Below are 72,089 nucleotides of genomic sequence, written 5' to 3'. Positions count from 1 at the left end.
CCGAGTCACTCTTTCCCAATTTACTCTATTAGCCCTTCTACTCTACTCTTGATATTTTGGGATGTTACATCCATATTTTTCATGGCCAGAAAAGACCGATTTTGTTTATGCTTAATTGAAAATCAGAGTAATATTTTACATAAAAGTGTTGCGGAATTCGTTCCCAAAGTAAAAATATGATAAAGATTTATCAAAGTATTTCCGTATAAATGTATTTCATTAAAAAGACTCAGGATGTCATGTTCGATACAAATCAAAAGCATAAAACAGTACAATATAAGCCTTACTACATTATTTCATATCTACATGCCTATATTCGTAATCCCTCATCCAAAACATCACATCTATGCTCGAGCGCCACTACCTGTAATACATGAAACTGAGTGGTTCAGGCTTGGGAGCCTGGTGAGCACATAGGGTTTTCAACCCACAATAAATAAGTTATTTAATTTCATCAACCAACAATAACCCGATTACCCGTTCCCGTTATCCTCACTTTACGTCCCCTAAACACCTATCATAAGGGACCTAGCCTAAGGATCATCATCGGCATGGACACTACTACTAAGGGGATTCCTCAGCAATAAATGTCCTAAAGGTAACCATGAGGGGGATGGAGTACACCGGGGAACACATCGTTCACAAACACCTACAGGTTGCGAGCCTTCTAGCGTTCCACTGGACTGTCTAGAAGAGTCTGTGGTCGTCATCCATACTCCGCTAGATGACAGAATCAACAACAACAACATTGAGGCCTCTCATCATTTTATCACACATCGTCTATTACATCTACACATGTTTCACCCCAATATTTTATAGATACAAAATACATATATAGTTTAAATCATTTAAAACATGTATAACATCGTTCATCCAACATAGATAGAAAATATAAAGATAATATGCACACATAGCACGTAATTTATATAAAATACTTCATATCTATGTGTAAGATGAAAGTAACTATGCACTCACTTGATAAGGTGGTGATACCGAACTCAGACAGCATTTCGCTTCTATTAATTTATTTTCTTTCGGCGAAACCTAGCATTATTACCACTAGATTTTAGTCTAATATTTATCGTGACTAATTATTAGTCTTATTATTATTATTATTATTATTATTATTATTATTATATAAGCGTTAAAACAATATTTTCCAACCACTATGTACAAACAGGGGCCAGACATAAAACACCGGAGGGCAAGACCATTTTGGTATATAACACTTCTGAAATCCAACAACCCTATGCGACCCTTTAAACCAGATTCCCGTACCGTGAGTAGTTAAAAAGATATTATAAAGACACTTATAGAAGTCATAATAATAGCCCAAATATTTATTATAAGTTCATAATAACAATACTAATTTTAAATATAAGCTATATTTAAAATAGGGTAAGCATAACTTACTTACAAGGGGATTTTAGCTAGGAGTCGAGCTTTGCAGGGGCAGAACTTCGTCGTTGAATCTTTCTAAGAAAGATTCGTCCAGCGCTTCAACGCTCACCTTACTATACTAAAACTATAGAAAAAGAAGTCGAATCACGAGGGACCGAAATGCACGGGGGATAAGAAGAGAAAGACTCATGATTCACGAGAATGGTGCAAGAACTATGAGAACCCAAGGCTCTTATTTATAGTAATTGAATTTTCAAAAACTACCCTCTATAATTACTTAATGACCTTATAGTTATATAAACGACTAAACACCCCTTCATAATACTATTTTAAATAGATTTAACGATATTTGTCACACCCCCGAACCAGACGGCGGAAACGTCCGAGGGCTGTCGTGACTTAATTGAATACCATAACATTGAATATATATGAAACGTAACAACATTCGTCACCATGCATTAATATAGTACAACCGATAAAGTTTACATGAAGTACATTGTTTAATCATTACATTCCCAAAAGTAAATTGTTCGGTTCATTAATAAGTAAACTGCAAGCCATCACTGAGTACACTTTCCTTTGATTCACTGGTTACCTGAGAATACAAGTATTTTGAAAAACATCAAAATGTGAAATGTTGGTGAGTTCATAAGCGGTATTTGAAAAGCAATGTTTTGTATCATTTTGAAAACCACCAAAAAATCCGATATTTTCTGAAAAGAGCTTTTGAAAACATTTGTGAAGATCCATAAGTATGCTTGTTTGTTTCTATAGTTGTAAGAAAAATGTTCATCAAAATTGTGTACATTTTGAAAACCATGTGTATTGAAAACCCTAGGAAAACCCGATGTTTTCCTAATTCTTTGAATTCCATGAAGTTAAAAATAAAACCATTGCAGCGCGTGAAGTCATTAATTCCAAGCGACGTCGGGTTATTTTTGCGCATGATTAATTGCTATAAACACGCGTTACACAAACGACCTGTTTATAACTATACTAACGATCCCGTAGGCGTCGTCCGTACTAATCACGTTATCCAACCGCCCTGACTACGAGTAATCCCACATCCGAAGAGAAAGAGGACACGAAGACCCCGATGACTCCATTAACCGGTTAGGGATAAAAAAAAAGGTACGAGGGGCCCTTGACCCGCCTCGCATAAAATACCGACTTTACTAGCAATACCATAGGACCCTTGGGGACCAACAGTATAAAAGCCATTGAAAGTCCTTTTACGCTGTGTTAGATCATGTAAGACCCAACAACTCGTAAGGTAGAAGTCTTCGGGCCTTAAGATCAGGTCATTGGGCTAGCTAGGCCCAACAAACAAGATTTTACACTTTGGGGCCCAAAGATGGTGCGTAGACGTCTGTGCACTCTCACGTGTGTATTGAATTCCCAAATGTTACTTGTATGAATCGAGTTATCGTCGCGTTAGTAGTTTCGGATTTTTATTGGTTCGAGACCGAACCAATTCGTTTAACAACGATTTTTGGTATTGTTGTGTATTGTATTTCGTCGGTAGTCGCGGTGCCAATATTTGATCAAGTTGAGTGTATTGAATTAGCCTTGAAAATTTTCTGTTTTCAGCCCCTCATTGTTTGTAGAATTTACTTTTTCAACCCTCTAATTAAATAACTTTTCGGTTTGGTCCTTAAATCATTTTTCTTGACATTTTAACACCAAAAATTATTGAAATTAATATTTTTCAGCATATTTTTCATTGAAAACAGTTTAAGTCCCTGAAAATGCAGTTTTCTCGGTTATAACCCCTCTTTTTCGCAGTTTTTACAATTTTGGCCCAAATTGGAAAATTTTTGCAACTTTGGTCCTTTTTAAATTTGAAAAGCATTTTAAACCTTTGAAAAGTACTTGGAACACTAGTAGTCCACTGTTTTACAGAAAAACACAGTTTTGGTCCTCCAAAACAGAAAATTTCGCATAATGGGCCCTATTGGGCCGAAATTGTCATTTTTAGCCCATTAAGCTTGAAATTTATATTTTTAATCCTCCAAATGAGTATATTTCCAGAAAATATTTTATTGAAACTGTTTTGACACTCCTCATCCATCAGAATTCGTGATATGTCATTTTGGGTCCTTTAACTTTATATTTTTAACATTTTATGTCCAAAAATTAAGTTTTTAGCCCAAATAAAATGTTATTAAGCCATTTAGCTATTTTTCTTGGAACACTTTGTATGTAGAAATATATTTGATGCTAATATCATTTAACATAAAGTATATCTCGATTTTTAGGGGTTAATGGCTAGATCCAACATTATAAACACACAAAAACACCCACATAAGCATAGAATCATACAAGGCATACAAAAACAAATATAGATCTACACTTTCACTTATATTCCCCCCCCCCCCCCCCCCCCCGCAAAACTCATAAAAACAGAAAATAGGGGGTATGAAGCTCACCTTAGGGTGTGATTTCGGTTTTTGAAGAAAGGATGGAAGAAAACTTGGTGATTTTTGGCCTTAGCACCCTTTTCTTGAAGATCTCGAGTTTGATGTGCTTCTAAGAGGTAAGATCACGGTTTTGGCATGGATTAGGAAAAGATTTTGATGACAAAAAGAATCTAAGTCATAGATCCAAGTATAATCTTACCTTAGATGAAGAATTTGTGGAAATATCCTCTTGAAAGCTTCCTAAATTTCGAGATCTTTGAGTGGAGAGGGAGGAGTGTTCTTGAGAGAGTTTGAGAGATTTTTGTGTATGTGTGTGTGTGTTGGAAAATGGCCGAGAGTGAGGGAGAGAGAGAAAGGAATAGATCTTTGAGGTGATACATGCATGGAGGTATGTGATATGTTGCATGGAAGTCCCTTGGGTAATGGTGAGGTGTCACTCACAAAGTCAACCCTCTCTTCTTTTGGGCTTGGGCCGAGAATGAGGAAGGTGTGAGAAGATTCTTGGGCTTTTTGCCCTTAAGCCCATGTTATAGCTAAGTTTGATGATTGCTGGCCCAAAAGAAATATAACATGATTTTTCACACTTTGTTGGGCTAGTTTAGGTTAATCATGGTCCAAAACTTTTAATTTATTTCATTCTAGGCCCAATATGGCCCAAAATGTTGAAATAAATTAATGTGGGTCCAATTAGAGCCCAATTAAGGGTTCTAAGCCCATGATAGTCAAATTGGAAGCTTATTGGTCCATTGAGTCCAATAAGGAAGTCCTAGTCTAAAATGGACTTAAACAAGAACTTATAGGGTTTCCAATTGCTTGTTGACTATTTGTAGCACTTGTATGATGTATTTGATTGAAGTTTTTGATGTCATAATAGTAGGTATCACACATGCTCTTAAGTTTTTGATTCACATTAACTTGAATGTATAGATTACATGACACAAAATTTCCAGTTGTGACAATATTTGTACTAAACTAATGTTGAAAGTACTCAACAATAGTCTTATGATGACCACATCGTCGATACCTTTCTAATGATATATACATTTGTATATATATGTATACGTATATATGATTTATACTTTATTTTAATACATAAATATGCTATTATAACTTATAACTCGTTATACGAACTTTGTTTTTGACGTTCTTTATATCCACGCGTAGGCAGGACCGTACCCTACAACTTTCGTTTAGACTCCGTCGGCTAATTTTGACTTTATTTTTAAAGCTATATTTTTAATAGGGCGAGATAGGAAAAGTCCGTTAAAAATTCATAAATTCTTTATTCGACGTCCGTTTTCGTCTGTCTTTTTACCGTTGCGCTACAATTAACGAGATCTTCGATTCTCGTTTAGGTTGCGTCGGCCAAAAATCGACCGATCTAAAATTCGAATTTCGGGTTGTGCACTGCTATGCCAAATCTTAGAAAAATCATAACTTCCTCATATGAAGTCAGATTTTGACGTTCTTTTTATGCACACTCTCGGTTTAACGTATACTATGAATTTCATTTAGATTACTAAGGCTAGAAAGCACTTTATCATAAACTCACTTTTTACGCTCCCCGGTACCATGTCGGTTTTGCCGCGAAACTTCGACGAGTCATAACTTTTTCGTTATAACTCGGATTTTGGCATTCTTTATATATAAGAAATCCTTGTTTCGACCACTACAACTTTATGTAAAGATATCGGGTTTACCTCACACTTTAATTTTGACGCTTATTTTCATCATTTATTTATTATACATTTATAAATAAGTAATAAGCACATAAATGCACATGATACTCAAATAATTCATCTTTATTACTTCAAAAAGAGTTACAATAGTTGACCTAGACTATTACATCATCTACTACTGCTTAGCCTTGAAACACGGACGTTACATTTTTCATGTCTGAGGTGAGTCGGGATGAGTTGGAATCGGACCAAGTGAGATCTCACAACATGACCAAGGACTGTCACGACGTAAGGATGGATAAGTTGACGTTGGGTTGTTGACTTTGACTTTGACCGTTGACTTTTGGTCTGGGCTGACTTTTGGTCAAATTCTGGTTTTATAAGGTAGACTTAGGATTTACCTTGTGTGGATTGACAGGAGGTGTTAGGCGCCCATCATTTGACAGGAGAGCAGTTAGTTGTGATTGACACGGTGTTGAGCTGAGTGTTAGCCAGCTTTGTGATTCAGGTGAGTTTGCTCACTATAATGTAGGACACTAGGATTGTATGTGTTTGTAGTCTTTATGACTCGTGATGTATGTATGTATGTTTGTATGCCTCTTTGCTATATATATGTGGGGTGAAATAGACCCAGTACGGCCTTAAGCCGACACATGAGTTGAAATAGACTCGGGGGTGAAATAGACCCAGTACGGCTTGGGCTAACACATGAGTTGAAATAGACTCAAGGATGAAATAGGCCCAACACAACCTTGAGCTGACATATATGTATGGTATGTGGTATTTGGGGGAACTCACTAAGTTTCGTGCTTATGATTTACATTTAAAATGTTTTTCATATACTCCCGGTTCGAGAGGGAAAGGCCCGACTTGATCGTAGCACATCCACCCATGTTTCCGCACTATATGATTTTGGGAAATTATACTCTGACAACTATTTTTACTCTGTTATACTTTTGAATGATTGAAATGATTAAATGGTTTTTATGGTTAAACTAAAAATGAACTTTTTACGTTATAATTTTTGGGACGTTACATGCGTGAACAGAAATTCAATGGAGTTCTGTAGGGACAAAATATAAAAGAGTTAAGAAAAAATGAAAAAAAAGAGTTAAAAAAAAAAGTCAATAAGTGGACTTATGACATCGGGACTAATTGTTAACAACATGAGTTGCATGAATACATATAACTAGGAAAACTGTTTGGTTGTCAAAAGATCCACTTGGACTTAAACATGAACTTATGACATCGGGACTAATTGTTAACTACTTTGACTGATGTAAGTGGTCTGAAACATGTAACCAATCTAGGTAAATATTAGGGAATTTTTAGAAAAGATTTTTTAGAAAATATTTTTTAGAAAAAGATTGTTGTTAGTCAACAAATAGATGGAGTCGGTCATTTTCATGTTATATAAAATAAATATGGTTGAGCATATTTTTCATCACATATGTTTTCGCAAGAGTAAGACCATAATTTGTTCCATGTGCTAATCCAATATCGGTAAAAGTGAACAAGTGTTGTAACTTTGATTTTGTTGAGTTGTGTTAGGGAGTGGCTAAAAGTCTTGTTTTTAATGTTATATATCTTTGTGGGGTTAGTGCCAAGTTATCTCAAGGCACGACAGGCACACCTTCGACTGTATGATACAATGAGGTTAATTGGATTGAATCTCGCTCATTTTGTTTTGATTATTGCATTGATGTTTGAAAAAAATACCTTTGAACCTTTGTTAATCTTTTTGTACATATGTTATTTTCGTTAGTTTTTCTTTTATTGCCTTCATTCACTCTTAATTCCCTTTAGGTCCTTTTCATCCATTTCGTTCTTTTCATCTTAGTTTCTTTTTGGTCTCCCATTGTCTTCTCTAGGGTGATTCTTCATTTTGTTCTTTCTTGAGGACAAGAAAGTTCTAAGCTTGGGGAGGTTTGATAGGTGCATTTTATGTACCTATTTTGCATGTTTATTTTCGTCCTTTCATAGCATTCTACTTCATAATTCTTGCATTTAATTAAATATTTGGGCAACTGCATATTTTATTAAGAATGTTTGGTACTTCACTATTTTTGATTTATTTTGTAGGCATCATGGAGCATGGAGCATGGAGCTTGGAACATGGAACATGGAATAGGGGGCATTGGAGTATGAAGAGAAGATGGATCGGCCATGCCATAGAAGAAAACATGAAGACATAACTCGGGTTGTTGCATGTCATCATAGCAAAGAACTACATTTGAAACATGGTTCGTGTCACACCGACACGGGTCGTGTTTGTCCTTTTTCATCTTATTTTTGAGCAACATGAATCGGGGTGAAGCTAGACTGAAGAAGGACCCCACTTGGAAGACTTATTGGACTTTTAGCAAAAAAACACGGGTCATGCCAAAAACACATGGTAAAGACACATGAGCAAATGGCATGGCCATGCCAAAAATGCATGGCCTTGAGTTAGGCTTGTGAGCATTAGTAAAGGGGGGGGGGGGAGAGAGATCATTTTTCAGAGGAGACGATTTTTGGGAGCAACTTTTGGCGATTTTTGGAGATTTTTGGGAATTCTTGAATGATACTAATCATTGTAAATACTTTTGATTTCCTTTTGTAAGCAGTAAACATTTCAATTTCATCTTATTCATTGCTTTATTTGTTCTTAGACATGTGTGGATAAGAATTAAGAAACCTTAATTTCTAGTTCTTGTTCAAAACATATTGATTGCTTGACTTCAAGCATGCAATTTGATGTTTGATTTATGATTCTATTCTAGTGATTATGTTTTGTTTAAACTAGAACCCTTGAATTTGATTTGTGTTTGATTGACCACTTTCATGAATTGAATTTTTGTGTAGTTAATTAACTTTTAGGGCACCTAAACGTTCTATCAAGTTAATAATTGGGAGCAAACAATAAGTTTTCTTATTGTAAAACATATATCACATGTTTTCACACTTCTGAGCATATGAGAAAAAATGAACATTGTTAGGAAGCTTGTACAAAACTTAATGTAGTTTTTCAATACAATCTAAGAGCATGTTTATGTTGATTTAGTAAAGCTAGGTCTAGTAAAAAGCATGTTTTGGTTAGATAATTTGGCAAGCGAGAGGTATTAGAGCGTGTTAATATCTTTTAGTATCAACATAGAATAGCAATCATGAATTACATCAATTCATAATCAAGTTAAATGTCAACATTAAGACCTAGAACTGGAACCATTTTAACCACATGTTTACAAGTTTAATTCATTTTATGTCCGTTCTTAAAGTAGATTGCTATTTTCATTACTAGAAATTTGCAAACAAAACCCCATTTGTGACCAAAGTACCTTACGCAAAGAGGTATAGACTTTTATCCAGTGTCTCCATGGTTCGACCCTACTTGTCTTGTACTACTTTTTAGTGCATTATAGCAGTGTATTTGGAGCCCCTTGTACCCCTATTATTTGTTGGGTTTGACACGCCTAATAATGAGGATACGTTTATCAGTGATATAACACTGATAAATTTGGAAGAACCTGCTAACTACAAGGAAGAGATGGCAGACCCTGAGGCTGCCAAATGGAAGGAGGCAATGGACAGCAAGATTCAATCCATGTATGATAACCAAGTGTGGAACTTGGTTGATCATGAACCTTATCGGAAGACAGTAGGTTACAAATGGTTGCGAAGGGATTTAATCAAATCTAAAGGTTTGACTAGTATAACACCTTCTCACCAGTGGCTAACATCAAGTCAATCATGATTATGCTTGTCATAGCTGCCTTTTATGATTATGAGGTGTGGAAGATGGATGTTAAACCCGATTTCCTAAATGGGAAGTTGACTGAAAATGTTTACATGAGTTGGCCAGAGGGTTTTGTACATGCCAAGTATCCTGATAGAGTGTGTAATATTGAGAAATCCATTTCTGGATTGAAACAAGCATCTCGTAGCTGGAATCTTTGCTTCCATGAGAAGGTCAAAGAATTTGGATTCTCTGGGATCGAGGTCGATTCATGTGTGTATTTCAAAGATAGTTTAGGTATAATGACCTTCCTAATGTTGTATGTTGATGACCAACTTCTTATAGGAAACGACATTCCAACCTTACAAGTAGTGAATTCTTGGCTTGGGAAGTGTTTGTCTATGAAGGATCTAGGTGAAACAACTATTCTTGGGATAAGGATTTTGAGGGATAGAAAGAGACGACTTATTAGTCTCATTCATAGTACATACTTGGATAAAATATTGAAGTGTTTCAATATGGAGAACTCCAAGAAAGGGGATTTACCCATGCACTGTACTGTTAAGTTAAGTAAGACTCAAAGTCCCAGTACTAAGGAGGAAATATATGACATGATTTGAGCCCCATCATATGCTTCGGCTATAGGATCGATCATGAATGTTATCACATATACTCCCCCTGATGTGGCTTATGCTTTGAGCATGGTTAGTCAATTTCATGGAAACCTTGGCAGAGCTCATTGGACAACGGTTAAGAATATTATCAAGTACTTGCAATGAACAAAAGAAATGTTCTTAGTTCTTGGTGGCAATGATACATTGAGAGTGAGTGGTTATAGTGATGCCAACTTTCAAACATATCGTGACAACTTTTGTTCTCAATATGGCCGGGTTTTTCTTATTGAATGGACGAGCGATGACTCGGTAGAGTTCCAAGCAGTCAATGGTGGATGAGTCTACTTGTGAGTCAAACTATAACACATCGAGTGAGGCATCAAAGGAAGCGGCTTAGTTAAAGAATTTCATCAGAGATATCGGAGTAGTCCCGACAATTCAAGAGCCAATGGAACTGTTCTGCAATAATGAAGATGTGGTTGCTTTGACAAAAGAACCAAAGGATCATGATAGATCTAAGCATATCGATAGAAAGTAACACTACATATGTGACATCCTCTAATTTTCAGAACCAATTAAATTTTTTCTTTACGCTTTTAAACTCATTTATTTATATTTGCAGTAAATCTCAGTACAAAAGATCATTTTGATTACAAATGTTCATTTCTGTAAAGCCCACAGATTCGGGCTAGTCAATTTAGAGACAATAAGCGTCAAAAATGACTTTTTGATAGAAGATTATTTAAAGAAAATAATCTTAACCAAGTTATCGTATATGTCACAAGGATTCCATACATATAAAGAATGCTGGAATCCGAGTTATAACGAAGAAGTTATGACACGTCGAAGTTTTACGGCAAAACCGACACGGCACCGGGGTTCGTAAAAAGTGAATTTTTGATAAATTACTTTTTATCCTTAGTAATCTAAATGAAAGTTGTAGTATATGTTAAACTAAGAACGTACATAAAAAGAACGTCAAAATTTGACTTCGATTGAGGAAGTTATGATCGTTCTAAGATTTGGCATAGCAGTATGCAGCCTGAAATTCGAATTTTAGATCGACCAATTTTTAGCCAACACAACCTAAATGAGAATTTAAGATCTAATTAATAGGAGTTTAACGATAGAAACACAGTCGAAAACGGAGTCCGTATGTAGAAGTTATGAATTTTACACGGTTGTTAAACAGTGTAATCTTCTCATACGGTTAAATTTAAAATCGGTCGAGAATTAGCTGATGGAGTCAAAAAGAGAGTTGTAGATATTGTTAATACCTACACGTGGATATAAATAACATCGAAAACAGAGCTCGTATGTAGAAGTTACAGAATTTAGAAGTGGAAAGGGTGCAATTGCGAAGTGGGTGACGTGCCACGATTTGAGCCCTTGCTTTCTCCCCACACCTTGCCACCAGATGGTGACATGTGGCACACCAACACGAGGATTTGGAGGCCCATAACTCACCGAGTTGAGCCAATTTCCAGCCTATAAATAGCATGCGAGGTTCTCCCATTTTCTTCACACCTCAACCCTTCTTTCTCTCTTTAACTTCTCTCTAAACCTCTCCCAAAGCCCTAGTAACTTCTAATCGCTAGAGGAAAACCCCGGAGCGCCAGAAGGCTCCGAAAAGAAGATTTTTTTGGCTCAGAAATTCTGCCCCCGCAGAGTGCGGTTCCTAACCAAACATTTCCTAGTAAGTGAGTTATGCTTACCCTACTTTAAGTATAGCTTATGTTTAAGTTTATTATCGTTATTATGAACTTGTAAACAATATATATATATATATTATAAAATATAATATACAAAGTGTTATTATAATATATTTTAACTACTCGCGGTATGGGTAATCTGATTTGAAGGGCCGCATAGGGTTATTGGATTTTAGAAGTGATATAATGTCAAAATGGTCCTGCCCTCCGATGTTTCATGTCTGGCCTCTGTCTGTACATAGTGGTTGAAAAGTATTGTTTAAAACTTATAAAACAATATGTGACATCCCCATTCTCACGGCCAGAAAAGACCGATTTTGTTTATGCTTTATAAAAATCAGAGTACTTCATTTTATAAAAATGTTGCGGAATTTGTTCCCAGAAAAACACGATAAATACGTTTTTGAAACATTTTCGAAGAAACGTATTTATTTCATTTTAAAACGTTTGGGATGTCATTGTTAATACAGAAACATAAGCATAAACAGAACTTACAATTATTTACACTAGTGATCTACATCTCTTTAAATCTCTCAGTGTAATGTCACTTCGTATCGTCACCTGTGATGTAAATAAACTGAGTGGGTCAGGTTGGGAAACCTGGTGAGTACATAGGGTTTTCAACCCACAATAATATAGTTATTATGTTTAAACAATCAAAAAATCAACCCAATTACCCATCCCCGTTATCTTCTTTTAGTCTTCCCTAAAGATATTATCTCAAGGGTCATCTCTTATATCATATTTACTTTTCATCTCCTTACATCGTATTTCCTTATATGATTGTTCTTACGAACTTTACCTAAGGATCATCGCCTACATTGCATAGACAATACTAATCCGGGGATTACTCCCTCAATATGTGTCTAGCAAGAGTTAGGGTATCATCGCATGATTACGCAGCCACAACATCGCCTGGACTTGTAAATCATGATAATGGTTAGTCTATCATCGCATGAATACGTAGCCACAACATCGCCTGGACTCGTACTTCATAATAAGGGTTAGACTATCATCGCATGAATACGTAGTTACAACATCGCCTGAACTCGTAATTCATCACCTACAGGTTGCTAGCCTGCTGGTGTTTCCACGGGGTTGTCTATAATAGTCCGTGGTCGCCATCTATACTCTGGTAGATGACTACATCTCCAAATTGTCGGACAAGGTTGTAGTATCCTACATCACCGATTCATAATCACCTATCTATCATCACCTATCTCTCATTATTTTATTTCATCACTCACCAACTATTTCATCTACCCATGTTTTATCCCAACATATTTGTAGATATAAAATAAATATACAGTTTAAATCATTTAAAACATGTATAAATCATTCATCCAGCATAGACAACAAGTATTCAAACAATATGCACACATAGCACGTAATTTATATTAAAATACTTCATATCTATGTGTAAGATGAAAGGGACTATGCACTCACCTGAGTAGGTGGTGACTCAGCACTCGGACAGCGCTTCGATACTCTCAAAACGATATTCCTTTGATAAAACCTAGTATCGATACCACTAGGGTTTAGTTTAACGATAACCGCGACAAATTAATTAGTCCGAGTATTATTAAGCGTTAATAATACTCGATATAACTCATAATAATAGCCCAAATAATTATTTTAAGGACCTAATAACATTCCTATAATTATTTGAAAGTTATATTAAAAATTGCGTAAGCGTAGCACACTTACAGCGAATTTTATCGAAAACCGGAACTTAATTGGAGCAGCGTTTCGAAACCGAAAAACTCCTTTTTCTCGGGACTCCGGGAGCCTCGGGGCTTCCCTAGGGTGCTAGGGGTTTAACTAGGGCTTAGGGGGGTTTATAGCACTTAGAGAGAGAAAATATGTAGAGAGAGAAGTGAAAAATGGTGTGAAGAATGAAGAAATCTCGGCCCCTTTTTATAGCCCTGCGAGGCCTCGGTACGCTGGGCGTACCTCGGACCTACGCGGGGAGTAACCATCGGATAAGGGCGCCACCTCGGACCAGCTGGCTTGCACTCCGGAAGAGATAAGGGCGAGGGTACGCGGTGCGTACTGGCTTCGGACGCGGGGCGTAAGCGAGGGCGACGTGTTCTTCATCCGAAGCGAGATCTGATCAGCGATGGACGGCCCACAATGCGCCACGTCATCAGTTCTTTATCAGCCTTCGCAAATTGCATTCTCGACTTCTAAAAATCATAACTTTCGCATACGAGCTCCGTTTTTTACGTTCTTTATATCCACGCGAAGGCGGGAACGTACTCTACAACTTTTGTTTAGAATCTGTCGGCTAATTTTTGCTCGATTTTAAATTTTATATTATTAACGGGTCGGGACAGGATTGGTCCGTTAAATCCTCATAACTTCTTCATCCGACATCCGTTTTCGCCCATCTTTTTCTCGTTACGCTACTCTTAACGAGATCTTTGATTCTCGTTCAGGTCGTGTCGGCTAAAAACCGCTCGATCTAATATTCGAATTTTGGGTTGTACACTGCTAGTCCGAAACTTCGAAAAATCATAACTTCTTCATACGAAGTCAGATTTGGGCGTTCTTTTTATCGATGTTCTTAGTTTAACATATTCTACGACTTTCGTTTAGATTGCTAAGGCTAAATCTCGCTCTATCATAAATTCATTATTTATGCTCTCCGGTGTCGTGCCGGTTTTGCCGTAAAACTTCGACGGGCCATAACTTCTTCGTTATAACTCGGATTTCGGCGTTCTTTATATGTACGGAAACCTCGTGACATATACTAAAACTTGGTTAAGATTATTTATTATAAATAATCTTTTGTCGAAAAGTCGTTTTCGACCCCTATTGCCGCTAAATTGACTAGCCCGGATTTGCGAGCGTTACACAATATCGCTTATAAATAGTCGCAATAAATATTAGACTAAAATCTAGCAGTAATGATATTAGGTTTCGTCGTAGGAAAATAGAATCGTTAGAAGCGAAGCGCTGCCCGAGTTTGGAATCATTACTTTAACAAGTGAGTGCATAGTTACTTTCATCTTACACATAGATATGAAGTATTTAATATAAATTATGTGCTATGTGTGCATATTATCTGCGTTCTTGATATCCATGTTGGATGAACCGAATATACTTGTTTTATTTGATGTAAACTATATATGTATTTTATACCTATAAAAATATTGGGTGAAGATGGGTAAATGAATGATAAAGGATGATATAGATGAACACTGGCAGCTGCGCCACAACCTGTAGATGTTTTTAAACTATGATGTACTCTAAACATCCTAGCAGTTTCGCCTAAAGGATAATATCGATAATTGTGTCTAATAGAGAACATCATAATCCTAGCAGTTGCGCCTAAATGATAATATCGACAGATGCGCCTAATAGAGAACATCATAATCCTTGCAGCTACGCCTAAAAGATAACACTGGCAGTTGTGCCTAATAGATAACATTGGCAGCGATGGACTTTGTTCCTATTCCTTAGGAATGAATAAATGAAGAATAGATGATTCTTAAGGTAGATCCTTAAGAATAAAGAAGATAATGGGGATGAGCAATTGGGTTAATTGTTTGATGATGAAGCATAATAACTTTATTATTGTGGGTTGAAAACCCTATGTACTCACCAGGTTTCCCAACCCGACCCACTCATTTATTTGTATCACAGGTGTCGATACGAAGTTATATCACACTGAGAGATTAAAGGAGATGTAAATCACTAGTGTAAATGAATGTAAGGTCTGTTCATGCTTATGTTTCTGTATTGACGATGACATCCCAAAGTTTTAATATAAATAAAAATACATTTCTTCGGAAATGCTTTGATAATATATTTATCATGTTTTCTGGGAACAAATTCCGCAATATTATTCTTTAAAATGAATACTCTTAATTTCAAATAAGCATAAATAAAATTTTTAAAATGACCGTGAATTTGGGGATGTCATAGTTTCCAAAATATTAAAACCCTAAGGATGTCATAATCAATACAGATACATAAGTTACAACGTAAAGACATGATGGTCTTGAATATTTTTGCAGGTTGTCTCTTAATCACTCAGGTTCCTAATCAAGTTCCAATAACTTAAGTCTTGATAACTGTGATGCATATAAACTGAGTGGGTCAGGTTGAGGAAACCTGGTGAGATACATAGGGATTTCAATCCCACGATATTGATATGATAATATTATTTAATTATCAGACCCGCAAAACCAACTGTTACCATACTAAATCCATATTGGCTTATACTCCTACATATCTAATCCTACCGATCCTCACAAATCTTAGTTCAAGATTATTAGGAAGTAATTATCTCGTCTGATGAATTGTTTAAAGATTGACTACACAACTAGGGGCTTCCTTTGCAAGTGTAAGTCATAAAGGCTTATGGGTCGTCAGAATATTTGATGAATATGGTTTTCCAATTCATCTACGCTAGCAACGTAATTCACAAAACCGTCTAGAATGATCAAGTGTTGTCACATACTCTGTGGGGTGACTAGAAATACCGCTAACAGTTGTCTGGTCGGGTCTCACCATTTCTAGTCATCATGTACAAAGCTACCGTACATCGACACCTGATAGTGTTATGGAACAGAACTTTAATCTCCGTTCCTAGGTTATGCACAACCAGCATGCTAGGAGCATTGGAAGACAATCCTGCAAATCCTTTGTTGAAGGCTCTGAGCAGGGTTAAACACAACCAGCATGCTAGGAGCATTGACTTGAGATATTATATTAGTTTTAGTAGTTAGTTGATAAGTTGAAACTTTGTAACAAAATAAATCTAATTGATTTTGGTGAATGGATAATAAAGAATTATTTATGAGTATCATACTGCCTTCTTTAATTGTTTATTCTTGTGTTTCATTTTTGCATGTTTAACTTTCTAAGTAATTTGATTATTCAAAACTACACAACCATTCATGCTTTTAGAAGTTAATAGTGATTTAAAACTGGCATGAATCAATTATGGATTGTTTATGGATATTAAACATTGCAACAAGATTGCTATAATATTTATGAGTACTTAGAAAATGGATGGAGATTTAAATTATTGGGTAAACCCACGCTTAAAGATTATTTTCATGAATTCAATCATGAATAATTTTAAGACAATAATATTTTTTATTCTTTAGATAGAAATACATGAAGTTGTGATTTACAAGCTGGTTATGCATTGGTGTTGTGAAAACGCATCTGTAACATGTTATAAAACACAATATCATGTATGATTTGGTGAGTACAGATTACAGTCATGTAGTCAAAGGTCCGAAATGAGCCATTTTAGAAATGTTTGAAACTTGCTCACCCGGTTAGCCACTTATAACCCAGTTGCCGGACCGAAACAAAAACAAGTATTGTATAGAACACATAAGCAAACATTCAAGATCAATCAATAGCCAGCCAGCTTACAAAGCAATTAGACAAGTCTGTAGAATACAGAATAATAAACAAGAAAGAGTAGATTTCCGATGAAAGCTGAAATCACTACTAATATGCAATTTCCAAAGCCGTTGTCCAATATACAATTTTAGCAAAAATCCTTCCAACCAGCTTGTAATCTAAAAGATAAGATGATATAATTGGCAGCAACCCAACCAAGGAAATTAATTAATTAAGAACAAGTTACAATTTTAACAAACCGAAACTGTACAGTAAGCAAGTATATCAACACTGCTGGAATCCCGTGTTGAAAAGGACATGATAAAATTAAAAAAAAAAAATTATCTACATCTCTCATCTCTTTTAACCAAAACCAAATCCTTCATTGGCTTCATGAATTGCAAGCAGCAGCCTCTCCTCCAGATGTTCCTTTGAAGGATATTCTGGTAAATCCAACTGATTGAAACTGCATCCACCAACAAACATACATACATACATATGTATATATATATAAATTATTAACTACTATGCTGAATAAGGGATTTAAGATCATGTGATGAAAATTATTACCAGGTGTGAGCTGAGGGCAAATGGTCAGGTCTTCCATATGCTTTGTGAATCTGAAACTTTTGAGATCCAGAGATGCCTTGCAAAGCACTGAATCCTTCTAAAGGCACCTGGCAAATATATATATAGAATGATTAGGCATTGAATCCATTTATTATTTAAGTTGTTGCCAAAATATGAATATACCTTTGAGGTACCAGTGACAAATTGCAAGAGACGAGCTTTGTCTTCTTTGCTGAAAGCTTGAGCAACCTCCCAAAACCACTGGATAACTGGAGATGCAGCACTATACCCAGAATACTCTGTATTGGCCTTCATGTCATCCACTGAAAAACAACATATTAAACAAGCATGTTTATGGTTTTTTTTAATACAAGCATATATTGTTATCTAGAAAAAGTCCAACTCACAGTCGATATCTGGAAGGCCACTTATCAGGAGTTCTAACTCCTTATCATGAAAGATGGATATCAAGTCGCGAGGAATCAACTCGGTAAAACCTTCCAAGAAAGCATTGATTTGAGGACGTATGGCTGTCGTTAATCTATGCTCCGCAATCAAATCCACGTATTTATGTTTGTTTTCCTCCGTCACTCGAATATTTCTTCCACCAGGGATCAGCTCATAATCCGTCACCTAAATCATATATCATTCGTTCATAATCAATCACCATATAAAATAAAATCCATTAACATTCTAAAACTTGACTTTTCTTTTACCTCTGTTCTTTCGCACAATATCAGCTTTTCTTCATCCGCATCGATACTAAATGTTAGATCCAGAATATCACTGATATCATTCTGCACAAAATCAAGACAACTTGTTCAATAATACATCTACTTTTTTCCTCAAATGTTACATTGTCAAATATATAGACGGTACCTCAAGCATCCACTTCAAGTTCTTGAAGTAACCCGGATCAATGGCTTCAATATCATGGTATGTCACTTTCACACCAAGGATGTGCTTGTAGAACGATCTTGTGAAATGAACATCAAGCAACTGACCATCAAACAGTGCTTTCCCAACCTACAACACCACAACAGAAATCCATAAGCTAGCTACAGAAAGAAAGAACAACAACGAAAAACAAGCAGCAACTTACCACTCTTCCAACAAACTTGAAGTATGAGAGATGTTCTGTCTGATAAACGGAATTAGGGTTTGGCTGGAATGTTGAGTCGTTGCCAACAGTTGTAAACAGCAGAGCTCCCTTGTCAAAAATAACCCTTGATAGAAGCTGATACCATTCCCTTGTAAGTCCACCCGCATCAATCCCTTCTTCTCCTTGGAAGTGAACAGTCAGCCTACCCTTGAGATCTTGTGTGGATCTCATCCGCAGCTGATTATATGAATCTTCAAGTATGTATGCACGTCTGACAGAGATTCTCAAAGGACTGTGATGGTGATCATGTTGATGTTTGATTTTTGATCTAAAATGAGACCGCTTGTTGTCAAAATCAATAAAACGAGGGACTTTGAGCATCAGGGAGAAGGATTTTTCAAGCAGGCCAGGGTTTTGGCGGATGAATGCATTCAGAAGCTTCCTATGCTTCTCTGAGAACTTCACAAACACCACATGCTTTTCATCAACTTTTGAAGTCGTCGCCTCATCCATAATACCAAAATCCTGTGGACTCCCAGGGTGCAACTTCTCACACATAACAAAGAAAGACTCGATATATGGCAAGATATTCTGAGTGCCAGCTGGAAGTGGAGGCATTGCACCCGAAGGTCTTGATGTCAATGACTCGGACATATCCGGTGAAGGTGAAGACGCATCTGAATAGCTTTCTATTTTGCTTATGCATGTGCTCAACTCTGTCCACAGAGGCTCTAAAGCTGCATTTATGTCCCCAACAAGAGAAAGGGCGGCAGCTTGATCCGTTTCAGCAACTGTCTCGTCCTTCTCTTGATTATTAAGTGAAGTAACAAGTGAGCTTAATGCCTGTATCACCCTTAAAATTGCTGCTCCATCTGAAGCTGTAGTTGTAATAAGTGCTTTCTCAATTTCACCGAATCGGCGTAATTCATCCATAGCAGATGTTGTAAGATTCTTCATAGCTCCAGCTAGCTCTGTTATGAATAAATGACAGTGATGTGGTGCGATTGTCACCAGCTTCTTCAGTACTTCCGCCACAAGAGCATATGCATTATCCGACAAACTAAAACAACAAACTTTATAGTTTAATACAACAAGTTCCCGTATATATATTATGAGCAAAGTGAAGAAATGATCACATACCATTCACGTGCAAGCAACGAGCATAGAAGCCGTAGCTCTGCTTGTGGCAAACTTAGCAGCACAGTGTGGGAGTCATATTCTGTATTAGCACCAGAAGATGAGGGCTTAGAGGCATCATCAGCTTTGGGTGATTTGGTATTTGAGCCTGAGCCACCAGCATCATCAGCATTTAATGTGGACATCTGAGCAGCTGATTCTTCAGGAACAGATACGGGAGCAGGCGCTTGCTTGCTTTCCGCATTGTCGATGATCACATCTAACAAGTTCAGAAGCTGAAACACAAACAGCTTTTAGTTTTTAAAAAAAAAAATGTATCGAAGATTTTACCAAAAGAAACAAATGTGCAAACTCTACCTGCTCAAGATGTGCAATACTTCTCAAATAAAGCGGTTGATTCAAGAGGCTCAACAGCATTGTTATAGCCAAGAAATCTCCCTGCAGCTTTTCTGTTTCATTATCTTCAACAACCATGATGGCTTTTCCATGAGACTTATCAGGAGGGAATCTGAACTGAAGCAAAAGTTTTGCAACAAATGTATGATTCCTGGCCAGATACGTCAAAGTTTCTAGAACACGGCGTGACACCAATGGAGGGACCCCTAGAACAAAAGGTAGGTGGATTGATTTTAGCTTCAAAAAATACAAATATGAATGATAAGATCTCCTTACCATCAAAGCACTGAGGACGAGAATACATCACATGACTTTGGCATGCATAAAGTCTATATGATGGCTCAGAAGCATTCAAGTTATTTCCAGGCTTTCTTATATCAAGCAACAATAGGTCCATCAATATCTTTACCACAGAAGAACGGGTGTCACCATGAGCACACAAATTCAAGAGCAGTCTCTGGAGCTGAGGTTTATATAGTGGCTGTGGCAAAAACAAACAAAAGCTTTAGAGAGAATGTTTAGCATGTATGAATACGGGTGTAAGTAACAAACTGTCACCTGAACTACACGAAGCAACCGAATCATTGCTTTAAGATCTTCTTGGTCAACTAGAGGAGCTCCATCAGTTTCAACAGGCTTACTTCCACTTGACCTACGGGTAATGATCCCACCACTTCTATCCATGCTGGATCCAGCTCCTTCCCCTCTTCTAGAAGACTCACCCCTCCTACTTCTTGGGAACATACCAAAAAGTGTCCGATTGTAACGACGTGCAAACCTCTCTCGCAACATATTTGCCTCCGCAACAAGAGCAGGTGTCAGATTAGCAAGAACCGCATCAGATGATGTTAAAAGAACCTGAACATATGAACAAAAACAAAAGATTAAATACATGAAAAAAAAAAGAAACTTAAAAATTACAGGAAGAGAAAACATACCTCTTCCCTTAGTTCTGAAGGGAATGTGGCTATTATGGATACAGTATCCATCTCCACGGGTTGACCTTCCAATTCTTGGGCTCGGTGAGCCCCTTGTGCTTGTTGCTGAGCCAAAACTTCTGCCCGGATGTCTGGAGGAAGTGCTGCAAGGAACTCAGGGTCTATGTCTCCATCATTTTGTGGTTCGCTGGTTGCAGGTGGCTGTGCTGCCACCGGTCCCGGCCCCTGTGGGCCTGAAAGAACCTCAGCACGTAACTCTTCGGGAAGTGCATCCAGAAACGCAGGGTCGATTGGTGCAGAACCAGCAGCACCATCACGATCACGTGGTGCATCCTCGGCAGGATCACTTTGGTCTGTTTCTTGACTAACTTCTGTTACACTATGAAGGGATGCATCTCTCGCGTTTATTGATACATTTGTTCTCCTTGTGGGACCATCGTCATGGCCATCAGCACTTCCAATTTCAACATCCAAACTCCGAAGGCTTTCTCCTAATGTAGCTCCACTTCCACTACTTTCTTGGCTCACAGCCTCAACATCCCGCACACCACTATCGTTGCTCTCAAACTGCATATCATGAGGCTGACCCAAAGTTGCATCTGTGCCCCCTTCTTGAGATTCATCATCTACTGCAGGCGTGCTTCCAGAGCCATTCAAAGGAGGAACTTGATCATCATTACTGCTGCTTTCACCAGCAGTTTCAGTTTCAGGCACCATCCCAGCTGATTCTTGGGATTCGTTTTTCGTCTGCTGACCCTCCTCCACTTTTTCTTGATCAGAGGCTGAGGCCTTCTCAGGAGGAGTTGGACGCCTCAAATGAGAAACCAACAAATCTTCAAGGCCTACAGGGATGCTGGATGCATTAGATCCACCACTTTGCTGGTCATCATTCCACATGCTAAGGCGGTGTCCGTGCTGTCCATGGCGACCGTTCCTCAAAGACCTGAAAATCGAATCTAACCGCGACGAGGATGACTCTAAATTTCTTTCAATGTGCCCATCACGACCATTATCTACAAACACAAAAACCAAAAACCAACTTAGTACACAAGAGAAGGGATTGAGAGAATGAAAGAAAGTTACCTGCTTGTCTGGAAGAGACTGCACGTGATGAAGAAGGCTCCATTAGAAGTGGGTGCTGAGACGCAACAGAGCTATCACCTGATCTCCCCAAAAGATTATAGATGGATGTGGTACGGCCTTGGCGTCTGGAACCAAATACTTCAACAGGCATCACATGGAGGGTATCGTTGGAAAAACTATGGTCTCTACCAAATACCTCAATATGGTCCAATACATTTATCCCATTCATTCCCTCACCCAATCTTAGTATAACTCCACCATCATCATCTTCGTCGTCTTCATCTTCTTCCTCAATCATGTCCTCGTCAAACTCATCTTCAATTTCATGGTCATCTTGATCGGTGTCTGGATGCGGCAAGTGATGGACTTCATCTTCTTCCAGATCATTGTGTCCGTCATCGTCATCGTCCCCGTCTTCATCCTCATCAACCTCGTCTCCTTCATCACCCGACATATCCTCGTCATCTTCATCAAGCCTCTCACGAATATCAGGTTGGATTTCAAATCGTATCCCAACAGAACCAAGTCCATTTTCAAGTCCCCTTGCATCCTCAGAATTTTCATGCATGTAATCATCTTCGCTTGGAGGGGCGAAGCCTCCATCAATATCCTGATCATGTTCCATGTCATCAGTAACAGCCTCAGATCCGCCGTAGGTTTGAACAGTGCTAAAACCCTCAGCAACTTCAGTAGGTGCAGAGCTTGAATTAGGTAAAGCTGCAGTTTCTGTGGACTGAGATGTATCTATATCACCAGTATGATCCGTTCCCCCAGGTTGGCCATGATCAGGAGCTTTTGTTGAATTCTCACCCTTTGTGGTATTAGCCTCAGCAGCATGAACATGTTCTTTAGTGACCAACTCCAGAACCTTTACAAGCCCTGGTACAATCTTTATGGAATCAGCATGATCCAGATCCAACATTTGAAGAGTTCGTGTAAGCAATCTCACAAGACCAACATCTATAAATGTAACAGAAGCTTCTCCTGAAATTGAAGAACCGGTAGGCGAGCGGGCAGCCAGTACATCACCAAGCAGATCAACAAAAGCCTGGATATCATTTCCAGGAGGCCTGTGAACTTTAGAACTATCAACAAAATCACTGAAGGCGTTATTGATCTCTATGAATATTCTCTTCCTTGCTTCTGTAGAACGCACGCAAGCAGCCACCAACAACTGGCTGGCTCTACCTGCTAGTTTGTGCCTCCAGTCTGCATCCGACTTCTTTTCCTTTTTGGAACTTCTCAGGTGAGGAAGAAACTTACAAAGAATGTGGTGAAATATGCCCCCACCATGACCATGACTGCTGCTAACTTCGGCATCTTTTCGTAACAGAACATGAACAGATGGACCATACATCAACAGAATTTCCTTCAAGAGCTTCAAAATGAATACAACCTTAGCCAAAGATGCAGATGATTCCTGGCCATTATCTCCATTCTCTTCGGTTGCTGAGGCAATAGCTTTTCCCTTACTCTTACTTAAAGCAACATCAATTTCCATATCAGCCACTGAAGAACCCTCTCCACCTGCCGCTGCCTTGTCTTCTGGAGGAGGTACAAAAGTAATAACTGATTCCAAAAGCAGCTCAATTACTGTAACAAAACTTTGAGGAAGCTTACGATGAACTTTTGCATTCTTAGCATTTCCCTCAGGTAGTTTGGCATTACCCAATGTCAACTTTGCATCAATTTGAGGAGTCAGTGGCTTATCTTTTTCCTCTCCTCTCTCTTTGTCTTTCTCCTTCTCTTTTTCTTTAACCTTATCCTTCTCGCGGTCTTTTAGCAAGACAACATATGGACGCTCACCAACCATTTCAATTTGGCACACAGATCGTGCAGCCCGCATAAAAACCACAGGATCCCTTGAGATGACAGACGTCAAATTTAACAAAAAATTACGGGGTGTGAGCCTTCCGTTAGACTGTCGGTTGGCAGCTGTCAGAATACTATGGCGGATTTCACTTTCCATGGCCTGTTGGAGAGTCTGTGGATCTTCAAGAATATGGCGAATAATAGTAGCAGCAACATTATCAAACCCAACAAATAGACTGCTTGTAGGCAAAGATAACAGCAAAGGCAAACCTCCAGCATCTAAAAAGCTAACAGCAACAGAGTGAGTTCTTGTAAGTGTAGCGCATAGCTGCAGAACAGCATGGATCGTTTCAGCAGGAAGCTGCTTCGTTAAATACCCACATGATATCTCAACAAACCTCTTCTGTTCATCCACATCAATATGCTTTGAGGATAATCCCATGGACTTATTTTGCTTGTCCTCATCTATCACAACAACAGAATTCTGGTTGCCCACATCCTCTTTCTTCAACAACTCTGAAATATCAGCATTCAACTTTTGATCAACCTGCGCCAGCCTGTCGATAGCAAGAAAAGCGGCTGTCACCCATTTAGGAACAATCAGTTTCTCATTCTCGTGTGAACGGGAGTTCCACTCCGACAAAAGATCTGCTGCAACCTTAACCAGACCACTCTTGGAAGCAACTTCTCTTGCATCCTTATCCTCGTTCAGAATCAAAGCAAGGACATGAAAGAGGGAGGATAGCATGTTGTTCTTTCCACCATCAGCATTGGCACTGCAAAGCTTCACCTGTTCTAGAATAAACGATATAACATTTGACCTGTATCGACCTTCATCTTGAGAGCATATCATTGCAAGAAGATCCCGAACCGGAAAGGCAAGAGAATCTTTCATTTCTAGAAGCTTTTTGCAAGTAGACAGCAGGTCATCAACTGGGGGTAGCTGCACGGTTTCCTCTTCAATCTGTTGACTACTTTCATTTGTAGTAGCTTCTTTTGTGTCTGTTCCAGAATTACCAAGAGACATAGCAAGTGCACGAGCAAGTTCATCATCTTCTTGAACTTCTTCTGGATGTGAGAACAGCCACTCCATTGCCAACTCCACACTGTTTGACCCCACCTGTCTCAGAGCCTCCTCTGCTCGAGCTCTGGAAAATCCCATTTCTACAATTGTGGATATAGTTGTTTCATTTGGGGGAGGACCAGAGGGACGCGATCCTGTACTGCTTACACTTCTCACTTCAACCCCAGAAAACACATGACGGATAATAGATATCAAGGTAGCAATGAAATCGTCACTACAGTCAGTGAATTGTTGATGTGTCCATACAGGAAGAACAGCTTTCAGAATCATGGATTGAAGAACCTTCACGAAAACTTCCGCATCACGTGGAAATGCAATATCGCCAGTTACAAGGGGTTGTGTAAGAAAATGTTTGGTGAATGGCGACAGAATAAAAGATGATGTCACTAGATGATCCATAAGTTTACCATAACTGGCTAAAGGACCATCTATCCACGAACGAACTGTTTCTTCTGATTCATGCTTTGGAGTTCCTTCATCGGTATCCATTGGAGATGCAGGCGTCCTGTTGACTGTGAATAGCAACTCACTGGTAGCTTCAAATGTGGTGAGAACCGACTGAAGCACACCACGACCATATAAACAATTCAATAGAACAGGGTTGCAGGTGTCGGGCTTTTCCAGGAGAATCCCATCGATGAAGTCTATGACCTTGCCCAGGTAACGACACTTTGGTGACCAGGATGATACCGATCCAGAAGGCTTCATGTGACCTTCAAAGTTCATGTGATCCAATGTGATGGAAGCAAATGTAGAAGCCACTGATCTTGAAGCAGGCGAAACTGTCACCATGTCATCTCGTCTTCTAGAAGGAAGCAACATTGCTTTCCCAAGCTCTTGGAACAGATGTGTAATGTGCAGAGAGAGCGACCTCATCATATCACAACAAGAAGAATAATACGATCTATGCTTGTCAACTTCCCTTGAGCCAACACCGGCACTAGCAACATCTGAAGAAGACGCAGACGCCTGTGATTGTGATTGTGATTGGTGGACCCCTCCAAGATGTAGGGCTGAAGGACCATCTGTCGTACTCTGTCGTTGTGGAACACCAGACGCATGTGTAAGATCGCGATACAGAGTGATTAAATCAAAAAACTGGGATTCAAAACTCCATCCGGACATCCTTCTTCTCAATAAAGGATCAAGAAACTGCCTGAAGGAGTTGAATCTTTGCTCCTCGGATTCTGATGCATTAGGTTCTGAGGATCTTGATCTGTCACTGTCATCATCGGTTTCAAATTTGGCATCTTCAAGCAGTGCAATCTGCCATAAAATCTCACGATGAGTACGCCCGATATCTTCTAAAACATCCTTGCTTTCGTTTCCAAATTCTTGAAGCAATGCCGTGACCCATCGGTTGTCTTTTGAAGCAGCAAGAAACAGAAGGAATTCAACAAGAAAAAGCGAAGGGAAAACTCCAGCATCTGGAGTGGCTTTGGGGTCAAGCAGAAAGGATCCTGAAAGAACACCGAATCCTGTCAAAGTTGTCTTGAGATAATCACGAAGAGCAGAACAAAAGGCACGTGCTAATGGAGCAGAGTGATGTTGCGTAAAGCTCTTGAAAACCATGGTGCTATGCAAAGCAATCGACATCCCTTCTGATGACTGTGTTATACTTGGTCTTAATAAAAGCTTCAACAAAGCTTCGATCCCCTCTTTTTCAACAAACAGCCTGCACGTTTCAGCATTCTCCATTGTTCTATGAACCAAGACCATGACATGAAAGATGCACAACTGGATAAACTGCTCATCACCAACTCCTTCAGAAACCGAATCTGTGGCAGCAACAAGAACCGGACCTACATTTTCTTTATCTTCCATGTCCATATCCATAGAATTACTCTCATTGTTAAGTTTCCCCAATTTTGCTCTGGCCTTACCATCCTCTATGGAAGCAATTTTATTAACAATCTGAATGATCATGTCTACACCGGTACCTCTGAGTGAAGCAACATGACGCAAAAGCTCCTCAACAGCATTCGCCAAAGGCACAATTCCATCATTCATTGCAAGTACATATTTCTTATCGGTGAAAATATCAACCAGAAACGTCAATGCTGAAGTCTCTCTAACAGACTCTAGGCCTTTGGTGTTGAGACAGATAGCCCCGATACCATTGGGAACACAAGTAAGGGCTTTTGAAGAAGGTACAACTCCAGCTTTCACCGACTCTAGAAACGCGTCTGGAAGACCTAATTCATCCAATGAAGCATAACAAGTTGGGTCTTTATGGATCATTTCACTCATGACAGTGACAGCTGCAGAATATATATCACCTCCAAACTTATCCACATTTCCAAAGATCATGGAAAGAGTGGCAGGCAATGAAACATCATGACCCCCTTGAGGTCTTGTAGAATTTGCTGGGGCGTAAGTAGCAGAACCAAGTGCTTTCAATAAAACCCTGATGAGCCGCTTCTGAGAATACAGCCAGTCAACATTACTGCTCGAGGACTCCCCGATGCTCATTGAACTATTGTCATCTCCTATTTCTGAACCAATCACCCTACCTACTTCTATCTGCAATCTGTTGGTTAGAAGCTCTACCCCTCCCAAATCTTTAAACAGAGTCACAGCCGAATTGCTGTAATCCATGAGCTTTTGCAGTGTCTTCACAGCTAAACAGACGAGATGCATGTGTGAAGGATCCGAGTCCTCTAACAGAGGTAAAAAAGTCGGAACCATTCCTGATCCCCGTATAACACTCCCGGAACTTGATGTGGATATCACATGAAGCAAATAGAACTGAAGAAGTGCCTCAACGAATGCGATGGACGAGGGATCACTAGAGTTGCTCAAAGACGAAATCGCCCTTTGCAGCACGTTAAGAAGAATCATGCGGTTTCCACCAGCAAAACTGATGCTTGAGCCACTCAGAATGCGTGCCCTTTCATGAGAAGATGAATATGCAGCCAGCTGGGATCCTAGAGCATGCATTGCAAGCGTACGAATTGTTCCAGGTATCGTGTCTTCAGATTTCACTAGTCTGATCAACTCATTTGTATACTCCGGCTCATTAGCAAAAAAGGACACAAGCTCATCATGCGAATCACTTGACTGAACAAGAACTATAAAAGCAAGAAGGCATATCTTGCTGTATAGCCTGCAGATTCTTGGAGAACGAAAGGCGTGAGCATATCTAACCCTAGTCAGCAATGAGAACCTGTGCTCAGGGAGCACACTATACTGCTCGATCATCAGCTTCATCAAAGACAAATCATCCTCCTTACGCAAGTGAAGATCAGGGATGTTAATAACACTTGTGCTGGTAGATGTAGCATCACCACCATGCAGCTCAAAATAGAGAGTGGACCCCACACGGTTTTGAGAATTGTCGTTTTCGGTTTGTAAATCAGATGGAAACAGGGTTAGACCTTCATCTTGGGTTCTTTCATTTAACATAACACATGAGTATAAGCCCAGACCCTCTTCCTTGCTTCCCCATCCTTGCGCTAATGATAAAAGACAACTGTTTATTGAACCACATCCTACCAGCTTCCCACTTGCATGAAGCTTTGAGGGATTTATTTTCACCAATGCAGAAAGAGTCTCCAGGGTTGCAATGAGAACCTCGGGGTCTGCTGATGCAAGCAACAGCTTGAAATGCTGAACAAACAAACCAACCCTTAGAGACAAACATATATATATATATATATATATCACACAATGTAACTGATAAAGAGCAACAATATATGGATATCACTATACCTCTAAACCATCAAAGGAACTTTTGTTGTGACAATTCTCTAGAATTATTTGCATGACACGCAGAATCTGAAGAACAGATTGTTTAGGGAAAGGGGTATCATCTTCTAAAGGGTCTGCTAAAAGAAGGTCCTTCCTGCTAGACAAGTATGTCTTGAAGTATGTATCAAAATGCAGAAACAGTGGCCTCCAATGATGAAAATTTCCCTGATAACAATCACATGGTTAAGCAAACTAAAGGCAGTATATAAACTCAAAAGGTGGCACGGAGTAAGGGTATGAATATGATCTTATCACCTTGCTGTACTCCCAGTGGAAACCTGAAAGAGGGATTGCTATGTCTTGCAATGGACACAGAATCACCTTGTCAATGAATGCCTTCACTTTTGGGGGCTGCAAAAAAAATGGCATGGTTAACGTAGTAAAGACAAGAAATACAAAATATAAGCGAATAAATAATCTTCTGCAAGCATCACAAGAATCTAATATCCTACTGATAAGTATAGCCTTATTTTCATTAGATACCCCATTATGATCCCCCAACCGAGTATGAAAGTAACCAAAATGAAGAATTTCCTCTCTTTCTTTATGTTGCCCTAAATATATCAGGGTAACACCTATGTCAATTGTGGTGTATAATCTTATGCTACAGGATGCATATATACTTACAAACAGAAGTAGGTTTTAAAAAGTTCAACAAAAATGCACCCCTTTAGGAAGGAAACCAGATAAAAGAATGAATGAATACAAAACTACAATAAAGCGATAGAAGGGTAGAAAAAGCGCATAAAATCTTGAAATCTACTTCAGGCACATACATCCCATTCGTATCTTCCAAAAGTACACAAACAAGGGTCATATAACTACATACAGGTAATCCTTAGATCATGCTATTAGAACTCATCATGGCTTCAATAATTACTAATTTGATTGTGGATAAACTAGGAATCAACAAGAGCACAGAAGTTAACAAGTCATAATTTTGCTATAAAGAAAAGCATCCCCAAAAACTAGCCCTAATATGATATTTATTAATCAATCACATTCATACACCACAAGAAACCCCACAGAATATTTCAATGATGTTGTTCTATATCAGATAATATGCTTAAACGCCACTCTAATTGCATCATAAGTAAGAATCAACGACAACACAGTTACTTTTGTACTTAAAACTTGGATTTTAAAACATCCAGGGAAGAAAAAGCATAACTCCAACAACATTTGAAAGGAAGTCCACATCTATTTACATTCGGACTCTTGGAGAGTATTAGTTTTTGTATCAAAACTCAAATTGTTGTTTTTTTTAATTGGTGTGCCTAAAAACTACAAACCCTAAATACAATGTAGATCCAGTGACACTTGAAACTGTACCTGAATGCATACAATTACTATATGTAGCAAGGCGAACCCTTCTAGTCATGTTATTTAAATCACATAGTACCCTACCTCCACATCAATTAATTATTTATCGACATAAGAACTTCGAAACAACAACACCAACAGAACGCAGCCCTAACTTCAACCAATAAACCAAATTCAACACCAAAAACAAGAAACCCCCAATAAAACCACGCATAAACACTTCACGGAAGCGAAGAATTACTAAAAGGAGGCAAAAATCTTACAGTCTCAGAGTCAAGTTTAACATTCGGACCGATAGGTCCTTCACCGGATAAAAGCTGCCGTAACCTCGACGGCAAGCTCGATCTTAGGGTACCCGCCATAAGATTCACAACCCTTCTTCTTTACTCCTCTACACTCCTTTATACTGCAAAAACAAAAACAAAAAATATCAATTTGATATGAAACAGTCAAACAAATCGAGGATAATCGATTAAATCATACAGAAAAACAAGAGGGCAGAACAGATTGACCTAGTTGTGTAGAGATTAACAAGGGATTCATAAACATCAAAGTAAATTGAAAATCAAGAAAGAGAGTAAAAGGGTTTATGTGCAAGAGAAATGAGGCCCCAGAAGCCCAAAGAGTATAGAGAAAAGGGTTCTGTTGGTGGATGTGTTTGGGTTAACCCTCGAATCGGAGAAGAGAGCTGCTTTTTATACAGAAGGGCAGTCCTCTCCCTCTTTTCTACACTCGATGTGAAATTGAAGGGCGGTTTTTGCACTACGGTCCATAGGGTGGGTCTTTTCACATGAGTAAAAATTACATATTTGGTCCTTTCTCCTTCCTTATACTTAATGTGAAATGTGATATTTCATCCTTGGGTAAATTACACCGTTGGTCCCTCGTGCAAATGTCAGAAAGCGTATTTAGTCCTTATTTCCAAAATTTAACTCGGATGGTCCCTCATTGTTATTTATCTTGCACGGTTAGTCCCTATGCACGTTAACTGTTAAAGGCTTCCGTTTAAGTTACCTACGTGCCTTGTACGCAGGGGCATTTTCGTCTTTTCAGGGTTTGTGTCCATTCTTAATGTCGTTGCACCTTAAAATCTTATAAAACACTGCAACCCTCTTTTCCTCTGCTATCCTCTCCTTCGTCTCCTCCCCTCGTTCGATCGATTTCTTCCAAATAAATAGCAATGATCGATATTAAATGCAATTGTGGAGCCACTGCAGTGATTCGCACATCTTATAGCAAAAGAAACCCTGGGAAACTCTACTATGCTTGTACAGTAAAGGTAAGGTTAGTGATTTAGTTTCGTTCTTCATCTTCTCTACTTTTGCCCTAATTCTTCATCTACTTTAATTGGTTCAGGGACCATTATGCAAGTTCATGGGATGAGTGAATGATTATGATCAAGACTGTGATTGTATGGCGTTTAGGATGAAACTTGAAGAACACAATCACAAATTGAAGCTTTACCTAGTTATTAGCTGGGTTTTTTTTTGTTTCAGTCCTTATATATAAAGTGTAGGTTTAGTAATGAAGTTGTTAGTATTTTGTTATGTGTATTTTGTATTGTTATTTGTATTAAGAAAAACCTTCAATTCCAGTTACAATATGTTGTGTAATCATAATGTGGTGTAATCAGTTGGTGTTCAAATTTAATGAGAATGTGGTATTTGTAACATATGCAATATACCATTCAATACATGTAGCATCCAATATAACAATAAAAAAGGACAAAACTTAAAATATCCAAGATAACTATTTACCATTAACATAAAGGGACATCCAAAATAGCAACATAGTGTTATGGCATACAAATAGTTATCCTAGATAGCAACAAAGTATCAAAACACAAAACATAACAACAAAGTAATACGGCAATAAATGCCTAACAAAAACATAGTTATCCTTCATGATCATGATACCAAACTACAAATTCTCAAAGCATGGGGCTTTTTCCCTTCTTCTCAGCTCCTTTTGTTACACCACCACTGCTACATGTTGCACCTTCTCTTGTGCATTCCCTGCTGCACCTTCTCTTGTTCCATTCCCAGCCTATGATTGTCCCTTGCAGGTCCTTCCATTATGGCCCACATTTCCACATTTTGTGCATGTTACAGATTTCCATTTTGTGGACACTCCATCATCTTCTGTTGCAGATCTTCTTCTCTTTTTTTTTGGACTGCCAATAGGGACACGATACTTTGGTGGTATCAACTTGGTAGGACATGTGCTTTTTTCCCACAAAAACCTCCCATTAATAGGTTCAACTTTAAAGACATACATGTCTTTCCGAGTCCTGAGCCAATATGTTAGGTGAACCCCTGTCTCAGGTATTCCAAAATTTTCATTGTTGAGCCTCATATCCCATATAGTTGTTATACTATGTCTGTAGGCTATGCCTGTCAGTTCCCACCTGTTACATGAACAAGTTTTTTGGTCCATATTAACCACACACTAATTAGTACCTTCACTTTAACCTGGTACTTCCCATTGCCACAGAACACTGCCCTACACTGTACTGCCCTTTCTTTAATTTTTTGAAGGGTCTTAGTGGTTGTAGGAGTTAATGGGCCATTAGCTTTGTCAAATTCTTTTTGAACCATGACAATTTTCCTCATGATATAGTCCCTAATAAACTCCAAGCAACTAATAATTGGCTTATCACGACCCTTCACTATCTTGGCATTCAAACTCTCACACATATTATTCAACAAAGCATCACAATGTGCCCTCCCTGATAAAACATAATTGTATTAGATTATATTTAAAAATTATACACTTATCAACATAATATTATATACCTGAGAAGTGGGATCTGGACTAGTACTTGGGTGGAATAGAATTAAGCCAGTCATATGCTTCATTGGTAAATTTATTTAGTTCTTCCATGGCATTATTGAATTGTGGTATGGTGGTACATGTTGCACAATTCCAAAGACAATCCTTGAATTTCTTGCCCCTCCATTTACGTTTCATGTTCTCATGAAGATGCCTTAGGCAATATCTATGCTCTGCTGTTGGGAAAAGTTTCTCAAGTGCAGGCAATAACCCCTAAATCATCAAAAGAATGAAGTTGCTTATTGAATTGTAAAACATGCAGGTGAAAATGAATAGAGAAATTTATTTACCTTCTGTCTGTCTGATATGAAAGTGAAGTTGGAGTTTACATACAAACCAAGATCATCTCCTAAGTTAGTTAAAAACCAGGTCCATGAATTAAAGTTCTCTGCTTCAACAACTGCATATGCCAAAGGGTATGTGCAATTGTTCCCATCTAAACCCTGAGTTATCATGTTAAACATAGTAATAAGCAAACAATTAACTATGGTCAAACATTAATCAAATACTAAAATATGATTATGCACATACCACTGCTATTAGGATCATACCATGGTATGGACCCTTCATGAATGCACCATCAAGCCCTAGTAAATCTCTTTTCCCTGCTGCAACTTTTCAGTGGACCAAGACAAATGTATACTTGTTCAAATACCCTGGTCTTAGATGCATAACATGGTTCACTTTGCACTTGAAGTTTGATTGTGGTGTTTGGATTTCTACTTTGCACCTCCTGTAAGTAGTCTCTTAGACACGAGTACTGAGCAACAAAATCTCCCCTAATTGATTCCAAGGCTTTCGTTTTCGCCCTATGAACTTTCATGTCTGACAATCCAACTTGGTATTCATTCTAAAGCATCTCACGTAATGCTCTAAGTGGTATTTCTGGGTTTGACTCCATGGTGTCAATAATCTGTTCAGAGAGAAACTTGTAATTGCATGCCCTAATTTTCCTTGTTTGAAGACATGTATGTTGCTTTTTCATAGGTCTTAACAGTCCAGTTAATGTCTTCTTCCACTTACTCACTAGTAGGACCCATAGGCATTTATGAATAGAAACATCTTTCACTTTCTTTTTCTTTTGACTTGGTCCCACTTTGTCATTGATTTTGCTGGTCCCGCGTATTTCTAATATCCCAAGGTTTGGTATTATCCCTTTATAAACCACTTTAATCCTGTTTTTTTCATTCTTGACGAAGTCTAACTCCATTATACTCTGTATGGAATGAAGATAAATTTGTTGTTTAACTTCCTTGGCTGTGCTAAAAGTCTGGTGGATGTAAAATGGATCTTTGACAACAGCTGCTTCATTCTTATGTGCTTTTAGTAAATCTCTTACCTTCTTCCTTTTTTACTAGCTTCACCCTCATATGATGAAGATGCAGATACTAATTCTTTAGTGTCTATAACCTCTAATTCTTCATCACCTTCTACTGTTTCATCTCGATCATCAGGAAAACTTCCAACCCACTCCACCTCTTTGTCAATGTTGAGGTGAAAGTTCTTCATACCAACCTCTGGATCATCTAACAAATTATCTTCAACTATGTAATCACTATCTTGACTGTCTTCACTATCTTCATTGTCTTCACTATCATGAATGTTTTTACTAGCCTGACTGTCTTCACTTGCTTTTTCACTATTTGGTTCATCTTGTTCCATAGGAGTCCCACCAGAAGGTTCACACCATTCAAATGTATCATCCTAACCATCAACATTAGGACATGTGCTTCCCATCATTGGTTCAGTCAAAGGGCTTTCAATTCTTGGTATATAGGCAGGGGTTGACTCAATTGTTTCACTCAATGTAACATGGGGTTGTTCTAATGTTGTTTCAGGTAATGTACTAGGGGGTTGGTCTAAAACAAAAAAATTTGGAACCGAACCCGAGCGTTCGGTCTATTTCGGTTGCAAAAAAAATGAATTTGAAAAAAGAAAAGGACTTTGAAAATAAGAGAGATGAAATTGAGAAAAGGATACAAAAGGTTTACAGACAAAGAAACTACCTTTGAGTGATAAGCGAAGATAAGAGAATAAGACCGAACCTGAGCGTTCGGTTCATTTCGGCACACACGTGAACCGAACCCGAACGTTCGGTTCATTTTGCTTCCGACTTTTAGTTTTGAGAAGTAGTTTTTGGTACCGACTCCGATTCCATCATTCCTAGCCCTTGTAGAATTTTATTGAAACTTGCTTCAGGAAGAGCTTTGGTGAAGATGTCAGCCAATTGATCAGTGGTTCGAACAAAGTGAATTTCAACATTTCCATCTTCCACATGATCCTTTATAAAGTGATACCTCAGTGCTATATGCTTGGTCTTGGAGTGTTGCACTGGGTTATGACAGATCCTAATTGCACTTTCTGAATCGCAATATAGTGGGATCTTTTTCATATTGAGTCCATAATCACGGAGTTGGCTTTGGATCCAAATCACTTGAGATGTACAGGAGGCAGCTGCAATGTACTCTGCTTCGGCTGTAGATAGAGAAACACATGTCTGTTTCTTTGATTGCCAGCTAACCAACTTCCCATCTAGGAATTGACAGCCTCCTGTGGTGCTTTTCTTGTCTAAACCACATCCTCCAAGGTCTGCATCCGAGTAGGCTTGAACGAAGAAACATGAGTTTGATGGATACCATAGACCGAGGGAGGTGGTTCGTTTCAGATACTGGAGTATGTTTTTCACTGCTAGCATATGTGGTTCACGAGGATTCACCTGAAAACCTAGCATAATAACACACAGAAAACATTATATCGGGCCTGCTAGCTGTGAGATACATCAAGGAACCAATCATCTGGCGGTATAACGTTATATCGACTGCCGGTTTTTCCAAGGATGGTATGAGCTTGGTCCCGAACGCCATTGGAACTTTGACCTTTGAGTCTCCCATCATGCCGAATTTAGCAAGAAGAGTCTTGGTGTATGCTTCCTGGTTGATAAAGATGCCTTCGGGTCCCTGACTAATATTTAAACCAAGGAAAAAGTTAATCGGGCCCATTGAGCTCATTTCAAATTTAGTCTCCATCAACTTTCTGAATTCAGCTGTTAAGCTAGGATTCGTTGAGCCAAAGATGATATCATCGACATAGATTTGAACAATCATAAGGTGGTTACCTTCCTTCTTACGAAAGAAGGTTGGGTCAACCGAACCTTGTTTGAATTTTGACATCTTTAAGAACTTAGTTAGCGTTTCATACCATGCCCTAGGCACTTGTTTCAGACCGTAAACTGCCTTGTCCAGAATATAACATTGATTTGGATACTTTTCATTCACAAAACCAGGAGGTTGCTCCACGTAAACTGTTTCTTCAAGTTCTCCGTTCAGAAAGGCACATTTTACATCCATTTGGTAGACCTCGAAGTTCTTGTGTGCAGCGTAGGCCAAAAATATTCGAACGGATTCCAGCCTTGCTATCGGAGCAAAAGTTTCTTCGTAATCAATTCCTTCTTCCTGGCAGTATCCTTTCACCACGAGACGAGCTTTATTTCGAATTACATTACCCTCATTATCCATTTTGTTTTTGAATACCCATTTGAGACCAACGACTGAGGCATCTTTAGGTGTTTGTTTCTTTCAAATTCATTGAGTTCATCTTGCATAGCTTGAACCCAATCGGAATGATCAAGAGCCGTGTTAACTGTCTTCGGCTCAACTTTGGATACGAAAGAATTATACATGCAGAATTCTACTTTGGAGAATAGAGATGATTGCTTTGCCTTCAGTTGGGATCGGGTCAGGACCTTTTCAGAAACATTACCCACTATCTGAGATACAGGATGATCTCTAGTCCATTTAATAAGAGGAGGATAATTTGGATCATAAGATAGATCCAGTTCGGCATTGACCATTTCTTCCAATTCAGATTGATTATCGTCATCGTAGAACATATCGGAATTCTCCCCCTCGACTGATGAATCTTTTTGATTTTCAGGTTGGTTCGTACCTTCAAGTGCAACAGAACTCTCAGGTGTAGCTGGACTTTCTGGTGCTACAAGACTTTCGGGTGTAGTTGAGCTTTCGGGTGCTACAGGACTTTCGGGTGTAGCAGAGCTTTCGGGTGCTACAGGACCTTCGGGTGTAGCAGAGCTTGATGGGTTTTGGTCATAAGACATCCTATGTGCTCATGCAAACCCTAATGCTTGGATCTAGGTTTCTCTATTGTACATGCTTTGAATCCAAGACTATAAACCCTAATTCTAGCATATGGAAATCAATATTAACATATAATTAGGTTTAAGATATTACTTTGATTGTTATGTAGTAATAACAATCCCAATTTCTCCTTTAATTGACTTTGGAAGGCTTAGAGTCACAAGTGTCACTCCTCTAATGGCTTACAAACACCATAAGCAAGTGGAGAAGGTATAAAGAGAGAGGAGAGAGGTAGGAATTTGTCCTTAGATGCTCTAGGGATCAAGTGCACGAATTCTAAGGCCTTGGGGGTCTTTATATAGGGTTGGGATTAGGGTTTCAGTCCTTATCCTTATCTAGTTACTTGCCCATCAAGCAACCATAAGATAAGTCTTAGAAAAACCCTTATCTCTTGGCCTTGGACAATTTTAAGGATATCCTTATCCTTGAATTCGTCCATCCTTTAACAAGGATAACCATTGCCCTATTTTGCAACTATCACATAATTACAATTCAGCCCTTCTAGTTTAATTAATTACACTTGATCACAAAATTAATTCTTAATTAATTATTGACCAATATTAATTAAACAAATATGATTTCTCCTTTAATATATTATTCTTATAACATATTAATAAATCATAATAACCTCTCTCTTTATTCATTTCTCCAATCAAGTTGCTTTGGTGAAGGCAACCCAAAAGGACCATGCACCATCGGATCAAGTACATACCAAAATAGTTATGGACTTAGACACTAATCCAACAGTCTCCCACTTGGATAAGTCTAACAACTATTCTGCGCATGACTTCGGATCCCGATCTGCAATCGTAGCTTTCCAAAGCCGCTGTCAACTCTGATCATATCAAATACGCGTGTCCTTAGATAAGGGATCATATATTCCTCCATTCTAGATATCATATGAGATATGATTTCAAATCATTCTCTTTGTACTATATCTCGATTCTCGATTTATGACGACTGACTAATTGAACAAATCAAATTAGCCCTAGCCCGACCGAGCATTTACGTTTGTCATCACTAAACCATTGAGGGGCCCAAAGATATCGCTTTTATCCTACTTTGAATAAAAGGAACGGATAAACTTTGATACAATGCTTGCTTGCACTCACTCACTGAATCACACACAACAATATGTTTTATAACACCAAGTTACTAGTGCATTTACATATTATCAATGTGCAACCGATTCGCAAGATACAACTCACACATCTCGGTTTCAAGAATATAAGATGTCATCGTCTCACAAATCACTCGTGATACAATCCATGGAGTGATCCAAGTGAGCGTGGGTCTAATCCAATGCTCAAATCACATTCATAAGCACTCATGAACGTTGCAGCAAACATTTGCTTATGTCTAATACTCTTTTAGACAATCCACACACCAATTCACGACAGTCTTCATTCATATCTACTTCCAATCATATGAACGACTGTGGCATGTTCGAATAATTCGATTATTCCTAATAAATTCAATTATTCTGGAAGTCAAAACATGCAAATGTGAAACACAAGAATAATACTAATCTCATATGGCCTCAACCCTTTGAGCATAAATAAAACACCTTTTATTTATCACCATATTGATTACTCATTATTTGTCGTTTCGGTTAATCAACTTCTTACTTGAATTACAACACTTGTCCCATGCTCCTAGCATGCACACAATGTTTACTTATGGTTCTTACTATATGAAATAGATCAAATTGAACACATTTCCAATCTTTCTCATTTCACAACTCTAAATCCTTTTTCCATAAGTTAAAGAATATCAAATTCTTGCTACTTATAGAATATGCTAGATTCTAACATTCTATGCAACTTATCCTTTCGTAATGTCACTGCACCAAAGTCACAAAGACTATTGCCAATGATATTACAAAGTCCTCTATCGGGGATTGTTACAAGACAATTCCATAGACGTGATGTCTCTCACTCAAAGTACATTCTTTGAACATCCTTTTGCATAGAAGTTTATAATCTAGTCATAGATTTCTCAATATTCAATTCCTAATATGGACACACTTCCATATGTTCCATATGACAACTCATTCTTAATAGAATCTTATCTATTCGTAATCATGTCGATATGGTCCATCCAATATGGAAACATTTCCATATTTTCCAATACTATACTTCCAACTACTCACAAGCGACCAATCCTCGTCGAACTTTGGATTCCTTTGATAGTTGTTTAATTATTTTAGTCAAAACCGATTCTAGTCCCTTTTCCCTCTAAATGCGCTCGACATTTGGAAAATTTTAGAATGGTCAAACATTAAAGCATTTGCAATTGATCCTATATCTGAAGCGTATGGGACACGACGCATAATGTTTTATTTGCTATGTTCTTAAAATTCGAATTGTGAAGAGGGATGCCGTAATCATAATCGAAATTTTAAGAACACACTTTGTACCTCTGACTAAATTTTATTAACATTTCTCAACCTAAACCTTTAAGTTTTAAAATGAAGCATAATACTCTCTCCCTTAATTATAGCAAAACAACGCTTCAACTATTGCGACTTTACAAAGTATGACTCTTGTTTTCTATAATTAATATTGCTAACCTTGCAATACTTTCCTTAATAATCATACAATCATAACATTTATGCTCCCACTATCATGATGATTATTATAAAACATAACACTTATGCTCCCACTAGCTTCGACATGTATTCATAAACATCTTAACTTTCAGAAAAACAATGCTTATTGAATTTCTTAAGTTCATGTTCCTAATACTTAGTGCTTTGATAATCTTTTATCAAGGTTTTTTGAACTTATACACCTTTGCCTTCGATAGTTCATATGTGTGTCTAAACAATTAAGACTAATTGCCAAACCTCATAATTCAAATTATGGAAAGGGATACCGTAACCATAATTGAATTCGAGAATGCAATTTTACAATCACTATCTTCTTAAAATCTCTCTCAGTGAAAGCATTTCCTCACAATCATTTTTCATGAAGGAGGAAATCTTATGACACTTAGATTTGAGCGGTGTATGTGTTCCTATCCATGTGAATTTGTTAAAACTAAAGTTTACGACAAATTCAAACTCATATGGACCGAACTTTCTTAATTTTGATTTCTTGCCTTATGGTAGCACAGCTGCCCACCACGTCTTCCAAGTAGTTAAGCAGCTCACCTTTTCCTATCAATGTACCTTTCATTGATTAAGGTGCTTTGCCTTTTATGCGTTCAAAATGAGAACTCATAGAACTCACATGCATAATTAACTCGATTGGATTGGCATAGAAACCAAATATGTCAACACGATAGGTTGTAAACCTCAACTCGTGTGCTAGTGATGATTGATAAGGTTTATTTGATTTGTTCTTGAAACCTTTCAAGACCATTAAGACTCCCACTGACTCTTTAACATATAAGATTCTCTTGTCAAAACATTTCTTGACAAACAAATATTCAAGAGTTAGTGTAGCTTTTATCAAAACTCTTCATAAATTGGTCCTAGTTGGTCTTTGTCTTATCTAAGACATCACAACTTACCACATTTAATGAATGTTATAAACCTTCTTGATTCACTCAATGTCACAGTCTTAACTTTAAGACTTGTTATTGGAACGAAGTATGATTGACTTCTTGATTTAACCATTTCTTCAATTCTTAATTCCTCTTCTTAGACATATAATTGTACTAAGACTCATTTAGAGGATCATTTGAGATATGGTTCTTAATCATTAAGACCTATCATAAAGCATAAAAGGTACTCTCCCATCTTCTTAGAATGGAGAAACTTTTATCTTTCTGCCTACTTGATTCTTCTTATTCATTTGCTATTGACTTAAACCTTTTTAATCAATTCCGAATTACACTTAATCTTATAAGTATAATCATATTTACTAAACCTTTAGTAAATCATGACGAATATCTCGTTACTCTTATGGTGGACTTTGATCAACACACAACTTTGTGTACTCGATCTCCTAGTCCTTCACTTGACACTTTGTCAATGAATTAGTCTAATTTCCAAATATGAAATTTCTCATTCATCGTGCAACCAAGTTGAATGATTCCAAGTTTCCGTCCAATTGAAACTTGGGCGATGAGAAACTCTCCCTATTTGGTAAATTCTCGACTTTTCCATAAACACCATAAATAAGAATCATATCCATTTGTTGTAGAAATATGCAAACACCAATTTTCATAACAATTTCATTGCAAGGAAATAAACAAATAAATAAATAAGTCAAACGAAAATTTATTTTATTTATAAAAGCAGCGGAAAACATTTGTCCTTACAATGCAAAATCCATTGAAAACTATGTATTTCAAAAGAAAATTTCCTAACAACTCTATCATAACTATCTAAGATCAAAATCTAATCTTCAAGTCCATGCGATCAAGATCCATTCCTTGTGATTAGATTCATCTTGTTCTTTCACCAAGCTTCCTTTCTTTTCACCGATCCTGTAAAACATTCAAATGCAATCTTATTACATTATGTATTAAGAATTAATGAATAGGAAATTAATGGAGTTAGATAGTGGATTTTACCTGAAGCGCAGCCATACTCTTTGACTCTCCCATCTTCTGGACTCTTCAGGCTCTTTGGGCAGACTTGTATCCAACGCCCTTTCTTTTGACAGTAAACGCAGGTCGGTTCTCCTAGAACGTCCTCGGAAGCATGGTAGGTTGACTTTTCCAACAAATACGTTCCATTGCTTCGCCAAATCATTTCTGATTCAGCAGCAATGAGCATGTAAGTTAGGTCAATGAGGTTGTCGTCATGATTCATCATATAATACTTTCTTTTGAACTCATTATATGATTCAGGAAGTGACTGCAAAACCCAATTCACAGCCAACTCATCTGGGAATGACACACCCAACATTATCAACCTATCAATGTGTGATTTCATTCCTAGAACGTGGGCACACACGGGTTTACCATCTTCATGTTTCATTTCCAATAGGGCTTTAGTGATATTGAACCTTTCAATTCTTCTATCTTGTGGGTTGGGGAGAACAATAGGAGGAGGAGGAGGAAGTGAAGCATGATTTCTTGTTCCTCGATTGAATCGTGGAATACCATCTTCATGTGGAATGCTTGTTCCACGGGATTTGGGAAGACCATAATTGTCGAACTTTGACATCTACAAAACGGGAGAAAAACAAATTCAAGTTAGTTGATTGATTGATTCCTTAGTAAATCACCCAAATGAAATACTAAGGCTAGGACCCAACACAATATTCCTCGGGAGAGGTATGCCGTAACCCTAATTGCAGAATATTTGAAGGTAAGTGAATGACGATTCACTAATTTCCACCATGAAAAACGAAAAAGAAATTTAAGTTTTAAATCTATGAAAACTCCTAGATCCTATGAGATTCATTGAACATTTCAAAGGCATGTTTAAATCTCGATATGCCCTTCTTGTTTGTGACTAGGATGCCGAGGATCACAAAGCGGGTGTGAATAACCATGCAAACTTACATGGTGCCCTCACATGTTACAATCACCTATCTGATGTGCCGGTAAACCACACACGCTCCACCGAACTATGACAAACATTGAGTCACCCTTTGCTACCTTTGCTTAGAACCATTTTGTGTGCCGGTAAACCACACACGCTCCACTAACGTCTTCGCAAGGGCACAAAGTGTAATTTCATGGAATTGCATCAATTCACTTTTGCCTAAGTAACTAAGATTGGGAATTTTATGAAAACATTTAGTTACTTTTATATTTCATTATACTTATAATGGAAGGTTTTGTCCTATCCTACCCGTTCGGCTAACGACCCTCCACTAGTCAAGAGTGCGGTGGGTAAGAGTGGATACCCATTCAATCGCCATTTTATAGGCAATTTCCTTAAACACCCCTTATAGACCAGCTTCCTGAATGAGGCCTACTAACGGTAAAACTGACTTTTACTCATACATATATATAATGTTAGACTTTTGATGTTATATATAGTATAGGGTGTATTTTATACTTTCAAAATACTAGGTGGTCTAATTTAACAATTATACCCTTAATTCAATTAAATTGTAAACCTAAACTTTTATGGATTTATTAAACTTCTTTAATTATACACCTTAATTAATTAACAAAACAATAAGGGTGTGATTTGAACTTTTTCAAAACAATACTAGAGTTTTAGACTTTAACATTCCTAATTAAACTTTTAATCAACTTTTAAATTCCAAAACTTGAGGGCAAGTTTTGAAACATTTCAACACATTAGGGTTTCAACTATTTAAATTTCAAAACTACAAAACTATTGGGTTCAAATTTAAACTATAAAACCTAAAAGGCAAAATATGAAACTTTTCATGACAACAAGGATCAAATAACAAATAATCTAAACTAACATTTAATTACATAATTATCCATATTTGATTTGTTTAATGATTTCTTGCAAAACAATTTATCAATTTACTCAAAATAATTAATCAATTATCTTATAAGGAAACATTTATCTTATTAATTGATAAATATCTTCAATTAGATCAAAAATATAGTCAAATATATCATATAATCGGATTAATATTGATCTAACATGATAAGGTAACTATCCCAATGCAAAAACAGCAAGAAATCCCGAGATAAGCTCTATCTGACGAGTTGACTCGTCGAGTCAAGCCTGGACTCGTCGAGTCACCTTGGACTCGGCGAGTTCAGCTATGGAATCGGCGAGTCCAGCCTCCAAAACACCAAAAAACGAATTTTTTTAGATATACAATGCATCAATACAATTGAAACCAATCATGGCTCTGATACCACTGATGGGTTTTGGTCATAAGACATCCTATGTGCTCATGCAAACCCTAATGCTTGGATCTAGGTTTCTTTATTGTACATGCTTTGAATCCAAGACTATAAACTCTAATTCTAGCATATGGAAATCAATATTAACATATAATTAGGTTTAAGACATTACTTTGATTGTTATGTAGTAATAACAATCCCAATTTCTCCTTGAGTTGACTTTGGAAGGCTTAGAGTCACAAGTGTCACTCCTCTAATGGCTTACAAACACCATAAGCAAGTGGAGAAGGTATCAAGAGAGAGGAGAGAGGTAGGAATTCGTCCTTAGATGCTCTAGGGATCAACTGCACGAATTCTAAGGCCTTGGGGGTCTTTATATAGGGTTGGGATTAGGGTTTCAGTCCTTATCCTTATCTAGTTACTTGCCCATCAAGCAACCATAAGATAAGTCTTAGAAAAACCCTTATCTCTTGGCCTTGGACGATTTTAAGGATATCCTTATCCTTGAATTCGTCCATCCTTTAACAAGGATAACCATTGCCCTATTTTGCAACTATCACATAATTACAATTCAGCCCTTCTAGTTTAATTAATTACACTTGCTCACAAAATTAATTCTTAATTAACTATTGACCAATATTAATTAAACAAATATGATTTCTCCTTTAATATATTATTCTTATAACATATTAATTAATCATAATAACCTCTCTCTTTATTCATTTCTCCAATCAAGTTGCTTTGGTGAAGGCAACCCAAAAGGACCATGCACCATCGGGTCAAGTACATACCAAAATAGTTATGGACTTAGACACTAATCCAACAGAGCTTTTGGGTGCTACAGGAATAGAATTCTCCCCCTGAAAGTGTGAGTTCGGTTGATTTGAAGAAAATGGATTCTCCCCCTCAACTGAAGTACCGTGCTGAGGAGGTTCGTTTGGAACTTGTTCTCCTTCACCCATTTGTTTGGCTGCATCTTCAACAATTTGCTTCAGTTGATCGATTTTGTTGTCTGCTGCCTTGGCTTCCGAGAGAGTAGCTTTCTCAGGTTCATCGAATAAGTCCACAAACTAATCGAACAAATTAGCAATCGTGGCCGTGACTTGACCTGTTTGAGAGAAAATCTCTCCAATTGCTCCTTCAGTAGTCTTTAGCTTCTTGATGTAGCTATCATCGAAAGTTACATAATATGTTTCTTCAATCTTTTTAGAACGCTTATTTAAAACCCGACATGCTTTTGAAGTAAGAGAATATCCCAGAAAAATTCCTTCATCAGCTTTAATGTCAAACTTGTTACGATGTTCTTTAGAGTTGAAGGTGAAACATCGCGAACCGAACACATGGAAGAATTTTACGCTCGGCTTCCTGTTATTGATGATCTCATAAGGAGTAAGAGATAAACGCTTGTTGAGATAAGACCTGTTCTGCGTAAAACATGCTGCAGCAATAGCATCAACCCAGAAATATAAAGGAAGAGAAGCGAAACTTAGCATAGTTCGGGCCGCCTCGCACAAGGATCGGTTTCGCCTTTCGACAATTCCGTTATGTTGAGGCGTGTAGGGGGCTGAGAAGTTGTGACTGGTTCATTTTTCTGCCAAAAATTCTTCAAATTCTCTGTTCTTGAACTCCAGTCCATTGTCGCTCCTAATGTTGCGAACGACTTTTCTCAGTTGCACTTCAACCTGCTTGATAAACATCTCTAGCTTAGGTGTAGCCTCAGATTTGTGCTTCAGAAAGAACACCCATGTAAAACGTGAGAAATCATCAACAATAACAAGAATATACTTGCTACCGCCAATGCTTTCGATTGATGATGGACCACACAAGTCGATGTGAAACAACTCAAGTGGTTCAACAACTTTTGTGTTTATAATTGAAGGGTGACTTTGACGACTTTGTTTCCCCATTTCGCATGCAGCGCACAAGTGTTCTTGATCAAACTTGAGCAAGGGAAGACCCCGAACATGACCTCCGGTGACAAGCTTGTTGATGTCTTTGAAGTTGAGATGTGAGAGCCTTCGGTGCCACAACCAGCTTTCGTCAGAATGAGCTTTGGACAAAAGACATATAGCTGGATTTCCTTTGATTGGTTTGAGATTTAGAGGAAACATTTCGCCTTTTCGATATGATTTAAGGATGACCTTTTTAGATTTCTTTTATATGATTTCTGAACCTTCGTTGTCGAATGAAACTTTGAGACCGGTACCGCCCACCAGTTGAGATACACTAATGAAATTATGCTGCAACCCTTCAACGTACGCCACCTTTCTTATTGTGAAGTCTCCATTGGTTATCATCCCATAACCTTTTATCGTTCCATAGGAGTTGTTACCAAACTTGACATTACCACCATTTTGAAGAGATCGAAACTCCCTCCGCTCTTCCTTCCTTCCTGTCATGTGACGTGAGCAGCCACTGTCAATGTACCATTCTTCGTCAAACTGCTCGTCACTAATCACCTGCAAAAATTAAGCAGATTTAGGAACCCAAAGTTTCTTGGGTCCACGTGAGCTTTTCACAGGAACATGAATAGTAAGAGAAACATCAACAAGATATGTTCTTTTTATTAATGTAGTTTCATCTTTCCTCTTAATTGTGAACACTTTGATTTTATTAGGGTTAGTTGTAGTCGTTTTGGTTTCAGATTCTGGTGTTTGGGCATTAGTTTGCTTTTGGTCTTCCTTGACAGAGGAAATCTTCGGTTTTCCTTTTAAGTTTGTTGATGATTTTGAATTTTGTGCAGGAACAAAATTGGGTTTAGAAAAGGATTGAGAATGAGAAGAATTTGAAAGAGAGAATTTAGACTGGGAGTTTTTCCTGACATGAGGTTCTAAATGACCCTTTTGTTTATGGTCATTAGAGGGACCGAACCTGGATCTTCGGTAGCTGTTGCTTTCGGGACCGAACCTGTCCTTTCGGTTGCTGTTGCTTTCGGGACCAAACCTGTCCTTTCGGTTGCTGTTGCTTTCAGGACCGAACCTATCCTTTCGGTTCTGTTCCTAACGTGGCCCGAAAGTCTTTTTCCCTGATTTTGAATCTTTATTAGGATAAGAGAAGTGAGCATTTTGAGAACGCCAAAACTGCTTTCGCTCTGAGAGATTCTTTTTGTATCTCAGGTTTCTCTGCTGCTTTTGATTTTTCACCTGTTTCGGTTGTCTATGGATGTTAGCTTTTTGTTTTAGCTTCTTGACAGCCGGTTCACTCTTCATAGATAAGGTTTCGCTTGTGGAGGTGACTTCTTCTACAGGTATTTCTTTTGCGCCACTTGTACTTGGCACGTTAAAGTTGTCAGGCTTATTCAGCGGCTCTGGTACATATCTTCCTTTAGTTTTCCAGGACGTTCGCTCTGACAGACCAACTGTTTCATCTGCATTATCTATAGGAGCTGACCAGAAAAACTCATCACAGCCATCTGCGTTATCTTCGTTCACTATGGCAGTGAGTTCGGCTGTTTGATGTTTGGTTACTCCTGTGACCTTAAATACTTGATTCGGTGTGGTTCTCACCTTTTGGTACACAACAACCTTTTCTTCAAGGGTCGGGGACTTATTTTTGGACAAACGAGCGAATTCCACAGAATTTTCAGAAATCAGATTTTTGTGGTTTTCGGGTTCGCTCTTGACAAACTCAGAACAATCGACTTCATCCTCTACAGAAATTTCACTCATATCATCGTCCTCATTAAGTTCAGATGCGTTTTTAACATCAATTTTATTTTCTGAACTTAAATTGGCACTCAATGAGTCGAATTTTTGTATGGTTTCAGTCCTGAGTTTCAGCTTATCGTTTTCATCCAAAAGATTTTTAAGCATGTCCTTATGGTCTTTGGACTTTATAAAAGATTCTATTTTGTCCAGACCATACATATAAGTAGGATTCACATCATCGGAAGATACAACACTTTCACAGTTGTATGCTTCGGCATCGATTTCATCCTCCTTAAACTCAAGGAAGGGTAGAATCATGCGATGTATCTTCTGCCCTATTTCACAATTTAGATGCAGTTGAGTAATGTTAGTATAAAGTCTTTTAGCAATCAAACAAAAAACATTCCTTTGTTTTAACAATTTCAAATTGTCTATTTGCAAATAAATGTTTTCATCCTTAGACTTAATTAACTCCGACTCCTTCTGCTCAATCCACATCCTTCGCTCCTCACTCTTGGATGACACCCTGCTTATTTGGTCAGTTAGTTTAGAATTTGTGACCCGTGTTTGAGTTAAACAACTATCCAGATTTGAGATTCTTGAATTTAAGTTATTTAATTCCTTTTCATATGATTTCTGTGGAATTTTGAACGAAATGAAAAGAGACTGTACCTTCTTGATCAGTTCATCAAGTTCGCTGATCTGCACACTGAGAGGTTTTGCTGTGAAGCACAAGTCCTCTCGCTCCTTGGTGTCTTCATTTTCACCATCAGTATTATATCCTGTTATGTGAGATACGTCAGTCACCATCAGACACTTTCCACTGCTTTCACCACCTCTTGCGACATAAGCCTTTCCATGAGAAGGCTTTCTCACCTCATCATCTTCTGAGTCGGTCGACCACACCTGTACGCCACCGAACTCGTCATCCTCTGCTGAACCCTGTACAATAAGAGCATTCATAGAAGGATTAGTAGCAGCTTTCTTCCTTTTAATCTCCTCCAGCTTTTTCATAAGGATTGCCTCTTCATCTTTCTCCTCATCTTTTTCGGTCATTTTCTTCAAAACACAATCTTTGGCATAATGATTCTTTCCTCCATAGTAATAACAGCTTACACCAGAATCCGCTTCAACCTTCACCTCTTTCTTTGGTTCTTCAGCCTTCGGCTCCTCCCTTACTTGTTCTATAATTGTAGCTTCCCTGCCAATTTCGGTTCTTATTGGTAGGAAACTTCTTCTTGATGAACCTTTTAGGATTGGACACCATCATAGCATAATCTGCTGAAGTTAGATCGTAGTCCTCCAGGTTTAGATCTTCGTCTTCTACTGCATTCTTACTTTTAGACAGGAGGGCCAAGGACCCCAAGTTTGAGACCACACTCTTCTCTTTCATCATTATCTTTTCTTGGGATTTCAGAATTCCCACCAGTTTCGCCAGCGAATATGACTTGAGCTGCTCGTGTGCTTTAACTGTAGACACAACAGCTCTCCATTCGGATCTTAATCCATTCAGAAAAGTGACCTTCTGTTCAATAAGCTTCCTTTCGATATCATGTTTGATCATCTTGCTAAGAATATGATTGAAGCGATCAAACGTCTGTGTAACAGACTCATCGGGATTTTGCTTGAACTCTCCAAACTCAGACAAAAGCAAGGTCTGAATTGAGTGCTCCAAATCTTCATCTGTGGAATACAGCTCTCGCAGCCGATCCCAGATTTCTTTAGCAGTATTGCAGGAACTCACCAACCTAAACGTGTCAGATTGAAGAGCAAATCGAATCAGTCTCAAAGCTTTGATGTTGCACTGAAACTTCTCCTTTTCGTCCTGAGCGACGTCTTTCACATCTTTTAACAAATCATTATACTCCTTCTGAGTTTTAATAATTTTGGATGTTCCTGAATGAGCAAATGGTCCAGACACAATGGCTTCCCATATTAGATACCCATTATCTTCAGATCCGATGACGTAGTCTTCAAAATGATGCGCCCAAACCTCGTAATCTTGAGTGTAAAGAATTGGAATCTTTGTTGTAGATCCAATATTGTTTGAGATGTTGATAGGATTAGATTGAGAATCGTCCATGCTTGATCGTTTCACCTGTTGCAAGATCAGACTTGTAATATGTAATATTAGGGCAAAACGAATAAATAATGAGATACGTCAATTATGGAGTGACGACTCAATAAATATCAGTTAATGCGAAATAAACCCTAATCACTTCTTTCACAGAAGAGATGTGTATGAATTACACAGCCTCCTGCTCTGATACCAATTGATGAGTTTATAAAACTCTTTGATCGATTAGATCTTATAACAGGTAAATCAAGAAAGCGAAAAACAGTAAGATAAAGCACAAGAATGAATCTGAATGTGTCGAATGATTCAATTGATTCAATCCTCAGCAGAGCTCGATGAAGAACTTCCGTTGTAGAGGATATTAGGGTTACAAAAGATAAGATCAATGAACGCTATTAAATTCTATATCAAAATCTTGCTTTCTAAGATGCATGCAAGCATCTATAAATGTAAAACCCTACAAAATAACTCACGGATGGACAGGCCCATACCGGAGACTAAACTGGACTAACTATCGAGCCCAAGACGCAACACCTTCTGGACCTAACAGTTAGTTATATGATCAGGTTCTGAATATATATATATGATATGGCGTAGCAACTTGCTCTACAAGTGGATATTGTGGAGTGAGGTTTCAGTACTGTGGTGCTTGTTGGTGTTGGGAAGGACTTTGATTAGGCCCTTTTGGGCAGTGGAGGAGATATAAATCTCCAGGGTGGAGCGTTGGGACAACTGAGATGACGACAACAGTGTCGATAAGTTACCGGGAGCATTCCAGTCATGAGCTGAGGGTCGGAGAGGGCAACCTATGTCGAGGACCATGTAAGGGTATTCTAGTCATAGGTTGTGGGCATAGAGATTGTGTTGGTTATGCCTTTTGTAGGAGTGCGTTCGGTTTAGATCTTTCTCCTGATCATCTAGGGCGACACATTATATGTGGGTAGGGTTGAGGCAGTCTTGCTCTATGCAGTAGGCTAAGATACCCAATGCGGACCGACTGAAAGTCGTAGGCATGAAGGATCGAGATGAGCGGTAGGGTTGAGGTGGTCCTGCTCTATGCAGTAGGCCAAGATACCTAGTGCGGGCCGACTGAAAGTCGTAGGCACGAAGGCTCGAGATGAGCGGTAGGGTTGAGGCAGTAGGCCAACAAACCCTGAGAGTTTCAACTTGATGGTTGAATTGATTCGACATGTTGGTATCTCAATCTAGGGCATTCCATCCTGAGGATGACCGGACCCTATGATCAATTGGACATAGCATATTAGTATTCCCACCCGAAGGGTGGTATGGGATAGATATGAGTGTCGTACTGGTGGGCCGGTATTGGTAGGTATGTTGTTGGGGTAATCGCTTGCAGGACTGTACTCTATTGAAGTGGTGGATGGCAAGGAACGACATGGTAAATTATCGTCGGTATTAAGTGGACATTTTTTTCCTCTGATGGTCTATTAGATGGCATGTTGTGCTTGATCGGGCTGAGGCGGTCCTGCTCTATGCAGTAGGCCAAAATGCCTGGTGCGGGCCAACAGTGAGTCGTAGGGGCAGGGATTCAACATATTATGACCCAGGGTTCTATTTCAGGTAGGAACTTCCGGTTCCCAGGGTTGAATAGTCCGTTAGTAGTAATGGAAAGAGAGCTAGCGATGGATATTATGAATGGTCAGCCTGGGAGTCAGACCAAATCCAAGTTTCCAGATTGCGGGTTCAGAGGGTGAAGTATTGTGTGCCGCATGGGATTGTGGAATCATCTTCTCTGAAATGAAAAGATCCCCATTGGGTTTAGTCTCCTACAAAAGTCTTCGGATGTCATGGTTGAGGAGGTGCCCTCAGGATGTCGGGTTACCAGGGATGGTAAAGAATGATTTCGAGGACGAAATCAAATTTAAGTGGGGGAGAGTTGTAACATCCTAGGTTTTGTCATTTGTATTCCATGGGGATCGAAAGGTAAATCCATGAAGAGCCTAAGGGCTAAATTGTAATTTTGGGACCAAGAGGAGTACACAGTGTGTACATAAGGGTACGCTGAACGTACACTTGTGTATGTTGGGCGTAATCATAGCAGAAGGAAACCCTAATATCTCGGGTTGGGGACTATATAATCATCCTTATGGCTCATTTTCTCTCCTCCTTCTCAGCCTTCATCTTCCAGAAACATCCCCAAACCCTAGTTCTTGTGTGTGAGAGTGAGTTGGTGGGTATTTTGAGCTCTTGAAGAGGAAGTCATTGCAAAAAATAGTTGAAGAAGGAGATTGGCTTGTATATTTGAGGTTGTGTTGTGCCCTAGAAGCTCCAAGAGGTAAAAAGCTTCAAACTTTATGCTCATAAGTAATAGATCTATCCTTTCTAGCATTATGGAACCATTTCTTGTCCCAAAACCCCAATATGGTGCATGATGCATTTTGGACGAGATAAGTTGTCATTTCTGGACCTTGGGGAGGTCTTAAGTGATAAAAATGAGGTCCCAATGGCTTAAACATGTCCCATACATGTAGTAGAAGGGTCTTAATGGATTAAGACATTGGATTAAGAGCTTTCTGGACGTCCAAAGCGATAAAGTTCGAGACTTTATGAGTCCTAGGCACATTTGGTCACTGGATCTGGAGTTTGGGCTTAAGTGCTTAAGCCATTAAGCATTTATTAAGGTTTTGGTGAAACCCTGCGTACGCCCAGCGTACGGTTCTGTACGCCCAACGTACTAAGTCAATGGCCCGTTTTCCAGTTAACGCGAGACTCGCATATGTCCCGCGTAGCCTTGGGGTACGCCCATCGTACGTCTTCTGTGGACTTTTGGTGATTTGGGCTAGTAAGGTTTGGGCTTTGCCGGACTTTCTAAGTAGATATGTTTTGGAGCAGTTTTGGTGGTGGTGGATCATGGGGCTAAGCCTGATAAGGAAGTTGGGCCCAATTTAGTAAGTTGGGCCAATATTGGGCCTTGCATAAAGACTATCAAGGTTATGGACTTGGAATTGGGCCTTGGCCCAATAAAAGAGAATGGACATGATGGATTGAGTGGACCCCTTTTTCCAAGTTTGTTATGTTGTGTAATGACTTGGTATTTATTATGTGATAGTTCGGGATTCCAGTGAGATAGCGGTTCGGGAGCTCATGTCTTCAGTTCAGATCGGCGTTGCGAGGTGATTTATCCTCACTATATCAACAGGGTCTAAGGCACCAAGGGCGGCTCTTTCTCGGATTGTATCCTGGTTTTGTATGATATGTTTTTTGATCTGTTAGATCTGCATCCTGGTAGTAAGGATGGTATTATGTTAGTGACCTGGTTTAGGTCGGTATCCTGGTATATAGGATGATGATATGTTAGTGACCAATTAGGTCGATATCATGGTTAGGATGTTGCTATGCTATATGATATGCTAGATCGATTTGTTTGTCTATGGACTATTATGTGATTATCTATTATATGTGCACATGGTCGTTGATTGGGGATGGGTTGAGGCGGGTCCTGCTTTGTGTTGTAGGCCAACATACCCAAGGCGGACCGAATAGACTGCAGACCCCGGAGGGCACATAGTCAGGCCGAAGGCCCGACGAGCAGTCCGGATAGGCTGAAGGCCCCGAGAGGTCGGTCTAGATGTACCGAGGCTCGGAGAGTGGGCCAGATAGACTGAAGGCCTGGTGCGGGCAGTCCAGTCATACTGCAGACTCAAGGAGTGGACCAGGTGGACTGAAGGCCCGGTGCACGTGGACCAGTCACACTGTAGACTCGTGATGTATGGTTGTTCTGTATTTGTTGATATGATATGATTATGGTTGTATGACGTTGGTATTTTGGGGGTAACTCACTAAGCTTTCGGACTTACAGTTTCAGTTTATTGTTTCAGGTTCAACGGATGACTGCGGGAAGGAGAATGCGTGACCGTACACTTCCTCAATTGATGATTATGATTTCTGGGAACTCTGATGTTTTAAACTATTTTGAAAACAAATTGTAATAACTGAATGGTTTTATATAATTTTGAAGGTTTTTAAATTGGCTCGAATTTTATGGGTGTTACAGATATGATCAAACTCATGTTTTCCTTTTTTTTTTTTCGCGGTAGTCAATTGTTCATTCTTTTCAGTAATTCCATTCATATGCAGAAGTTAGAAGTAGTTGGTTACTTTTATTTCGTTATTGATTATTTAATTTTGTATGCATTACTTTGGATAATACGTAGAAAATTGTTTCAAAAACCATGTCCGGTCCTTTTAGTCTTCATGGAAGCTAATGACCAACTCCAAGATGTTGTAGCGTTTACAAAGCCAAAACAGTAAAAAATATAATGCATTATTTGTGATTGCATATATATATATATATATATATATATATATATATATATATATATATGTGTGTGTGTGTGTGTGTTTAAAATGACATTTTGTATAGTTATCAATTTTTTTTAACTATGGAAGTTGGAAGCGCTTCAAAACGGATGTAGTCGTACATTACTCCTTGAAAACGACTTTGATTGTTTGCTTGCGTTAAGTAGATTAAATTTTCTCTACAAGTGTAAAAATAGTTGCATGGTATTTTAATGTTGAATAACCAATATACACCATGTATTCCATGCCTTGCAATTGCATTGTCTCCACCAATTTTCCCGGTTGAAAACACAGGATCTTTGTTCAAATCATTAATACGTACCTAAAAATCACAATTAATTCAAACATGATCAATTTTTCTATATTGAACATATTTACGTATAAACATATATACCTGCAAATTAGATTGATGTGCGGAAGCAAGTGCCAATCTAAGTATATATGCTTCACTTTCATTGACATTATCAAGGTTAAACTTGATCGTCCATGTTGTCTTCTCATAAGTGTCATTGTTTGTTTTCCTATAAAAATACATTAAAGAATTGTAAAACTTATATATATGAAAATTAAGTATTACAAAAAAGAAAACATAACAAATTAAAGTGGACGAATAAAATATGAAGGACCTGAGAACATGAGCAAAGAAGAAATCATTGGTATAATTGCTCTCTCCAACCGTGTATACTAAATCTTCATCGGGATACAAATCTGAATATCTGTCCCATAATCCATATTGTCTAAACCTGTTTAATCAATAATGATCTTATATAATGTCTTAATGTCTTGGTGTTTTACGATTAGTAAGAACTACTAACCTGTTAGGATCATGAGTAAGAAAATTGTTGGCATATATCGGGTCAGGATCAGGGATGTAAAACTCAGCTGCTGAGCGATCTGGAAATCCTATCTCCCATAAAGTTGGACCATCTCTTGGGGGCTCGTATACAAGATCACCCATGTGAATATTAACACCTGTTAATTAATGTTAATTTATTCTTTTTGTTAGTTATAACCTCTTTTTTAAAAAGAAAAATAAAATTTGCAAAGTTATATAACTTGTTGATTAATAAGTATGTACTAGACCTGAAGTAATATTGATGATGGTTGAATTTGTATAATCACCAATAAATCCGGGGACCCAAGCGTATAGATTATATTCACCAATGATTATGTTTGGTATTTCAAAATAGCCATCCTCATTTGCTTCAGTCCAAAATTGATATTTCTAGTTATGATTAGAGCAAATTAAGTAATTAATTAATTAGTATGAATAGTAACTGCAAATGAAAAGAAATATTTTAGATGGATCGATCACATAATAAATACTACTTGACAAAATTGTGTAAAAGATTTTTTTTGAATAATAGTACTTCACCTTGCATTCTCTTTGCCATGATCCCGCTTCCCCTGGTGGTGCTAACCCGATGTAAGCACCCTTTGCTGATATGCAATCATCGCCATAAATAAGCCTACATATAAATCATGCGTTTTTAGAATTTCATATAGTGAAATCTAACATACTATTAACTTTTTTTGAAAAAATAAAATAAAATTGTGGTTAAGTCATTATTCCTAATTTTATGCGTACAAGTGTTTAAATAATGCAAAGGATTCCAGTTCCAGATAATATATACACGATGGTAGCTAGGATTTGGGATTTTAATTACGCACCTATCTTGGACAAGTAATCTACCACTAACGACACCCCTTTGATTAGCATATTGGAAGTCAGCAGAAGCGGGAAAGTCATATGGCCAGAGCTCCACTTCAATAGACATCTGAAACATAGATAACAACAATGAAGTTCGATGGATAATTATATGAAAATATGGGGAGCTTTCTTTCTAACTTTAAATAAAAAAGCAAACCAAATTAAATTAACCTGGTTTTTGGCATCATCCCAAAGCGTAAGAGGGTCTTCTTCATCGGAAACAGTGTTGAGATATATAAAAATGGGGCCAAAGACTTTCTTCCACGACTCCCCTTGAGAAAATTTGATCACCATATCGCTTCCACCATAATGAGTACTTGCAAATACCTGAATGAAGTACTCTCATTATTTATCTCACATGTTTTACGAGTATGATTTTTTTGTAGGACTAATTAACTTACTGCAAGAGTCGTGGGTCCAACATGAGAATTCAACTCAGGTTTAATAGGACCACCAACTCTAAACTCATTACTTGGTGTAATTTGCCAAAATCCCACACTAGGATCCTTACAAATCCATCCATGGACTCGAAGATCTTTTAATTCACAAGCATATTGATACTTATCGTCTACCTGTAACATATATTTATATCATATAACCTGACACACACACACACATACACACACACACACACATATATATATATATATATATATATATATATATATATATATGATTTCATACAAATTATGCAACTAACGTTTAATTTAATCATAACTAATTAATTAATTACGATGTAACCTGTCCTTTGAAGTTAGGCTCCACAGGATCAACAAGGAGAACTGCCTCTGGATAGGCTAATTCTTCACCTCTTCCAGGCAACCGATCATCTGGCAAAGGCATATTCCTTTTCCGGTCGTCAGACATGGCCATATAATGAAACCTAATTAATTAAATATTTTATTATCTTTGCAATTAACTTAATATGCATCATATTGTTTCTAAGAATAAAATGAAAATGAAATTATGTACGTACTTGTCTTTCCTCAACTTAAAAGCAATTCTGGTATTATCAAGATTGAAACTTGGCCATTCTTCTAAATGTTGGTAAATTGCGTAGGTATAAAAGCCTGATGATCCACGAAGCAAAATATACCTGCAAATATATATACCATATTCATGGTAGCTAGTCAACTAATTATTAGTAAATTAACACCAATTAAGCAAGATGATGATCAATTCTAGCTCATTTACTTACTCACCATGGACCAGGACAAAAATGTGAATATTATTGACCAATTAATTATAGTATTAATTAACTAATGTAGCAATCTTGAGAACCTTTTGTCGATTTTGAGAGGGACTAACTTTCCCTCATCAGAAGAATCCCATGTTCTCGAAAATGAGAGTTCCACCTGATCTTCAGTTTCTATTACAACTTCACAACTTGTTCCTGCAATCCTGCAGTTCATTATGTAATATTAAAATCATATATCATCGATTTCGTTAATTAAAACAATTTGAGAGTAATTTCTTAATTAACTTAAACCTAAAAGGGCAATTAGAGACAAGATCTATTTCGATCGATCGAGATGAAATTACCTTTCCAAAGTACCTTTGGTTCCAGCACTTCCCGGAGGACTCCATACAACATCCCAATAACTAAAACCAAAACAAAATCGACAATATTCATATATCTATCAGTTTTGTAGTTTTATGAAACTGATAAAAGATAAAAACTTCACTTCAGTTGATATAAATGAATTTATTGTGTAAATTTTTCTATACGAATAATATTGAAATGAAACTTTTTAATTATACCCTTGATTTGAATCATATATCCATTCCATTTCACATAATTAAAAAGGATATCCACAATGCATCGAACTCCATAGGACTTCAATGGATTGTCACATCAATATTTTATATTTCATACAACTCTATCTATTTTTTTCGTACAATGCATTAAACTCTATAAAATTCAATGAAACATATTTAAATTTTTATTTGAGAGTTATAAAACTTTCCTTTTTTTCATTGATGGGTTCAATGAGCATTAAACTCACAATCCATTGAATGTCAATATTGTTTCTTAAAATGGTAGAGTTTAATTAATTGAATGACAACTAAGCTTGTCATCTCATTTAACTCTCTAACAAGATTTACAAGTATACCTCAACTATATTTTCTTTTACAATAATACCTCACAATTAATTAATTACCATGGACTTAATAAACTATAACTTTCATTTCTTGAAACAAATGAATAACTAAAATCACATTTTTACCCTCGATTAGGTTCATCATTCATTATTTCAAGTAAATTGTCGATTCCTTTGTACTGTATGCCCGTAAGATGTCCTTCCGGATTTGAAAGAGTGATTTGGACAATACCGTTATTCACCACCACCTGCAATAATATTTACAAGGAAATTATGTAAATTAAAACAACTTTCAACTTTTAAAAACTAAAAATTAAAGGGTTAATGTTATAAAATGATAACCAATAGTAAGAACATTTATCTTTATGTTACTTATCTTTTAATTGTATTAAATATGTTATTATTATTATTATTATTTTTGTTTTATTGTACCATTGGGGTAGATTTCAACCTCAAAAAACTGTAACATTTAATATAACATAATATGTTTATTAAAGTAACATTCAATATGTCCATATGACATAATATGTTTGTTTAGGTCTTTCCGGTGGTGACAATGAGAACATTATGACATTTGATATCAAAATTACCCGATTAAAATTCACACGTTGAAAAAAAAATAGTGACCTATTGAATAAAGGTAAAGAATAAGTGACCAAAAATATAAATCGTGTTTTATTAATTGTTATTTTAAAACATTCATTAATAAAGGTTTTTGTTTTTCTTTTAAATGCCTATTATACTTGGTCTATCGAATGTATCCTAATAATTTACTGAACATATAAAAATATAGAGTGAATATTTGTTGGAGTATAACTTTTGTATGCATTTAATTAAAAATTGAGAATACTAAACACAGAAAATGCAATCTCGTGACCCTTTTAATCTTTTGTCATTTTCAAGGCAGATATATGAAGCACATAAAGCAACATCAATCAATCATTGTTACCAACTTACCAATTATTCATGATTTTAGAGTAAACTACAAGCTGGTCTTGTGCTATATTGTTATTACAAAATATAGCTAAGAGTAAATTATAGAAATGGTACCTGTGACTCGCAGGTACGAGATCGTCTAAGTTTAAAAAATTCGACACAGACAATCATCAATCATTATGGTTTCAATTTTTTTTTTTTCATAAGCGGTGTTTTGTTGTAATTTCGTTAGGTAGCTACTTGGTTTAGACCAATTATTCACTTTCTAAACCATATAGACCAATTATGTAAACCAACAACAAAATGAAATAACTCCCTAACAAACGACCCCATCATTCACCTCGCACCCCGATAAGCCCTCTTTCTGCCTCCATCACTACCATAACTCCATAAGCCACAACCCCCCTCATGGCCGATAACTCAAACACCACCAACTCCCATCGCCTGCATATCAGCATATGTAACTCCTCTCTCTCTCTCTCTCTCTCTCTCTATATATATATATATATATATATATATATATATATAATATCAGAACTTTATAAATGCTAATTTTGACTGGTCTACATATGTAAATAAGTTGGTTTTTATTTATATTTGATTCTAGTGGACAAAGAAATATATTGAAAATTCAGATAACTTGATTTTGATTATATATTTTGTAGAAAAAAATTATATCTATAATCGTTCTATATTCATAAAATAAAATATTTTTATCCACAATTTTACATTAATGACATCTACCTAAAAAGTAGGTTGATTTCGGATATATATATATATATATATATATATATATATATATATATATATATATATATATATATATATATATATATATATATATATAATTAAATGGTTCATTAAGTAACATAAAAACATATGTATTGTAGAAAGGATATATATTTATTATTTGATATAATAAAATAAATGGTTAACTACTGTGATGCTCTTAGTTCTTAAATAGATTTATTTATTGTACAACTCGAACCAAACTGAATAGAAATTAATAGGAGAGTTAGTCTCATTCGTTTCATTTTTATTTCAAAAGTTGGAACCTTATGGGTATGAAACCAGTTTCGTTCAATGGACTGCACTGAATAAATGTTTTGCAAGACTAGTAGATAAGTAATTACTAGTCATGAAGACATTCTGTCGCTATAAGGATCATTTTGTGTCGGAAGATTCTAATCCACTTCAGTTTTTGGTTTCTTATAACCACTAAATCAATTGTGATGGATTACGATGGTCGATAGAATCAGTGGAAATTAGTGGCAAACTTTCATTAGTTCTGGTAGGTTTGGGCTAATTATAGAAAAAATATATATATATATATATATATATATATATATATATATATATATATATATATATATATATATATATATATATATATTACAAGAACCGATACCTACATGATTCTCTTGGAACGATAGGTTCACCATTTCTGTTGTGCTTGCCATTGACGATCTTCGAGCTCTTGTTACGCATAACGTATCTGTACAATGCCAATATCCATACATTCAGATTTTCAGAAAACATCGGATGAAGAAAAACAATAGATAAAGTAGTAACTTATCATCCAATTTCAATCAGAATATAATTAACCTGCTGAAAAAATAGCGAAGCTTAACGCGTAGAGAAAGAGAAAACAAGGATACATTAATTAGACTCTTCTTGTTGAATGAGTTCAACCCAAGAAACCTCCATACCATATATATATATATATATATATATATATATATATATATATATATATATATATATATATATAAAAGTTCAAATATTTCTAATATCTATTATTAATTAAATATTCAATATTTAATATGCATTAATTATTTTCTTAAAACAATTAAAATGATTGCTCAATAATCAATTTTACATTCACATAATAGATAGTTAGAACACAATAACCTAACACCATATATATATATATATATATATATATATATATATATATATATATATATATATATATATATATATATATATATAATTTGTTTTTTAATACCCAACTTAACAGTGTGTGTAAAGGGATCTTCAAGCTATATTGATGATATGACAAATTATTTTAAAAACTATCAAAATTACTAAATATGAAGTTAGGGGTGAAAAAATAAACGTTGTTGTTGCTAAAAATGTTTTTTTTGGTTAAATCATAAATAATCGTCCGATGGTTAAACCATAAAAAGATGAAATTAAAGTTACTTTTATGTAATTTAAAGTTTTAGGGATATAAAAACCTCTTATAACAATTAGTCCTTTTTTTTATTTGTATTTTCAAAGTCTCAATGGTTAAAAAAAATAATTGATGGTTAATTTGAAAAAAATTCAAACTTCAAGAATAATTATGGAAATTTGTTTAAAAAAAGCTTTTAAAAATAATTAGTAATTGGAAATAATTTAAAGTATTATTTTTTCCCTAACCTTAAATTTCATGAAGTGAACAAGATTTGTTCCTTAATTTGTTGCCACAATAATGTTCATTATACGATATGTATGCAATTATTTATGATGTACATTATCTGAAATTCATGTTAGAAAAGTAATTGTGATATTTAAATATTATGATATTTCTGTAAAATATATACAGAAGTTTTTAGACCCCAACAAAATTACTCACGGACTCCGGTAGAAAAACACACGCTCGTGAGTGTATATGAAAGAGAATGACTGGGGAAAAAGGAAAATATTTAATTATTAATTAAAATTCTGCCGTTTTTTTTTTAAAAAATAATACTTTAATTATTTTTTAATGGTTTTAAATCCCCAAATACTTTCCATAACATTTTGTAAATAGTACTCTTTTTTTTTTTCTTAAAAAGGGACTAAATTCGTTGATGGAAGATGGTTACCTCAAGTCAAGTATTGTGAACATCTCTAATCTCTAATATTCTAATATATAATGACCGGGAAAAAAGGAAAATATCTGATTAGTAATTAAAATTTAATTATTTTTAATGATTTTTAAATCCCAAAAATACTTTCAGCGTAACAAATATGAATATTTTCCATAACGTTTTGTAAATAATACTGTTTTTCTTCTTAGAATAGGATTAAATTCGTTATTGATGGACGATGGTTACTTCGAAAACAAGTCAAGTACCAAGTTAAGTTCACATCTCTAATCTCTAATTATTATATATATATATATATATATATATATATATATATATATATATATTAAAGTTTTGAAGATTTTAACAGTAAAGTGATATCTTTTTTGTTAATTTTAGTACTCCAACTTAAAACGTTGACCTTCCACCTTTATGCTTTTGTTCACAAACAACCCTTTCATTTTTGTTTGAATTTTTCATAACTCTCGCATTTTATTACATATTATTAGTATTTAGTCTTTTGGCAGAAATGGTCCCTAATCATTATTATTATTATTGTTAAACAAAATTACACGAGTGGTCCCTGTGGTTTATCAGATTTAACATTCTCCTTTTGGTTTTAAATTAATGTTTTATTTATTAGAAAATACCCACCCAATATCATAAACGCACCCACCATCTGCCATCACCACCACCACCACCGTCGCCAAAATTACATAAATGGTCCATATAGTTTACCCATGGTGACAAATTCAGTCCCTAATACATGAAAAGACCAAATTACCCTCATATTAACGGACAAAAAATAACGGTCTATATTTTCCGGATTGGTTTTCTGACCGCTGCCATACATGGCAATAAAGTTCAATTTGTGAGACAATTTCTTTATTTTCCTCATTTATTGCAAGAAATAGTTATTTAGATTTCTTTACTTATGTAATTAGATGACATTGTTTATCTTCATTTACTAGATTATCTCAATGCAATTCAACATGCTACTTACTTTACAAAGCAGTATCTTCCGACCCAATTTCTAGTATATATTAAAAGAAAACTTTAATTCTAAAATGGAAAAAAATATGGTCTCTTATTACATTTTATTTCTATTTTTTCATCTTTGGATCATTTTGCTGACATCACCTTTAAACAAAGTTTTGATCAAACACGGTTAATTTCCATCAATCTTTACTATGTCTAACTGTAACTTACGCTCTTAACTTGAAAACCCTAATCTCCTCTATACACCATATAGCCACCGTTAAACCACATCTCCTATGTCTCTCTCCTTTCTCTCTTGATTCTCCATCAACCATTTCTTATGACCACCATACGTCACCGATACAATCTTCAATAAGGTAACCGATCAGGTACTCCCCCCATACACACACATTAACCCTAACGTGCTTAACTAAATATCTTTTCCTAATCTGCCTCCTTCATCAACTTTTCGTTGTTGAACTGAATAATCACTATCAATATTGATCTTACAGGTAACATCTTTTCAGACCCATAACAAACACTTGTATTTTCATCGAAATTCATAATTTTTTAAGGTATATTGTGTCATCTAATCCTCAGAGTTGCTTAAATATAAACAATTATGATGATATTACACCAACCATATGTTAAATTTCTCCTTTATCTATCTGAATGTTTTCATTTATTTCAGATTAGATTTAATCAATATGCTTAGAATTTTGAAATAAAGGATTGTATTTGTATCTTATCATATATAAGCCATGAATTGATATATATGATAACAAGAAGGAGAGATGGAAACATGCTGATGAAGGGTAAAATTCATTTTCATTATTTGGTAAGATATGCTAAATGAATTTATTTAATCTATAAATAAGAATTTTGTAGAATTAATTTTCACAATAGGTAGCAGGCAAGCAAATGGAAATATATGGCTTGAAATGGGAAAGTCACACGTCTGTAGAAAGGTAAATGTAATTATGTTAAATTTTAGGTTTCTTGATGTAATAGAAACTAACTATTCATTACATTTTATTTTGATGATATAGGCCGAAAATGTTTATTATAATGTGAAGGCTATGCTTACAAGATATGAAAAGGCTACTCAGTCAAAACAAGGTCCAATTATGCCCCCCAAAAGAAGGAAGCTTGCCACCGCCACGAGAAAGTCCAACCTGCCGAAGACGAAAAATCACGAACTAGGCCTCCTTGCATTAAGGAAAGAGCATACAATCTGTTAAATTGGGATTTAAAAGACAAACCACCAAACCACTTATCATCCCAAAACCTAGAAATAGACCCATCGCTAACCAATAAAGACATAGAATTTGAATCAATAACATTCCTATCATGCAATTGGCTTATAAATCCTAAAATTTTCTGTCACACCCCTCCCCCACTAAGAGACCGAGAACCCCTTACCAGAGCTCCATCTTCTTTGATAACTTTCACCTATAAAGAATCTACTTCATGAAGGAAATGCCACTTCCACTTATAAAAAAGGGCAAGATTGAATGCATCCAAATTACCAATCTCTAGACCACCTTTATCTTTAGAATTTGGAACCACATCCCATTTCACCTAATGAGTATGCCTTTGATCTTCTTTCATACCCTAAAAAACCAAGCTCTACAAGACTCCAACAAATGACAAATAGTAGTAGGTAATCTAAAAATCGAAAATAAATAAATACCTAAACTGCCCAAGACACCGCAATTTGATAAGCGTGAGGCGGCCATCAATAGAAAGCAATTTAATTTTCCAAGAATATTATCTATTACGAAATTGATCAATGATTTCATCCCAAATTCTAACCCGATCCATAGACCCAACCATAGGTATCCAAAGTTACGAAAAAGTGATAGAACCTCAGCACACCCAATAATAGAAGCTATGATGATAACTTCTGAATAGTCTACACTAACACCCAAAAGACTAGATTTAAAGAGATTAATCTTTAAACCGGAGACCATATAAAAACAATGAAGAATAGTAATAACATTCTGAACATTCGCTCATCCGAATCTCTTAAAAACAAAGCATCATCTGCATAAAAAAGATAAGAGAGGACCAGATTTGAATCTCTCACATTTATCCCCCGAAACCATCTAGAAGCCACAACATCTTCCATAGCCACATGGAGACCTTCCATAACAATAATAAACAAGAATAGAAGACTTGGAATTTCTAAATAATAAAAGATAAGAGAGGACCATATTTGAATCTCCCACATTCCATCCCTTTAAACATCTGGAATTCATTAGTGGGGATCCCTTTGACAAGAATAGAAGACTTGGAATTTCTAAATAAATCGGTAATCCAACTCCACCACCTATCACCAAAACCTATAAACGCCATTATCTTATCTGTAACGTCATAAAAATTCATAGTAAAATTTTCACTTTTAAAATAGTAAACCATACAAAGAGTTGTTCTAAAACCGATTAAAGTGAGTATATTATTCAAACATCAAAGTAAAGACCATAAATTGCCAATGCAGAAAATGTTGGATTAATGTCTAAGTCCATAACTATATTTGGTATGTACTTGACACGACCCGACATGGTCCATTTGGGTTGCACTTCACCGACACAATTTATATGGATAGTCTTTTGAGAATAGTATATTTATGATTTATATTAATATATTATAAGTTCTAATATATTAATATGGAATCATATTATTTAATTAGTATTGATCAAGACTTAATTTAGAATTAATTAAGTGATCAAAATGAACTAATTAAATATGGACTCTTATATATATGGAATGAGCCAAGTTCATTTAGGTTGGGCTAAGCTTTCATGGATAGTCCATGGAGTGTTTAACCCATGGATCATATGAAATGAAAGGTCATGGGTTTAACCTTAGTCTCCACACTATATAAAGATGTCATTGGTTGATGAAATTGGCACTAGTGTGGGTCCACTAAGAGGGCTAGCCGATTTCACTAGAGAGAACCAAAGTATTCTTATTCTCAAAGTCTTCCAAGGTGTTTTGGTGATCTGTGATTCCACTTGAGGCTTCCACACTATTGGGGCTAAGCTCTTAAAGCTTGAAGACATCAAGCTACACCAAAAGGTATGTCATCTAACTAGTTTTTGAAGTATAGTTGCCTCATAATATGCTAGTCAGGATCAAAAGCCTTGGAAAGTTCTTATTTGCATGTATAATAGAGAAAACATAGATCCAAGGTTTATAGGGTTGCATGTACACCATAGGAGTGTTAGAATGCTAAAAACCCAACAGTGGTATCACAAACTAGGCTTGTTTTCTTGTTACACTTGCAAAAACTGCTTAAAAATCGAAGTTTTTTGCTGTCTGGACAACGGACTCGGCGAGTCCATCAGGGGACTCGACGTGTAACGCCCGCATTTCCAGGCTAGACATTATCATTGATGTAATAGTCTAGGTTAACCCTTGTAACTCTTTTTAAAGTATTAATGATGAAATATTTGAGTATTATGTGAATTATGTGTTTATTTTCTTAATTATTATAATTTAATGAATTAAGAATAAAATAAGCGTCAAATTTGAAGTGTGGGATAATCCCAATATCTTTGCATAAAGATGTAGTGGTCGAAATAAGGATTCCTAAGATATAAAGAATGTCGGAATCCGAGTTATAATGAAGAAGTTATGACCTGTCGAAGTTTCGCGACAGAACCGACAACGCTGAATGACGTAAAAAGTGAAATTTATGTTCGAGCAATATTTAGCCTTAGTGATCTAAAAGAAAGTCGTAGAGTTCGTTAAACCGAGAGCGTGCATAAAAAGAACGCCCAAATCTGACTTCGTATGAGGAAGTTATGATTTTTCGAAGTTTCGACTTAGCAGTATGCAACCCGAATACTCGATTTGAGATCGAGCGGTTTTTAGTCGAAACAATCTAAATGAGAATCGAAGGTCTCGTTAATAGGAGTAAAACGATAAAAAGATAGGCGAAAACGGACGTCGGATGAAGAAGTTATGAATTTATAACGAAATTTTCCTGTCCTGGCCTACTAAAAATAAATAATAAAAATAAAGTCAAAGTTAGCCGACGGAGCCTAAACGAAAGTTGTAGATCGTAGTCTTACCTACGCGTGGATATAAAGAACGTTGAAAACGGAGTTCGTATGAGGAAGATATAAAATTTTGAAGTTTATTAATCATTTTCGATATTTTATTTATATATATATTCCGATATTATCCGAAGGGGGGGGGGGGAGTCAGTGATCTTATCGTCATTACGCCCAGCGTAATTCAACCTTCCAGCCCCTATAAAAGGGTGTCAAGGGCAGCCAAGTAGTTTGCTCTTTTCTTCCCTTTTTCTCGCGTTTTTGCATCGTTTTTCGTGCAAGAATTATCCCGAAGCCCCGGTATCATTCCCGAGCCCCGAAGCAAGTCCTGAGGTCCCGAAGATCCCGAGAAGTAAGATTCCCGAGCCGAAGCTCTGCCCGTGAGGAGCCCGGTTTTTGTGAAGATCTTCCAGATCTGCCAAAGAATACTACTTCTACAAGCCGTAGTGCTGTCCGATCATCTTCTGATCAAGTGAGTGTGTAGTTACTTTCTTCTAACGCATAATTATGAAGTATTTTATACGAAATACGTGTTATGTGTATAATTTTGTTGTTATATGTGTGAATGTATATTCATTCTCTTCTATCTCATAGATCTGATTTATTTTCTATGAAATACGTGTTATGTGGGTGTGCCTCATCTGTTATGTGGAATATGTATTGAATGAAAATGCTATACAGGTTTTAAACTATGTATAAAAATATATATTTTTATCTACTAATATGTTGGGTAGAACATGGATAGATAGTTGGTGTGTAATAAACAGATGAGAGGCCTCGATGTTGTTGTTGTTGATCTAGTTATTCAGCGGAGTATGGATAACGACCACAGACTCTTTCTAGACACTCTAGTGGAACGCTAGCAGGTTCATAACCTGTAGGTGTTGTGAACGATGTGTTCACCGGTGTACTCTATCCCCCTCATGGTTGCCTTTAGGATATCTATTGTTGAGGAAACCCCTTAGCAGTAATGTCCGTCCCGATGAAAATCCTAGATTAGGTCCCTTGAGATAGATATTGTTTTAGGGACGTAAAGTGAGGATAACGGGAATGGGTAATCGGGTTATTGTTGGTTGGTGGAATTAAATATAATTTATTTATTGTGGGTTGAAAACCCTATATGCTCACCAGGCTCCCAAGCCTGACCCACTCAGTTTTATTTGTATTACAGGAAGTGGCGCAAGGGCGTAAGATGGATGAATTATTGAGTTTTTTTGTTTACAAGTCTGTATATGTATATATTTGTTGAATGACTTGTAATGTTATCGTTTATTCTTTATGGTCTGTATCGGAACATGACATCCCGAGTTTTGATTATATAATGAAAATGCATCTCTTGATGAAATGCTTTGATAAATATTATTTTATCATGTTTTGTTTTGGGAACAAATTCCGCAACACTTTTAAATCAGAAGAATTTACTCTGAAATTATTTTAAAAAGCCTAAATGAAATCGGTCTTTTTTGGCCGTGATTTTAGGGATGTCACAGTTGGTATCAGAACATTAGTTTAAGCGAACTAGGAATTTGTAGGATTTCTAGACTTAAACTTAGAATGCTAAGTGGAAATTTGAGTTAAGTGTCTGTTGGATTTTAGACACGAGCACTATTTTATTTTAGGAAAGTTGCCTAAAATGCTTTTATGTGTTAAATGTTATATGTTGCCATATATGATATTATTTGTTCGGATCTACGGTTTGTTGCCAACCGGATCTGAAGGTTTATGTGTTTAGGATTCTAAGCGTATGTATACGATATTAGAACTAGCATGTAATCGTTTCGGAGTGATAAGGATGACTTGAAATCTATCGTGAATGAAGATCTAAATTTCACCTTAATCGGTCTGTAGATCAAAAATGGTGAGAACAAGGAGTGGCGTTGGAAACGCGGATGAAAACAGGAATCAACCGCCAGTGATTGAGCAAATACCCGTTGTAGCAGCAGCACCAGAACCAATAACAATGGCTGGGGTGCAAGCCATGATTCGGGCTATGTTAGCCGAACAAAGGGATGAGATGTGACAGATGTTGCATGATAATAGGGACGAACCTATCATACCTATTGAGGAACCCGAATTGATTCCCGAGCAATCGGAGGAAGGGAACAATAGTCGCATTATGAGTCAAGATGGGACTCTAGGAGAACGAAGGAACGATCCGGAAAGGAGAAACAACAAGGATGAGCGAATGTACAAGAACTTCTTGGGCGCCAAGCCGCCAAGTCTTTCTGGGAGCCCAAAGCTTGTTGATATAATGGATTGGATCTCCGAAATGGAGATGGTATTTGAAAGTTGCGACTGTAGCAACAAACAGAAGACTGTCTTTGCAGTTAGACAACTGAAGACTGGAGTATTGAGTTGGTGGAAGTTGTTGGCAGATACTATGCCACGAGGGGAAGCCCTGAAAATGTCATGGGAGGAGTTCTTGGAACAACTAAGGGTGCAGTATTGTTCAGAGGTAGATCTGATTGATATGAACAATGAGTTCCAAAACTTGAAGAAGGGGAGGATGAGCATAGATGACTATGCTATTGCATTCACTGAGAAAATGAAGTTATTTCCGTACCTAGTGCCAACGGAACTCTCCAAGATTGAGAGGTTTGCTAATGGACTGCCTGCCGACTTTGGTCCGACAGTCAAGATGGCAACTACTCTGAAAACGGCTGTTCATGCAGCTAAGAATGTGGAGGCCCAGCAGAAGGAAAATGGTCTGGAAAGGATAGAAGTTGGTGAAAAGAGGAAGTTCGATGGAACTTCAGGGTCCAATAAGAAAAACAAGTTCTCGAAGTCTGGCTCGAGGGGAAGTGGAGGCGAAGCGAAATGGTGCGACAAATATAAGAAGAAGCATCATGGAAAATGTGAGGTAGCGGCCACATGCTACAAATGTGGAAAGCCAGGGCACTATGCAAATGAATGTACCCTCTCTAAGAAGGTTTGCTATGGTTGTGGTGAGGAGGGACACATGTCGAGGGATTGCCCGAAGAAGAAGGAGGCAGCTAGACCCAACATTCCGCCAAAGCCAAAGGCGAGAGCATTACAGATGACACTGGAAGCTGCTAAAGATGAAGCTGATGTCACTTCAGGTACCTTTCTCGTAAACACATTGCCTGCCCAAATTTTATTTGATTCTGGAGCCAACTACTCATTTATATCGCATGAATTTGGTAGAAAACTAGCTTTGCCTGTTGTTAGACTAGATAATGCCTTATTAGTCGAAGTTGCTAGTGGCAAGTTTGTATCTGTTAGCCATCGTATGAAAAACATCTTAATTGACTTGAATGAGAATAAGTTCCACGAGGAATTATTGCCTATAGGGCTTAACGGTTTCGACATCGTTTTGGGAATGGATTGGCTTAGCGCCAATGACGCCGAAACTTTATGCAAGAAGAAAATAGTCAAAGTAAACCCGCCTGGGAAAGAGTCGTTTATGGTGTATGGAGATAAACGCAAAGTAAATTCTGGAATCATTTCTCTAATGAAAGCCAGAAAATGTTTGACCAAGGGGTGTACATCATACTTAGAATTCGTGATCGATGCTAAGAATGAAAAGAAGGTGATCCAAAATATTCCTGTTGTGTGTGATTATCCGGAAGTATTTCCCGAAGATCTTCCTGGATTACTGGCTGATCGACAAGTGGAACTCCGTATTGACTTGTTGCCCGGAACAACGCCAATTGCAAAAGCACCTTATCGATTAGCACCGACAGAGATGAAGGAGTTGATGATGCAACTTCAGAAGTTATTGGACAAAGGTTTCATTAGACCTAGTTCATCACCCTAGGGAGCTCCGGTGTTATTTGTGAAGAAGAAAGATGGAAGTATGAGAATGTGCATTGATTACCGAGAGCTGAATAAGGCAACTATAAAGAATAGATATCCGTTTCCGAGGATTGATGACCTGTTCGATCAACTACAAGGTTCAAGTTATTTTTCAAAGATCGACCTAAGGTCAGGATATCATCAGCTGAAAGTAAGAGAGCAAGATATAGAGAAGATTGCATTCAGAACCCGATATGGACACTACGAGTTTTTGGTTATGTTGTTTGGACTAACCAATGCTCCAGCAGCATTCATGGATTTAATGAACAGAGTTTGTAATCCGTTCCTAGATAAATCTGTGATAGTGTTCATAGATGACATTCTGATTTATTCGAAAAGCCAAGAGGAGCATGGAAGACACTTGCGAGAAGTGTTAGAAGTCTTGAAGAAGGAGAAGTTGTATGCAAAGTTCTCTAAGTGTGATTTTTGGATTCGTGAAGTCCAATTCTTGGGTCACGTGGTCAACCAAGAAGGGATAATGGTTGATCCGGCAAAGATTGAAGCTGTAATGAAGTGGGAACAACCGAAAAGTCCCACGGAGATCCGAAGCTTTTTGGGATTAGTCGGATATTACTGAAGGATTATCCAAGGCTTTTATTCGATCGCTACTCCGTTGACAGCTTTGACCCACAAAGGAGCTACTTATGCTTGGAATGATAAGCATAAAGAAGCATTCGAGAAGCTAAAGAAGAAACTATGCGAGGCACCGATACTTTCTCTACCCGATGGAGTTGAAGACTTCGTTGTTTATAGCGATGCGTCTGGGGTTGGATTGGGTTGTGTTTTGACCCAAAGAGAAAAGGTGCTAGCATATGCATCTCGACAGCTGAAAGAGCATGAAAAGAACTACCCGACTCATGATTTGGAGTTGGCAGCGGTAGTTTTTGCTCTGAAGATATGGAGGCATTACCTCTATGGAACAAAGTGCAAACTTTTCACTGATCATAAGAGTCTCCAATATCTCTTTGGTCAGAAGGAATTAAATATGAGGCAACGACGCTGACTAGAATTACTTAAAGACTACGACTGCGAGATACTTTGCCACCCCGGTAAGGCTAATGTTGTTGCTGATGCTCTCAGTCGGAAAGTCAATCTTGAAAGGAAAAGGCCAAGAGCGTTGAGAATTTAAGTTGTCTCGACCATTGTGGAAAGTATAAAGAAAGCTCAAGAGGAAGCTTCTGAAAAGAATGACCAAAAGGAGGAACGTTTGGGCAAAATGTTGGTGTTCGGTGTAAACAGTCATGGACTGAAGGTGTTCCAAGATCGGATTTGGATACCTAAGACAGGAGGACTCAAAGATCTTCTGATGGAAGAAGCTCACAAAACCATGTACTCGATTCATCCCGGTAGCACTAAAATGTATAGGGACCTAAAACCCTACTACTGGTGGCCGACGATGAAGCTTGATGTTGCAAAGTATGTGGCTGAGTGTGTGACTTGTGCGAGAGTAAAGACACAACATTAGAAACCGTACGAGAGTTTAGAACCATTGCCTGTGCCTATGGGTAAGTTGGAAGACATTGCTATGGATTTTGTCACTAAACTGCCCAGAACAAAGAATGGTCACGACATGATTTGGGTGGTCGTTGATCGATTCACTAAGAGTGCGCATTTCATAGCAGCCAAGGAGAAATGGTCTATGGAGAAGCTTGCAAATTCTTACGTGAAGGAAATTGTGAGGCTTCACGGTGTTCCGTTAACGATTGTGTCGGATCGTGATAGCCGTTTCACCTCGAGGTTTTGGAAAAGTCTACAAGAGGAATTGGGTACCAAGTTG

General features: G+C 37.2%; 2 protein-coding genes across 4 annotated transcripts; both read right to left on the bottom strand.

The window, feature by feature from the left end:
- Window positions 1-17,108: 17,108 nt before the first annotated feature.
- On the bottom strand, window positions 17,109-30,827 carry LOC145056621 (E3 ubiquitin-protein ligase UPL2-like). The gene is made up of 17 exons (XM_079004625.1): window positions 30,616-30,827; window positions 30,367-30,509; window positions 29,036-29,131; window positions 28,742-28,945; window positions 22,135-28,639; window positions 21,052-22,064; window positions 20,672-20,971; window positions 20,390-20,594; window positions 20,075-20,319; window positions 19,721-19,992; window positions 18,581-19,640; window positions 18,358-18,504; window positions 18,195-18,275; window positions 17,886-18,111; window positions 17,662-17,801; window positions 17,479-17,585; window positions 17,109-17,374 (listed from the first exon to the last, which is right to left on the bottom strand). Exons 2-17 carry the CDS (start codon window positions 30,463-30,465, stop codon window positions 17,272-17,274), a joined length of 10,803 nt encoding a protein of 3,600 aa, XP_078860751.1. The 5' UTR covers window positions 30,466-30,509; window positions 30,616-30,827; the 3' UTR covers window positions 17,109-17,271.
- A 23,033-nt stretch (window positions 30,828-53,860) lies between these two features.
- LOC145054325 (uncharacterized) lies at window positions 53,861-60,325 on the bottom strand. Of its 3 annotated transcripts, none has more exons than XM_079002831.1 (16): window positions 60,229-60,325; window positions 60,036-60,118; window positions 57,814-57,935; window positions 57,128-57,187; window positions 56,867-56,986; window positions 56,562-56,681; window positions 56,327-56,468; window positions 55,987-56,157; window positions 55,757-55,912; window positions 55,546-55,652; window positions 55,250-55,343; window positions 54,958-55,099; window positions 54,690-54,846; window positions 54,501-54,617; window positions 54,269-54,395; window positions 53,861-54,196 (listed from the first exon to the last, which is right to left on the bottom strand). In XM_079002831.1, the coding sequence occupies exons 1-16, from the start codon at window positions 60,281-60,283 to the stop codon at window positions 53,942-53,944; spliced, it is 2,028 nt and encodes a 675-aa protein (XP_078858957.1). In that variant the 5' UTR covers window positions 60,284-60,325; the 3' UTR covers window positions 53,861-53,941. The 3 variants fall into 3 exon arrangements, with proteins under 3 accessions (XP_078858957.1, XP_078859591.1, XP_078860232.1); XM_079003465.1 differs by having other exon boundaries at window positions 54,501-54,590; XM_079004106.1 differs by lacking the exon at window positions 60,229-60,325 and having other exon boundaries at window positions 60,032-60,118.
- Between the last annotated feature and the right edge of the window lie 11,764 nt (window positions 60,326-72,089).

Source organism: Lactuca serriola, chromosome 1 (genome assembly GCF_051521515.1).
Source record: "Lactuca serriola cultivar US96UC23 chromosome 1, Lser_US96UC23_V15, whole genome shotgun sequence".
NCBI classification, from domain to species: Eukaryota; Viridiplantae; Streptophyta; class Magnoliopsida; order Asterales; family Asteraceae; genus Lactuca; species Lactuca serriola.
Note: the sequence above shows the minus strand (reverse complement) of the source record. Positions and strands in the feature narration are given on the sequence as shown.

Excerpts from the sequence above, each read along its gene's own strand:
- LOC145056621 (XM_079004625.1), bottom strand. The coding sequence starts at position 30,465 with ATGGCGGGTACCCTAAGATCGAGCTTGCCGTCGAGGTTACGGCAGCTT. Across the intron at positions 18,276-18,357 it reads ACTTGAAGTGGATGCTTGAG|AATGATATCAGTGATATTCT; the intron begins GTACCGTCTATA and ends GATTTTGTGCAG. Across the intron at positions 17,586-17,661 it reads TTGTCACTGGTACCTCAAAG|GTGCCTTTAGAAGGATTCAG; the intron begins GTATATTCATAT and ends TATATTTGCCAG.
- LOC145054325 (XM_079002831.1), bottom strand. The coding sequence starts at position 60,283 with ATGTATCCTTGTTTTCTCTTTCTCTACGCGTTAAGCTTCGCTATTTTT. Across the intron at positions 57,188-57,813 it reads AATGATGAACCTAATCGAGG|TTATTGGGATGTTGTATGGA; the intron begins GTAAAAATGTGA and ends TTTTGGTTTTAG. Across the intron at positions 56,158-56,326 it reads AGCCTAACTTCAAAGGACAG|GTAGACGATAAGTATCAATA; the intron begins GTTACATCGTAA and ends TATATGTTACAG.